Here is a 70278-nt window from a genome sequence, read left to right as displayed (position 1 = left end):
GCCCTGGGCCCTTTAAATCACCTCCCAAACCCCCCTGCCAGAGCCCCAGGCAGCAAATCACTGCTGTGGATGCTGCTCTCTCCCGCTCTGCGAATACAGAGCAGGGGCGGCAGAAGCTTCCTTACAGTGGGGGGGGGCACCATTGTCTGAACTGTGGCACTCCCATGACACCCCTTCCCTAAGGACCCCCACTCACACCACCTCTCCCCCCGAGGCCACACCCACAGATGCCTCTTCCCCAAGACTGCACCCTCCCCCCCTCCATCATTTGTCCTAACAGCCAGTAAAGAGTGGTGGGGCCATGGCCCTCTAAACCCCCTGTTCCAGCCCCCCTGACACAGAGCTAAGCAGGCAGCAGTGTGTACATGTGTGTGTGAGACAGAGAGTGCTGTGCTGAGCCAGGGAGAGAAGGGGGCTGATGTCGGGGCTGTCCCCTGCCTCAGGACTGGTCGCTTCCAGCAGCAGTCTGAACTTAGAGACAGTGTGCGACACACTCACTCTTCCGCAACGCACACACTGTCTCTTCCCCCCCACACACGCGCTCTCTACCCCACCACACACATTGCAGTTGAAAAGCAGCTGGCAATCTAGTAGGATGCCCATGGAACAATGGGATAGAAACCTGCATCATGTGATGCTGTACCAGCCCGTGAGGCATTGCAAACCCTTCCCAAAGCACCTTGCAGCCAGCTGCACAATGGGATAGCTACCCACAATGCACTGCTCTCTGTGGCGATCCAAGAGATGCTAGCATGGATGTGCTCTGGTGACACAGGGGCATAGGGTGGACATGCAACAACTGTTCAATTAAAACACTTTAACTAAAGCCACGTTACTCTTTCATGTAGACATAACTGAAGAGTGAGACAAAACCCAGCTCTATTGAAACTGAAGAGCCACAACTTCTTGCGTAGTTGGCAGGATTTGAACCTGCGCAGGGAGACCCCAATGGATTTCTAGTCCATCGCCATAACCACTCGGCCACAACTACTTGCTTGGTATGTGGCTTTCACTGCACTCTAGTTCTGTTCTCACTGAGTGATCAACTCCAGTTGTTTCCTCAGACCAGCTTCCACAACACACACACTGCTGTGCCCTTGTGTAAGTGTGTCCATGGCTGAACTGCAAGAATTCCTGCTCCTTTCCCTTCTGGCTGGAGCATGAGGAGAGTGTGTTTGTGGTTAATGTTGTTGCTGTAGATTTTTGTCCATTTCCTGCCTCGATCATTCAGACAGTCCCTTTCCCGTCATATCCCCAGTACATCAGTGATTGTGATAGCAGGGGGCAGGTTTTCTCTGGGGCACTGAGCTTTGCCAGGGGGTTGATGGCTCCTTTCTTTCCTCACCCTGGAGTAAACTCGCTTTTTATTCCATCCTTGATGTTTCAAGGAATAACAAGAGATGATCAAAGAAAGAGGTGGACAGGGTAGGTCTCAGGGGAGGGGCAGAGAGGTGTGGGCAATGCACAGGGGAGGGGGCAGAGAGGGGGGGCAGTAGGCAGACCTTGGGGTAGGGGGTGGAGAGGCGCGAGGAGGCCTTGGGGGAGGAGAGGCGCGAGCGATCAGCAGGCCTCAGCCAAAGAGCAGGGGTGGGAAGTGGCCAAATGGGAGTGAGGGCGGAGCACAGGTGGGGCCTCGGAGGGAGCAGAATGAGGGGGGGGACAGCACCACGGTCTGGGAAGGGGCCACCCACAGGATTCAGGGGGCCTGGGGCAAAACAATTTCAGGGGCCCCTTCCATAAAAAAAAGTTGCAATACTATAGAATCCTGTATTCTCCTGGGGGCCCTGCAGGGCCTGGGGCAAATTGCCCCACCTGCCCCCCTCTGGGCGGCCCTGCCCTCAGCCTCTCCTCGTAAGTCCCCTGCCCCCTAGACTCTCTCCAATTTGTTTCTGTAGTGTGTGTGTGTGTATGTGGGGAACTGGACGCAATGCTCCAGATGTGGCCTCAGCAGTGCTGACTAGAGGGGAATAATCACTTCCCTCGATCTGCTGGCAACGCTCCTACTAATCCAGCCCAATATGACCAGTTACCCATATTGAATGCAGACACAGCAATATCTGATACATTTGTTCCTGTCCATTCAGGAGGTTATTTCCCACCTATTCATAAATAATGAAGCTGCTCCAAGCGGAGGGGAGAGAGCTGTCCCGTCCGTGCAGTTAACCCATCTCCCCGAGAGGTGGTAGCTATGTCAGTGGGGGGAAGCTATGCTGGTGGGTGTGCAAGCTGTGGTGTCTACATGTGTATATAAAGTTTAATCAAACCCCATTTTTTAAACCCCTGTGGTCTGGGAATAGAAAAGGAGCTCTCTGAGGCAGAGCCCATCCTTCAAAATCCTTAAGATCACAGACTTGCCTCTGTAAACGCCTTGGGGGTATAGCTCAGTGGTAGAGTGTTTGACTGCAGATCAAGTGGTCCTTGATTCAAATCCAAGTGCCCCCTTATCAAGCTTGTTTCTTCAATAAAAATAATTCCATTTCTAGGGGTACATCTACACTATGGGACTATTCCAAATTTGCATAAACTGGTTTTGTAAAACAGATTGTATAAAATCGAGTGCGTGCGGCCACACTAAACACATTAAATTGGTGGTGTGCGTCCATGGTCTGAGGCTAGCATCGACTTCTGGAGCGTTGTACTGTGGGTAGCTATCCCATAGTTCCTGCAGCCTTCCCTGCCCCTTGGAATTTCCAGGTTGAGATCCCAGTGCCTGATGGGGCAAAAATCATTGTCGCGGGTGGTTCTGGGTAAATGTCATCAGTCACTCCTTCCTATGGGAAAGCAACGGCAGACAAGCATTTTGCGCCTTTTTTCCCTGGATTGCCCTGGCAGATGCCATAGCATGGCAATCATGGAGCCTGTTTTGCCTTTTGTGACTGTCACCGTATGTCTACTAGATGCCGCTGACAGAGGCGATTCAGCAGCACTACACAGCAGCATGCTTTTGCTTTTGCATAACAGCAGAGATGGTTACCAGCCATACTGCACCATCTACCAATCCATAAATTGGTAAAAAGATGAGCATGGCTACCAGTCGTTTTGCACCATTTGCTGCTGTCATAAGTGCCCCTGTCTGCTCTTAGCCAGGGGTGCAAAAGCCAAAATTGGGAATGACTCCCAGAGTCAATCCCTCCTTTTTGGTATCTAAAAATAGAATCAGTCCTGCCTAGAATATGGGTAAGTGTACTAGAGACCCGCTGTATCAGAGAACCAGAGAGCACAGCTGCTCTGTGTCAGATCCTGCAGAAATTATGAGCTGTATGCTATTCACAGGGGGTGCTCCTGCAACAACCCCACCTGTTGATTCCGTTCTTCCCCCAGCCTTCCTGGGCTACTGTAGCATTGTCCCCCAACTTGTGTGATGAAGTAATAAAGAATGCAGGAATTAGACACACTGACTCGTTAGTGAGAAATGAGTGGAAGGCAGCCTCCAGCTGCTATGATAGTCCAGACAGGACAGTAAGGAGTGTGGAGGAGAGGAGCCCAGCATCCCTCTGCTAGTCCAGAGACAATTGAATCTTTTTTTTACACATGAAGGGTGGGGGCTGACAGAGCTCAGCCCCCTGTTGCTATGACGATGATGGTTATCAGCCATACTGTACCATCTACCAGGAAAAATTAGGGCCAGGCACCCTTGATAGACCTCACCGATGCTAGTCTGCATGGTTACCAGTCCTTTTGCACTGCCCCATGTGCCAATAGGCTGATGACGAGGACGGATACCAGTCGTATTGCACCATCAGCCACCCATGGCCGGGGGGGAGCAAGGATGTTGGTGTTGAGTGCTGCAGCATCGGGTCTATCTGCAGCATTCAGTAAAGATAGGGTGACATGTTAAAGAGTCAAGAGAGGATTGTTTTCCCTTTCACTTCTGGGGGTGGGTGGGGGGGTGCGTAAATTGTCGAGCTATGCCCTGACCCACCGCGGACACTGTGTTTGACCCTAGAAGCATTTGGAGCTCAGCCAAGAATGCAAATACTTTTCGGAGACTGCAGGAACTGTGGGATAGCTTGAGTCCTCCAGTCCATGAGCGTCCATTTGATTCTTTGGCTTTCCGTTACGTTTGTCACGCAGCAGTGCGCTGAGCCCCTGCTATGGCGTCTGTCTGGAGATTTTTTAAAAATGATTTTGAATTTCATCTTCTGTAACGGAGCGCTGATAGAACGGATTTGCCTGCCCTTACAGCGATCACATCCGCATGGTCCATGCGGGAGCTCTTTCTTTATTTTGATTTTTAAATGCATCGCCACACGTTCTGATCTGAGCTCCACGCTAGGCAAACAGGAAATATTCAAAAGTTCGCGGGGCTTTTCCTGTTTACCTGACCACTGCATCCGAGTTCAGATTGCTGTCCAGAGTGGTCAGTGGTGCACTGTGGGATACCGCCCGGAGGCCAATACCTTCAATCTGCGGCCACACTAACCCTAATCCGATATGGTAATTCCAATACTAGCGCTACTCCTCTCGTTAGGGAGGAGTACAGAAACCGGTTTAAAGAGCCCTTTATACCAATATAAAGGGCCTCTCAGTGTGGATGGGTGTGGCGTTAAATCGGTTTTACGCTCCTAAAACCGGTTTAAACGCCTAGTGTAGCCCAGGCCTAGTATGCTCAGGAGCTCTACTATATAGGGATTCCTGAAATGAATGGACACACTTACTGTTTTCCTGTGCAAATGCATAAACACCTAGCAAACGTCCCCCAGCAGAAATCACTTTCAATCCTCTGAGTGTCTTGGTTTGTTTTCATCAATGAAACAAAGGCACATGAAGACACATTTGCAGGTCCTTGGCCTCCATGGGCTACAATGTGCAGAAGAACAAGAACCACATCCACTTGGGAGGCATGGACTAGTCTGTATTACATTTGGTAAGTAAGTTGCCATTGGGACTGAAAAGTCTACTGGGGGTGGACAGGAGCCTGTTACAAAACTAAAATAACCAAGATTTACCAAACTCCCTGTTACACATTCAATCCTCTCTTTGTGCACACGGCATCAACTGGGGCTCTAATAAATGGCAGCCTTCCTTTAACACAGATGGTTGTTCCTTGTGAATTCAGATACATTCGAATGGCAGCTGTTCAGGGGTCATGTGCTGCTAGTTCATGAGCAGCAGCAGAGTCTCTGTACGTTACCAACCGTAGAGCTGGGTGTGTCTGCACCCAAGTAACTGCAGAGTCAGTGTAGTACCAGACAGTTAATTGCACAGTCTCACTTTCTGGTCTCATTGATCATTTGGGTAGAAACAGCAACGGTTTGGTGGGTTGTTTTTTTTCTCCTTCCTTTTCTCCTAAGGAATGTGTGATCTTGAGCATGTTAGTTTAAGTTCCCTGTGGGTCAGGAAAATTCCATCTCCTTGAAATAGCTGGGAAGTGACCTGTTTGTATAACCTAAAATAAAGGAGCTTTTAATAAGAAACTGCTTTACAAATATTCTGGGATAAAAACAGTAAATTCCATGGCCAGACACCAGGCCAGGATCAATGGATGGGGCCAGGGTCAATTAATTACAAAAGAAACAATCTCTTGGGAAGTAGCTGTAATTTGTCCCCAAACCTTTCCTTGTTCTCATATGCTATCAGGGATTCTCTTCTAGAGGGCAGAGTTAAGGTTATCTGGGCATGCACCCTCACTCTGTATTCCCTGTTTTTCCAGAGTTTGAGTTTTACTGAACTCGAAGTTCTGGAAGGTAAGAGATAGTCACAGTCAAAGTTAACTCTCTGTTAACAAAGGTTTTGTTAGTGACAAATAATGAGACAAATCCCTCACTGCGCTAATTCCACTGACTTCAGTGTGCTCTTTCTCTATTTCTAGTTCCAAAAAAATAAGCAAATTAAAACAACCTTGAGAACTAAAATACTGTGAGAAAGTGGAAATTTTAGTAGCTCAAATAATTCAGTTTCTTCTGTGTCTTGTGCGTCTGTAAATGGCACATGTTAATTTATAAGCACATCTTTCTTAACTTCTTTAAATATTCTGTAGTACATTGACTAGATCAGGTGGGTTGTTCAATGCAGTGAGGTTTTCATGCATTGCCCAATACATATTTTTCAGATTATGTAAATGAACACAACTCATTGAACACAAAATTTTGTATTTCATGCTGTGAACTGTGTCAGTAGCTCAAATTAATAGGTTTATTTTCTCTCTCTCTCTCTTTCTCTCTCTGTGAGGCACAACAAAATAATTTAGTGATGCTGAAAACATTCCCTTCTCCTCCAGAACTGCCTTGGAATCACCTTCCCTTTGTAGATTAATCTGCCCCTGAGTCTCTACAAGGAAAATATAGTTTCTATGAAAAAAAACACATTTTTTTTAATTAAAGGGACTGAGACAGAATAGGTTACTCGACATAGGTCAGGGGTTTGTTATAGAAGTGGGTGGGTGAGATTCTGTGGCCTGCGTTGTGCAGGAGGTCAGACTAGATGATCATAATGGTCCCTTCTGACCTTAAAGTCTCTGAGAATAGCCACATGATGGCGACACATCAGGAATGCAAAGCAACAGGTTCCTGGTTTGCACATTGATGGTGACAAGGGATTGAACTCGACTCCCCTCTTTTCACAGACACATTTGTTTTATTCTCTGAGGTCAAACATCAGTTTAAATGTTGTACTTAGTCCTCTGCCTTGTAGCTTCAACAGCTGCAGATGCAAGATGAGTTACTGCAGCCTAGACCTTGTGTCCGTGTTTAGGTGGTTTTCACCTAAACGTTCAAGCAGCTCCCAGTAATGTCCCGAGCTCCCCAAGTCCCACTGACAGCTGAGCTCTTCCTGCCCACTGAGCCCAGCCCAGACCGTGGGTGGGGGGTGAGTTTGTACCCGAATAACTGACAGAGCCAAGCAAGGAGCAAAGAAATGTTTGCTCCGGTCACTAGGTCTCTGTTTCTATTGCTCGTTTGCTCTCTCCCCTTCCCTGATAAGGAGCAACGGTAAGAGAGGAAGAGGTTAAAACATGTGCGAGGTGGTGGCTGGGTTTGGATGACAAATTTAAAACCATCTCAGCGCCCTCTAGTGTGACACTGACACCATCAGATTCTCACCTTTCACTCACACTTCATTAATAACAGTTTCCCTGAACTACTTTGCTGTGATTATTTCAATGGCTCCTACACCGATACCTGCTGCCCCTTCTGGCTGGTTAATTGCACTATTTGGAAACTGCTCCTAAAATTACACCCTTCCTGGGAGCAAGATTCAAAACTCCCCAAGGAAACCTCATTGGGTTTCAAGTGCAGCCCAGACAGGGTGGCAAGGGGACAGCACAGGGGTCTCAGAGCTTCTTCTTCCTCACAGAGAGAAGGTTAAGGGGGGCTACAAGTTATGACTCCTGGGTTTTAGTCCTGGCTGTGGGAGGAAAGGGGTGTTTACTGGATTAGAGTTGGGGGCTTAGGAATCAAAGAGGAAACATCTCCCTTTTCAGCTTCAATGCACATTGAACAAGAACATGGCTTCTCATCTCTTCGGTTTCAGAGGAGCAGCCGTGTTAGTCTGTATCCTCAAAAAGAACAGGAGTACGAGTGGCACCGTAGAGACTAACAAATTTCTTAGGTTCTGTTGCCATCATGTGGCCATTTCATTTCACTTCTTATTGTTAAAAGGTTTGGGTACTTTGCACAGAAACATCATTTCCTTGGGAGAGATGGAGAAGTGGAAGCTGCATTGACTGAATCCTCTGAAAATTAGATAAGGATTAAAATATTCCCCAGACAGCTCAGTCCCAACCGTCCTCCCTCACTGCTGCCAGTGAAGCTCAGTTCTGTCCCACGGCCCCAAGAACTGCTGGGTGCAAGTCCTGGGCCTGATGGGAAGTCAATGTAGGGGTGACTCTGCCTGCCTAGACTGTTCTGTAGACAAATTCAGACACAGACCATGTCTGGTGAAGGAGAGACAGATGTGTTGTTTGATTGTTTTTCTCATTTTAAATTTACTTGATCATTTTGATGGCAAAAATATTTGTACGAGACCATGAAAAAAGGAAGAAACCATGAAAATACCCATGGGAGAAAGGGGGGTTCTGAGGCCAAGGTAGATATGGAGATTTTTATGAAAGGGGAGAGGCCAAAGTAGGGCCTTTAGCTGGAGCAAAGGGGGAGGGTTTTTTGTGCAGTTTCATTTTCACCAGCCTCACATCCTGTAGTCCCTGCTTCACCACCCCACCAACATGTGAACTAGCGCCTCCCCACTGGCAAAGCCACCTCTGACCCCTGAGACAGCCCCACTGGTCTGGCCCTCCAGAGCCCCCAGCACTCCCTCTCCTAGCTGGATCCCCTGGCAGCCAGAGCTCTCCGCAGAACTGCCGTGGTTGCTCCCCTGGGTCTCTGGTCAAGGACGGCTACCGGCTTCTCCTGAGAATTCAGCTGAGAAATGACTTGTCCTTCTCTAGATTCTCGCCTGTGGGCTCTGAGAAGCAGGATGGGGCCTGTATGATAAAGTCCATGTAACATTCCCCTCACATCCCAGCCCTGGTATGTCACCAGTAGCTGCTGTCCCTGGGTAGCAGCCAAGGATGTTTCCCACCATTCAGGAGACCCCAGCCTGGAACTAAAGTCAGCCTCAGGCTTCTCGTCTCTCTCTTTGTGGAATCAAGTTCATGTTTTTGCCAAGAGTTAAAGCAGCCCGAACCCCCAGAGTCTGGATCAATGTCACAAGTTCCCAGTGTCTCCATGGAAGAGAATTTGTTAAATCCCAGATGAGTGGGGTTAAATCAGTTCTCAGCCTGAGTCCTCCGCTCTTAATCCTGAGGATATCGTCCCACCATGGGGCCATTTCCCGCCTCTCTTTCCTAGGGAAGCACAATTTTCCTTGCACAGACACAGGAACAGCAAGATCTTTCTCTGTCCCTTGTGCAAAGCAGGGGGCCAAATTCCATGGAAACAATGGACAAGCAGGGGGCCCTGGACACATCCAGCCCTGGCCGTGAGATGTTCCCTACCCTTGTCTTTATGCCCCTGTTGTTATTTCATGGATTGTCTGGGATGGGGGAAAAGCTGAGTTCACTCCAGGTGGAGGGGGAAAGAACCGTGAAAGTCTCAGGACTCAACCCCTGCTACCAGGATCACTGAGGTGCTGGGAATCTGCATAGGAAAGGGACGGTGTGTATTGTCAAGGTGGGGAATTAATCACAATGATCAACAAGAGCCACCTCATTAACCACTGACACAGGCTAATCCTGCCGCAGATAGAAGGGAAACTGGGAGCGATTCTTTGCTGTGCAGCCATGGAAACAGTGACCCAATTGCACCACAGTGAATGTGCAGGAGAAAGTTGGACTTCACAGGCAGGTGGAAAGAGCAGATCCTAGAAACACCTGGAGCTCCCCACAGCACTTCTGCCACCAGTGTCAGGTGTTGAGCGACTCACAGCGCCCCCCCCCCCAACACATTACCTTCCAGCAGGGGGTGGCAGCACCCCCCACCCAATGCTGGGGAGAGGGCTGAGTGTATCTCTGCACCCTGAGTCCAGGGCACCCACTCTCTCTGCCCCACATATAGAATCTGGCCCTGCTGCAAAGTGACCCCTAAGAACCAGCAGCCTCCAGGACAGCAGATTTGGACTCAGAGCAGGGAATGTGTCCCCTATGCGGCTCTTAGGCCACTAGGCGCTCTGGAAACAAGAGGGCTCTGAGTGTAACCTCTAGCACATATGCCCCCATCTGGGGATGTAGCTCAGTGGAAGAGCACATGCTTTGCATGTATGAGGTCCTGGGTTCAATCCCCAGCATCTCCAAGTTCTTTTCACCCTGCTGCTTTGCTCATGCCCAGAGGGGATGTGGCCCAGCAGTCTCCCTGCAGGAATTTCAATCCTGCTCAGTGAGGGTCAAGTGCCAATTGCATGGAAGGTCTGGAGTGGTTTCTGCTCGTAAGTCTCCTCTGTACATTTAAGATTCCCACCTGCTGTGCTGCTTGGGACAAGGGTAGATGAGAAGGGTGAATCCTCCAGCACTGGAGGGAAAGGTCCCATCTGCAAAGACTAGACTTATTTCTTGTCTGGGCCCAATCTTTTCTCCTGGTATAGTCCTTGTTCCAGTTCAGGTGGTAGCTAGGGGATGTCTCATGACTGCAGCCATGTTTGTTCAGTTCAACCCCCTTATACAGCTTTGGTACAAGGCAGGAATTTTTTCTCTCTCTCCTGAGGAAGAGCCCCAGGTTTAAGATGGATTCCTGTACCAGGGGACATGGGCACATGTCCTGTGAGACCCCCCAAGCCTTCATTCTTCCTGGCCTGACTCACAGATGGTGCAGGACAGAGCCATCTCCAGTCAATTGTCCTGGTTAATGGGAGCCATCAAGAGTCCAAACCACTATTAATGGCCCACACTTTGCATCATTACCACAGGACCTCAGAGTTATAGTTCATATTTCTAGTTTCAGATCCAAGAATGATCGGTTCATACAAATAGGATGAACACACTCAGTAGATTATAAGCTTTGTAATGATACCTTACAAGAGACCTTTGGCATGAAGCATAGTCCAGTCACTTTATATTCACACTCATTAGCATATTTTTATAAAATCCTATGGAGTGCAAGGTCACAGCAGGGAAAGGGTTTTACTGCGGCACCCGGGAGCAGTTGAGTTTCATGTTCAGGCTGTGGTATGAGTTCCTCCAGGTTTCTCGTAAGCACACAGGGACCTTCGCGGGTGCTCTCGATACAGGAATGGCCCAGATATGATAAAGTGATGGGAATTGAATTTTCCTTTTTTATTTCTGTATTTCCAATGACATTTCTGTTTGTGATTTTGTTTTGCTTTGTAGAACTGTGTTTTCTCCTGGATTTGATATTTAATGAAAAAAAGAATATGGCCTCAGGGCTCCAGATGGAGGAGCAGGCTGGGGCTAGGACTGCTAAGAGAACGAGAGTAGCAGGTTTTCTGTATTGTTTCCTGCCCTCATTTTTCTTGACTAGTTTCTCTTCTGCACGAAATTTGCTTTTTTTTTTTTAAATGTGAGCCTGGCTAGCTCAGTTGGGAGAGCATCAGACTTTTAATCTGAGGGTCCAGGGTTTGAGTCCCTGGTCAGGCAAAGAAACAGTTTCCCTCTGTGACTTCCCTAGAGAGTTTCAGGAGGACTCTCCTTGACTTTTGTCTTTCCTTTTCAGGACATGGCCTTTCCTAGGAAGGGCCCTTTACTGCCTGGGACTGAAGGTGCTACTGCCTCACCTGTCCACTGGCCTCACAGTCTGGAGGAAGAAAGGCCTCTGGGCCTGCAGCAAAGTGCTGGGTGCTGACTTTCTGAGCAAATGCAGGGCTGGCCAGAGAGGCATCTTCCCACTGAGTCCTCCCTGCCAGAAAAAATTGGCCCCACAGACAGGGGTGGCTCCAGGGCCCAGCACACCAAGTGCGTGCTTGGGACATCAAGCCGCGGGGGGTGCTCTGCCGGTCGCCGCAAGGGCGGCAGGCAGGCTGCCTTCGGCGGCATGCCTGCGAAGGGTCCGCTGGTCCTGCGACTTCGGCGGAACCTCTGTGTGTGGACATCCCCAGCAAATCACAAGGACGTGTGGCACAGGCTCTCATGTTGCAGCAATTGCAGTCGAAGCAACCGCCATGCCAATGCCAGTCACAGCAGCCTTTTCATCAACTCCAGGCTTGTGATTTGATTCTTTCCAATGCTTCTCTCCAAAGAAGCCTTTTCCTTAGCAATCAATTACTTGGATACCAAGGGAGGTCTCTTCTGTTTCCTAGAAAGACACAGGAAAATGTGAGCAGAGGAAACAAAAGCCATGCAACAAGGCACCACTGGGAGTTGAACCCAGGATCTCCTGTTTACTAGACAGGTGCTTTAGCCAGCTAAGCCATGGTGCCTGCCTTGCAAAAGTGTTTACATCTGTTCCATTTGATGGTTCAGGATAACACCTGCAAATTCCAAAGTACAGACGTTCCCCATTTCCCTCAAGACTTGCAGACCTTGAGGTGTCTGGCTCTCCGTGCACAGCAAGCCACAGCTGAGTTGACAGAGGGCTTCTAACATGTGCTTCTCCCACCAGCCACTGTGATCATATAGTGGTTAGTGCTCTGTGTTTCAGTCGCAGCAACCTCGGCTCAGTTCTGAGTCATGGTCACCTTTCCTTCAGCTCTAGATTTCTCATTTGCCGCTTTCCAAGTGTGGTGGGGTGGCTGGCCCAAACAAGCAGAAGAAAGATTAAGGCAGCCTTGCAGAGGCTGTGCAGAACCCAGCCTATCAGGAAAGGGCTTATTGGGAGAGCCAATCAGGAGAAGGCTTGCTGGAGCAGCCCGTATATAAAGGGCTGCTCAGCACAGCAAGAGTTAGTCACTCCTTGGAGTTTGAGGAGGGAGGATTGGCTGCCCTGAAGGACGGAGAAGGGAGGGCACCATGATCAGAGTAGTGCTGGGTGGGTAAGGGGAGCATGAGTGACCTCCTGGCCGACTACTGCCAGACTGAGGCCCTGATACAAAGGCGGAGGAAGGTGCTAGGTCTGTGGGGAAGTGGTCCAGAGAAACAGATGGCGGGGGTTGGAGGTGCACCCCTTTTGCCTCAGTCGCTGCTGACACAGGTGGCTACACCCTGGACTGCAGCTGGCCACTGAGGCAAGTGTCTGGGTAGAGGACGGCTGCCCCCTGGAAGGGGGGAGAGACCTGAGTGGGGCACAGCCAGAGGGCTGTGTCCATAAGAGGACTTTGAAGTCCTGAGAGCGACATGGGTCCGAATGATAGAACAGATGGCAGCCAGACGCCACTAGATGAAGGCGCACCAGGGGACCAGAGCTAACTGCCAGGATGGCCAACAGGAGGCACTGCAGTGGTGAGACATGCCCCATGGCACCAAGACTTAGCCGCAAGGAAGGCTCTCTCTGTCTTGAACCACTACTTAGAAGGATTCTGCTGACAGGTCTTTTCTTTTTATGAAAAGAGATACAAAAAAGGAGCCAACAGAGACATTAGGTTCAGCAAGGAAGAACTGTCAGGCCAAGCCAGGATTTCCTGGTTACTAGGAAGGCTCTTCAGCCAGCTCTTCCCAAAGACCACTATCCAGAGGCCTTTTAACAGCCACTGCAGATGTTCATCGACAAAGAGATGCCAAAATAGAGTTCTCCACTGCCTGCAGCCATCACACTACCAGGAGTTCTGTGCACAGAGAGGCCCCTGCTGGTGGAAAAAGGCTTTGGTAGAGACTCTTCTGACACCAGCTGTGGTCATATAGCGTTTAGCACTCTGTGTTGTGGCTTCAGCATCCACAGATGCAAGTTCAGTTAGGGGATGTTTTCTTGTCTCCACATTCGTCTAATGGCTCCTTTCAACACTTGTCACCAAAAAGACCTGTTTCTTTTGCAAGCAATGTACAGCTAGGTAGAGGCAATCTTCTCCATTTCCTCAAAAGATCACCAAGCTGCAGGGAGAGGAGACGCATTCAGCCAGGCACCACTGGGTGCTGCATGCTGAATCTCCTCTTTATTCAGCAGGTGTCTGTGAGGGACATAATCTACACAGTGTAGAGGTCAAGAATAGGAGTTTATTACACACAGCGCTGGCGGAGTGTCACCTTGCGTATTAGGCTCATAGACACTGTCAGTCAATTGATTACAATAGAATATATAGATTTTCCATGGGCAGGGTAAAGTGACGGGGTAGGCAGTTCAACACCCCAGGATAGGTTCAGCACCAAGACAAGATAGCACAGTAGCCAATGGTTAACAGGTTACATAATGTCTCCACCCATGGTCTCAAGTTAGCAAGTTAACATTTAATGAATAATTTGATAAAATGTGAGTAGTATAAAATATCTATGTTGAAATTCTGATTTGAGGTCCATAGGAAAGGAGCAACTCTTTTGATTGTCCAACAGGTACATTCCTAGGGGTTAAAGCAAAGAACCAGTGAAAGCATATGGCAATAAAGATTGTTTTCTGTGTGTCTAAAGGCAAGGCATTGGTCTCTTGGGAGGGAAGTGGAAAGATGCCATATCTTATACTGACATGTGCCTACTTCTCATAAACTCAAGATTGGATCTGTGGGAAGAACACCTCTCTACAGAAGAGACTAACAGAAAAGGAAAAGGGATTCTTTGCTCAATTTGCAACTCTGAATAAGACACAATTATTTACTTCTTAGCTCCAACACCTGGCAATTTGCTGACCAGGCCTATCTTAGCAAGCAAGGCTTTCTGTTTACCCAGCTTTCTCTTCGCTGATCACTATTTGCTAGGCCTCTGGTCCCTTGACCATACTCTGGACTTTGGCTCTGGAAAAGAGCTGGCACAATCCATAGACCAGGTTGTTATATAAACTGCACATGGATTTGAACCCTTCACATCCAGTAATGGCAAAGTCCTTGGTTCCGGCTTGTAGCAGTGATGGAATAAACTGCAGGTTGAAATGAAGTCTCTGGAGTACATCCACACCTGGGATGGGTCATTCAGTCCTTTGTACAGAGCTTCAGTTTGTAGCAAAGTCCCTCCAGAGGTATGAAGCAGGATTGAAGACAAGATGGAGATGAGGCATCAGCCTTTTATAGTCTCTTGCCATGTGGTTTTTGCTTTCTTTGTCCCAAGGACACTCTATCCAGCACGTGGCATAGAAAAACTTTAAAGTTCTGTCCATAGGGCAGATCCCTGCACACCTTGCTGAGTCACAAGGCATATCTGACTTCTCTCAGTGGGCCAGTTGTATAGCTGATGGTCCTTAATGAGCCATCAAGCAGGCTAGGCAGAATTGACACCAATTTGTCTGGCTGGAGTATTCCCCGGAAGCAGAGCACAAGTTTGAAATACGGGCAGCATAGAGCCAATATTCATAATGTCAACTACAAAAATGATACACATCCAGAGATAGCATAATTCTAATCAGCCAATCAGAACCTCTCCATAGACCCCTTACACGACAACCTTTCTATAATATTGGCTGCAAATATAGAACAGTGGTCGCAACGGTGAGCTATACAGTTACAGATTATGTCAATAACGTTACAGGAGATGACACGGCATCAGTGAGACTGATACTGGAATACTGCCTCCAGTTTTGGTGTCCTCATTTGAAAAAGATGTTGTGAAATTGGAGCTGGGTCAGCAAAGAGCCACCAAATGTTGTGAGGGCTGGAGAAAAATGCCTTCTAGGGAGCTATTGAACAAGCTCAACCTGTTTAGCTTATCAAAAGAAGATTGAAAGGTGACTTCATTGAAGTGTTGAAGGGCCTTACTGGAGAGAAAAGATTGGCTATTAAAGGGCTCTTTAATGTAGCAGAGAAAAGCATAACAAGCCCCAATGGCTGGACGGTGAAAAGAGACAAATTCATATTACAACTAAGGCACAAATATTCAACAGCAAAGATGATTCACCACAGGAACAAGCTACCAAGGAAAGTGGTGGATTCACAATCTTCTGATGTCATTTAATGAAGACTAGATGCCTTTCTGGAATGTGTTTACCCAAAAAGTAGCTCTTGTGTCATACAGGAGGCCTGTGATATGCAGGGGGTCAGATTAGATGCTCTAATGGTCTCTTCTGGCCATAAAGTCGACAAATTTCTGAAAAACTGAGTGTAGTATTGGGAGCAGCGGCTGATGTTTTACTGTCTAGCCGGCTTGCTTCCTAGAACGAATGCTCCTTGAGTGGGGTGATCCACAGGGAGTAGCTCAAACCTCCAAAGTCCCTGGGCAGGGGCAGGACATTAGCCCAGCAAGGGAGGGGTGTGGCAGTGACATCACAAAGGCTTTTTGCAGGACCTCAGACTATTGGTCAAAGGTGGTGGGGAGGTGGTGACCTCACATAGAGATGCTGACATCAGCACGGCAGGACAGGGGCGAGGGACCAGGGAAACCTCAGAGACCCCTGTGGCTTTGCTTCAGCAAGTCTCCTTCTCCAGGTCTCTCTTTGAGGACTGAGAGTATTCGGGTTCACATATGTGAGCGCCAGGAGGAACCTCTTTTGAGTTTTCTCCTTCCCTTTTCCTGATTTTACTAGAAAACAACCATCCCTGTTTAGAAGGTAAGAGCCTCCTTGAGGTTTGAAACCTGTTCAGTCTGATCCATCTGGTGACAGTTGAATTCTAGGCATGGAAAACACGAGCTTAAGGAGGCAGAATTTTATTCTGCACCTGGGATTTTGTCCCTTAGCATCACTGGGGACATTTGAGTTTGTCCTTTTTGTTTCACTTTTTCCTCCATCCCTCCCTCCTTTCTCTTCTTCTCTTGCTTCTTTTGTCCTTTCTCCTGTTCCCCTCCCAACACCAGGAGAGAGGTGTGTGTGTGTGTGTCTATGTGTGTGTGTGTTGCAGGGGAGTGCTCGGCAGCTCCCACTGTGGGAGGTCTACCCAAAAATGTGGGGCTGAAATAGTGCTCGGGCAGTGATCCTCACCAGTGACCTGGGCCATCCTTTGGGCTCTCTGGTGAGAACCCTCAGCTTCTCATCCTCAGTCATAGAATCATAGACTCATAGAATTCAAGATCAGAAGGGACCATTATGATCATCTAGTCTGACCTCCTGCAAGATGCAGGCCACATAAGCCGATCCACCCACTCCTTAGCAAGCGACCCCTGCCCCATGCTTCGGAGGAAGGCGAAAAACCTCCAGGGCCATTGCCAATCTTCCCTGGAGGAAAATTCCTTCCCGACCCCAAATATGGCGGTCAGCTGAACCCCGAGCATGCGGGCAAGACTCTCCAGCCAAACCCTCTGGAAAAGGTTATATCATACCATTGACCCATTGTACTATTTACCAGTGTGGCACTTAATTGACCTATTGACTAAGCCCGTTATCCTATCATACCATCCCCTCCATAAACTTATCTAGCTTAATCTTAAAGTCATGGAGGTCCTTCGCCCCCACTGTTTCCCTCGGTAGGCTGTTCCAGTATTGCACTCCCCTGATGGTTAGAAACCTTCGTCTAATTTCAAGCCTGAATTTCCTGACTGACAGTTTATATCCGTTCGTCCTCGTGTCCACATTAGCACTGAGCTGAAATAATTCTTCTCCTTCCCTGGTATTTATCCCTCTGATATATTTAAAGAGTGTAATCATATCTCCTCTTATCCTTCTTTTGGTTAAGGAAAACAAACCGAGCTCCTCAAGTCTCCTTTCATACGAAAGGCCTTCCATTCCTCGGATCATTCTAGTGGCCCTTCTTTGTACCTGTTCTAGTTTGAATTCATCCTTCTTAAACATGGGAGACCAAAACTGCACACAATACTCCAAATGAGGTCTCACCAACGCCTTATATAACGGGACTAGCACCTCCTTATCCCTACTAGAAATACCTCGCCTAATGCAACCCAAGACCGCATTAGCTTTTTAACGGCCACATCACATTGCCTACTCATAGTCATCCTGCGATCAACCAGGACTCCTAGGTCCTTCTCCTCCTCCGTTACTTCCAACTGGTGCGTCCCCAGCTTATAACTAATGTTCTTTTTAGACATCCCTAAATGCATAACCTTACACTTCTCACTATTGAATTTCATCCTGTTACTAATACTCCAGTTTACAAGGTCATCTAAATCTCCCTGGAGAATATAACGATACTCTTCCGAATTGACAATACCCCCCAACTTGGTGTCATCCGCAAACTTTATCAGCCCACTCCTACTCTTGGTTCCCAGGTCAGCAATAAATAGATTGAATAAAATCGGACCCAAAACCGAGCCTTGAGGAACTCCACTGGTAACTCCCCTCCAACCGGACAGTTCCCCCTTCAATACTACCCTCTGCAGTCTCCCCTTTAACCAGCTCCTTATCCACCTCTGGATTTTCATTTCGATCCCCATCTTTTCCAATTTAACCAGTAATTCTTCATGCGGTACCGTATCAAACGCCTTACTGAAATCCAGATATATGAGATCCACCGCATTTCCCTTGTCTAAAAAATCTGTTACTCTCTCAAAGAAGGAGATCAAGTTGGTTTGGCATGATCTACCTTTCGTAAATCCATGCTGTAATCTATCCCAGTTGCCATCGGCCTCATGCTCCGGAACCACTCTCTCTTTTAAGATTTTTTCCATGACTTTGCATACTACAGATGTTAGACTAACAGGCCTATAATTTCCCGGGTCACTGTTTTTCCCCTTCTTGAATATAGGAACTACATTAGCTAATCTCCAGTCAGTCGGTACAATCCCCGAATTTAGGGATTTATTAAAGATTATCGCTAACGGGCTAGCAATATCCCTCGCCAATTCCCTTAATATTCTAGGATGAAGATTATCCGGGCCCCCCGATTTTCCTCCTGTTAAGCTGTTCAAGTTTGGCTTCTACCTCAGATACCGTAATGTCTACCCCCATATCTTCATTCCCATCGGTCCCTCTATCACTATTCCTTAGCCCTTCATTAGCCTCATTAAAGACCGAGGCAAAGTATTCGTTCAGATATTGTGCCATTCCAAGATTATCCCTAATCTCCACTCCGTTTAAAGTTTTAAGCGGTCCCACTTCTTCTTTCTTGGTTTTCTTCCTATTTATATGGCTAAAAAACCGTTTGCTATTGGTTTTAATCCCCTTCGCTAGGTCCATCTCCACTCGTCGCTTTGCCTTTCTCACAGCTTCCCTGCACCCTCTGACCTCAATAAGGTAGGTTTCCTTGCTGATCCCTCCCATTTTCCACTCCTGGTACGCTTTCTGTTTTTTCTTAATGACCCCTCTAAGACGCTTGCTCATCCAGCTCGGTCTAAAACTGCTACCTATGAGCCGTTTCCCCCTTCTCGGGATACATGCCTCTGACAACTCCTGCAACTTCAACCTGAAGTAACCCCAGGCGTCATCTGCTCTTAGATCCCTAAATATGTTAGCCCAGTCCACTTCCCTAACTAGTCGCCTTAATTTAGTAAAATTAGCCCTTTTGAAATCATACACCCTAGTCTCAGATGCACTATTGATTATCCTCCCATTTATTTGGAAACGAATTAGCTCATGATCACTCGAGCCAAGGTTGTCCCCTACAACAATGTCCTCAACAAGGTCCTCGTTACTCACCAAAATCAAATCTAAAATGGCATCCCCCCTCGTCGGTTCAGCAACCACTTGATGAAGGAATTCATTAGCTATCACGTCTAGGAAAAGCTGAGCCCTATTATTATTACTAGCATTTGTTTCCCAATCTATATCTGGGAAGTTAAAGTCCCCCATGATCAAGCAGTTCCTATTAGTGTTTACCTCCTTGAAAACCTTAAAGAGCTCTCTATCCATCTCTAAGCTAGATCCTGGCGGTTTATAGCACACCCCAATCACTATCCCGGGTGAGGCTCTGGTAGTTTTCTTCCCCAATGTGACCATTGCCCAAACAGACTCTGTATTGTCCATTGCAGTGCTAGTTATCTAATTACATTTTACCTCATTATTGATATACAGTGCTACTCCCCCACCTTTACCTTTGCATCGGTCTTTCCTAAACAGCACATACCCTTCCATACCTGTACTCCAGTCATGGCTACCGTTCCACCATGTTTCTGCTATTCCTACGATATCCGGTTTCAATTCCCGGACCAGGAGCTCCAGTTCCTCCATTTTGTTACCTAAGCTTCTCACATTGGTGAACAAACATCCTAATTTTTCCTGTTGGGCTCCTCTCACTCTTTTCACCCAACTCGGTAGGGACACAGTACTTCCAGTATGACTTGTAGATCTAGAATCTGTCCCCCCCCTCTTCCTTACACGTAACCGCCCCCCTCTGGCTATATCTGTTGTTATCTTGTTGTCCTCACTCCCAATGTATAAATTTGGCGTGGAGAGCACTAGGACCTCTCCCGACCGTCTCCCCCCAGTGTCTAGTTTAAAGCTCTTTTAATCAGATGAGCCAGCCTCCCTCCTAGAAGTCTACTTCCTTCCCTACTTAGGTGGAGCCCATCCCTTGAGAACAGTTGTCTGTCCCCAAAAGCCTCCCAGTGCCCATACATCCCAAAGCCCTCCTTGTAACACCACTCCCTCAGCCAACTATTAATCGTCACGATCCTCTCACCCCTTTGGCGCCCTTCCCTAGGGACAGGTAGAATCCCACTGAAGATCACCTGAGCCTCAATTTCCTTGAGCGTCTTACCCAACCTGGCATAGTCTCCCTTGATCCTCTCTAGCGAGAATCTAGCCGTGTCATACGTTCCTACATGAAGGATGATCAAAGGGTTCTTACCCGCTCCTCTTAGGATCCTTTTCAACCTCAGGTCCACATCCCGTATTTTAGCACCCGGTAGACAGCACACCCTTCTGTTCTCCGGATCGGCCCTGGTCACAGGCCTGTCCAACCTTCGCAGTATGGAATCCCCAATCACGTAGACCTGCCTTCGCCTGGGGACAGCATGGTCCTCTACCCTATCCCCCGTTCCCCCTGGTTGCAAGCTCCTTCCATTCCTATCATCCCTTGTGGTTCCCCTTAAGCCATCCTGTATCCTCCCTGGGCCCAAACTTGGTGCTACTTCCATCGACTCCTCCCCTTTTTCTATGGGACTGGCCGCTCGCCTCTTTTTCTTTGGCCTCCCACTGTCAGCTACCACTTGCTGTACCCCTTCCTCATTCTCCAAACCTTCAAACCTGTTCCTTAGCTCAATTTCCCCCTCACTGGCTCTCCTTTTCCTTGGCCTGCTTCTCACGGTCACATGCTTCCACCGCCCATCTTCCTCCTCTGGTGGTCCCCCTTCCTTGGCCTCAGCCCCTGCTCCCCCCTGTGCCCCTGGGCGTTCCCCCTCAGTTACTGCTTGCCATTGCTCCATCAGCCTCTCAAACCCCCTTCTATTCTCTATCAGGGTTTCTACCTGCAGCTCTAGGCCCTGGATCTTTTCCTCCAGCAGCTCTATTAGGCGACACTTCATGCATATATAGTACTGTTCTGGGTCCCCTGCTAGGACCAGGTACATACCACAGCTGCTGCATGCTCTCATCCTCGGTGTGTCCTCTGCTGCTTGGCTCATGGCTGCTGGCTGCTGCTGTCTTGGCTCCGCTTGGTGTTCTTACCTGGGGAGCACGGTGCTGCCCCTTCCACCTCCCCCTGCCAACTCCCACGCTAACTCCCCTGTTGGCAGCCCTGTTTGCTGCCTCCTGTGCCGCTGCTCGCAGTCTCTATCCTGATTGGCTGAGCAGGGGGTTATTGACAGGGAGGAGACTCAGGTCCTTGTTGTTCTCTTTGAAGACCAAGGAAATAAGTCAGAACCAGTTCTATGTTTGATGAATTTTGCTGCTTCACTGCATTAATGGTCTCTGAGCAGTTCATGATTCTCTCTAACATTGCAGTTCTCCTCAAATACTTGCTGAATAATTACTGTGCACTGTTGTTGGTCTGGAGCTCATCTGAGAGCACTTTACTCAGGTCATTCAATGTAGGAAATTCAAGATCCGATGGTTAGTTTGAAAATCAGGGCTCTTGGGTCCTATTCCCAACTCTGCCACTGCCTGCCTGTGTGACCTAAAACAAGTAAATTCTCCTTTCTCAGCCTTAGCTGCTCCCTCTTTCAAATTGGGATAATAATGATCCACTCCTACCTACCTCAACACACTCACTCTTCCCCAACATACACGTTATCTCTCCCCCACACACACACAGTCTCCACACTGCAGTTGAAAGGCAGCTGGCAATCTAGTAAGATGCCCATTGAGCAATGGCTTAGGGAAACCTGCTGGCATTAGACCACCCAGGGCTGAATCCCTCAAGCTCTGGTTTTGCCCTTCCCCCACTTGGGCGGAGCTCAGGCTTTGGCTCCCCCCTGCCCTGTGTGGGAGGGGCTTGGTCCCTCTTTCCAGGACCAAGCAGTAAGTTTTTTTGGCAGAAGGGGGTTGCAGTGAAAAGAAGTTTGAGAAAACCTGGCCTAGAGCATCTCCATTACTGAGCTGCAGCAGCAATGTTGCGGGGGAGTTTGAAATGTTGACGTGTCTTTAGCCTCTGAACACATCTAGACTTGGCTCCCTGTGGCACCCTGGGTGATCAGACACTGAAAGTACAGCCATGGAGACACCACACAGCCTAGCTGGCAAGAATCAAACTGCCACAGAAAGACACCTCTGGTTTCCTAGCCCAGCTCCCTAAGCCCTCAGCCACAACCACTTAACACAGGGGCTTTTCTACACACTGGTTCTGTTCTCACTGAAGGGTCATTTCCAATGGTTTGCTCAGACCAGCTTCCCCAGCACCCTCACTGCTGTGCATCTCTGTACGTGTGGCCATGGCTGAGCAGGAAGAATTCCTGCCCATTTCCCCAGTGGCTGGAGCATGGCTAGAGTGTGTCTGTGGTTAATGATGTTGCTGTAGATTGTTCGTTTCCTGCCTTGGCAATTCAGACAGTCCCTTTTCCCAACATATCTCCAGCACATCAGTAATTCCAATAATGGGCAGGTTTTCTCTGGGGCACTGAGATTTTTCAGGGAGTTGGTGGCTCCTTTCTTTCCTCACCCTGGAGTAAACTCAGCTTTTTATTCTATGGTTCATGTTTTATGGAATAACAGCAGCAGCTTGAAGAAAGAGAAGAGTGAATATCTCACTGTCAGGGCTGAAGGTGGTCACGTCCTCTCTGTCTGACCATCACCATTGGAGGAGAGAAGGTTTCAATGGAATCGAATGCCCTGGCTCAGACAAGAGATACAGGGAGGTTTTGCTGTTCATGGATCTGTGCAAAGGAAATTGTGTCTCTGTGTGAAACTGAGGAGGGAAATGAAATGCCCACAGGGTGGCGCAATGCCCTAAGCTAAGGCAGGAGGGGGAAGGACTAGAGCTGAGGAATGACTGAAGTGGACTCACGTGGGATTGAAATGACATTTGTTTCTGTCAGGTAGTGAGAAATGTGACATTAATTCAGATGCGGGGTTGAGGCTTCCTTAGCTCCTTGTAAAAACTTGAACTTGATTTCCCAGAAGGGAGAAAGGGAAAGTCTGGGGCTGCCTTTAGTCCCTGGCTGGGGTCTCCTCGCCAGTGGAAAACATCCCTTGTTTGGTGCTGCCAAGGGGATCGTGCAGAGCTGAGACGTCCCTCGGCTTGGATCAAAGGGGGAGTTGGATGGAATTTATCACACAACCCTCCCTGCTCCCCAGAGCCCCACGGGGAGAATCTAGAGAAAGGGGAGTCATTCCTCCCCTGCGCTCCCAGAAGAGCTGCTAGGGCTCCTTCCTGCCAGCTACTCACCCCTGGATTCACCCTCAGCTCCTGGGATCTTTCTGCTCCAAAGGCACCAGAGGCCTGGGGCGGGGAGGGTGTCACTGCACAGTCTGAAACACAAGGGAGGTTTCTGGAATTGAAGGAAGGAGCAGAAAATGGAGAGGAAAGAAACAGAGAGAAAACGCCTCTTCTCTCTCCCCTCCCTCTCCCAGCAAGAAATGTGACCAAGGACCAGCCTAGGGGAACTGGTGCCCTGGGCAAAACTTGTACTTTGGCACTTCCCCATCACCCCTGGGCAATCCCCCTCCCCCTTTAGTGCTAGCTCCTGCACTCCCAACCCTTGCGCCTCCTTCACCCCTAACTCCTGCCCCCTCCTGTGCCCTAACCCCGACACTGTGTCCCCTTTGCCCTTAACTTCCGCACTCCCCTCCTGTGCCACCAGCCACTGCCCTGCTCCTGCACCCCCTTCACCCTAACCCCTGCACCCACATGGGGACACTGACCTGTGTACATGGAGCAGCTGGCATTGCTGCCTGCTCCTCCCTGGGATGCTGTTCCTCCGGGCACCCCGAGGGGCTGCAGGGGCAGGGCGAGAAGCGACATCATCCGAGCTCCCTGCATCCAGGTCACTTTCCTCAGCCGGGCTGTATCAGGGGAGGGCAGAAAGCAGCAGCTTCTGATGCTCCCCTCACAGCACAGCCCAGGTGGGGAAAGTGACCAGGATGCATGGAGCACATAGTGTTGCTCCTCGCTCCCCCCAGCCCTCTATGGGGCCACGGAGGAGCATTGGGGCAGGGGAGAGCAGTGAGCATCTTTGCACTGGCACACGGTGCCCTTTGACCCCAGGAGCCCTGGGCGGCTGCCGGGGGCCCCACCCCTAAGGCCGGCCAGGCTCCCCAGCACGAACAGCAGAGACACAGGGAGACTGGCCCCACACTGAGCAGTGGTAGCCTGGGCGGCTCGTAATGGAGGCTCGGGGGGCTCAGCCTCCCCAAACCTTGCATCGCCAAGGAGACAGTGGGGCCAATAACTAGGGGCCCTGGCCAAATTGGGCCCCCCTGGAAAAGTCTCCCCCATGTCAGCCCCAGGGCTGGAGGAGCTCCCACTCCCTGCTACGGCCTGGGGGCTGCAGCAGGGGCAGAGAGCGTCTCTGGTCTCGGGGCCGCAGTGGGGCAGGGGTAAAGGAGTGACAGGGTGGGGCCAGTGGTGGAACAGAGGTGACAGTGGATGGGGCCGTGGGTGGAAGGGGTGGAAGGGGGCGGAGCCACAGACAGAAGTGGGGGGTTATGGTTCCAGTTCTGGGGCTCCCGCACTTGTTCTCCCTTTCCCTGGCTTTAGCATCACTAGCCCCTGCTTAGCGAGTAGGGTTCAGTGGTCCCCAAAATGTTGGGCATGATTCCTAGGGGGACACAGAGGCAAATTCATGGGGGCAGCAGCACTCAGCCCCCATGGAGGGAGCACCATTCAGCCCCACTCTGCCCCAGCTCTTCCCCAACCCCACCCTCAGCCTGGGCCCCTGACTCCCAGCCCAGCCTCGACCCCCTCAACCCTGTCCGCACCCCTCTCTCCCCAGCAAGCAACAGCCCCACTCCCAGCCCCGGTTCTCAACCGTGGTTTTCAAGGGTGCCACAGCCATGGATACGAGGGCACAGTGTGAAATGTTTGGGGAATCACTGGTTGAGGGTGATGTTCTCAATCACTTCTATGCAGTCAAATAAAAGCTATTCCTCACTCACCCCTCCATCAGGATGGACTAGGTATGTTCTGCTGCCCTTCACTCATGCAGGAAGGATAATAACATTTAATGCCACTCAATCCTAAAGTGATTTGTAACCCACCACCAGCCAAAACTGGTCATTTTGGGAAAGCGGCCCCATCATGCTGCATACCTAGGCAGAGTAGATGTGTCTATGCAAACACAGTCTGTTCCTGAAGTCTTTCCCCCAGCTCCTCACTAGATGTGAGGGGGGAGCTCATTCAGCCCCTCCTTCGCTTAGTATTTAAAAACTCCTTATTGTCCCTAGCTCTGCTGACCTTAGATTTCTCCTTCTATCTCTTTCTTGACAGCTCAGATGAGGTGGCCAAGTGGTTAAGGTGATGGGCTGCTAATTCATTGTGCTCTGCACACGTGGGTTTGAATCCCATCTTCCGGTAATGCTTTTAGTTTTCACCCCTCCTTTGTAGACAACCATCTCCCCCTTTGGTACAATGACAGATCAAACAATGTTACTTCTTGCAAACAAAAACCTTCTCAGAAACTCAGAACTCCCCATGTCTAAAATGTCTAAATCCCAGATTTCTTTAAAAAAAAATTCTCTAGTCCTGTATTTCTTAGTTTTTATCTCAAAAGGGAACATCCTCATCATCTCCCCCAAACACCCTGGGACGGCCCCAAATTATTAAAATACCCTCAACCCAAGGAAGGCCAGAGCAGTGAACCAGAGCTAGTGTCTAGGCTGAGCTGTTCTGAAGGAGGCAACTCAAACATTTTCTCCCTGCTTCCCTTGGCAAGGTCTGACTGAGAAAACAAAATTCCCCAAACTGACAATTTTCTGCTGAAAAACCAATACTAGTCTGGTTGGGGACTTTGGTTTGCAAGTATTATTGTTATTAATCTCTTCTGATTTCTGAATCAGTTCAGTTCAGTCTTTTTCCTCCAGGTGTGTTTCCAGCTGCTGAGTTGTGGGGGAGAGAGGCCAAGTCATGATGTCTCTTCCCTTCTTTCATAGTTTCTTCCAACTTGCTAGGAAGCTCCTTTGCTACGATGTGAGTCAAGCAGTGTCCATTGTCGCTGTGCTATCTCGGAGAAGTCTGCATTGTACATGGTTCCTGGGCTAGTCCTTGGGAGTGTGGATCCCTTCAATAGGCCAGCAGCGAGTCTGGCTCCTCCCTTGTCACACCTGAAAGGCTGGTGGGGGGCATTTCCCAACCTCATAACATATCTCAGTAACACACACAGAGCAAAACTTCATAACTTCTCAACCAATGCGAGCACACACAATCCAACAAGATATTAATGTTCAACAGATCAAGACTTTTGAAATGATACCTCGCCAGGCAGACTTTGTACGAACCATATTATCATTATATGAGAGTGGTGAATATGGGGCTTCCAGGTGCTGCTTTGAGCAGAGTGTGCCACACCTGGGCTTACACTGCAATGGAGACGTACCCTTAGAGTCCATCTCTCCTGGGATGACGATGGCAGCAGGGCTGGCCTGGGTCATCTGACTTGGGCTCATGGATGTAAAGCTGAGGGGCTAAAAACTGTGGTGCAGATATTTGTGTTCACGCTGAAGCCTGGGTTCAGAAACCCTCGCCCCTCATGGGGCCTCAGAGGTTGGGCTCAAGCCCATATGTCTGCACTGTAATTTTATAGAGGTTGGGAGAGAGTTTAGCAAGTGAAAATGGTAAAACCGCATTGAGGGGAGTGGACCACTGACCTATCAGCTCTTAACACCCAAACTTTCAGTAACTCTATTATCAGTGCCTGTGAGTGTAATTTAAACCATAGGTCCATCTAGCTCTGAATCTTGTCTTCTGACAGTAGCCAATACCAGGTGCTCCAAAAGCCATTCCCAAGGGACTACAAGGAGTTGAACCCACGATCTTCTGTTTACAAAACAGGGGTTTTAACCAGCTAACCCAGGATACCTACTGTTATTTAAAATGCTGTGTTTGCCTACACCTGACTCTCTACCAATCCCCACTGGGCCCTGAGAAGTGTTGTTCGTGTTTGTATTCTGTAAAGCAGAGGAGCAGATGAAGTTTTGCTCCCAAGGTGTGTGTGTGATTCTTTGGACAGGTCTACACTACAAAGTTAGGTTAGTGTAATTACATTACTTAGGCTGGCAATGCAGTTCTATCAAGCTAATCCCGGTTAGATAGTGGCTCAGCTGTCAGAACTTTCTGGAGCTATGAAAGGGGAGGGACCCAACCTCTGTAACAGGAATGCAGGGCAGGTGATTTCACGGCAGGCATGGTGGGATACTGGTGGAGGCCAGTTATGGTGATATAATGACCAGCAGCATTTACACTGACATTTGTCACTTTAAGTTTGCTGCAAAAAGCACTAGGCCTCTCGTCGAGGTGGTTTTATTTTGTCACCAAAACAGGGCAGTTTTGTCACCAGACGTGGTATTGCAGTGTGTGCACAAGCCAAAAACTGCTGACCGAGGGAGCATTGTCTGTTTTTCACACACCTGAGCAATATAATGATGCTGAAGTAACCTTGTAGTGCAGACCTGGCCAAAGATTCTCTCTCTCTCTCTCTCTCTCTCTCTCTCTCTCACACACACACACACACACACACACACACAGAGAGAGAGAGCTTGCAACAAAAACGTCACCTGCTCCTCTGCTTTGCAGAATCCAAACACAAGGAAACCTTTTCAGGCCCCACTGGGGATGGCAGGGAGTCAGGTGTGGGCAGACACTGTGTTTTTGACACAGGCAGGTACCATGGCTTAAGCACCTGTCTAGTAAACAGGAGATCCTGGGTTCAATTCCCAGTGGTGCCTTGTTGACTAACTCTTGGGTAACCTGGTATTGGCTACTGTCAGAGGACAAAACACAGAGCTAGATGGTCCTTTGGTCCAGCCCAGTGTAGTTGTTTAAATTATACTCACAGGCACTGATAACAGACTTACTGAAAGTTTGGGAGTTAAGAGCTGATAGGTCAGTGGTTCAGCCTGTCACAGATGACCCCCTCCCTCTGGGACAGGGGCAGGTCTGGGCTCTCACACCAAATGGCTCATTGTGGCTGCCAGAACCTGTGGGCAGCTCATTTAGTTTGCATGGAGGGTTGAGTCCTGCTTTGTGCACCATGTGTGAGAATGAAAATCCTAAACCTCCCTTTGAAATAACGAAAGCAGCAGGACGTGTTATTGTCCCTGCCCCAAAGCAGACAGACCAAGGGAGAACTGCCATTGAGTCCAGGGTAATACTCCACTGCCATTTTACCTTTTTCACTTGCTAAACTCCCTCCCAACCTTGAGGGTTCCCAGAGCCCAATATTGAGCTCGAGCTGAGATGTCTACGCTGCAAATTTACCATCCCAGGGCCCTAGCCTGGGAGCCTGCACTGGCACGGGACAGCCGGGGGGTGTTTCATCGCAGTGTGGACATAGCCCAGCATTATGTCTACACTGCCATTAACACACCCAAGTCACTAGTCTCAAACCCTGGGTCAGTTGATTCAGGCTTGTGGGGCTTGTGCTGCAGGGTTATAAAATTACAGTGTAGAAACTTGGGCTTGAGCCCAGCCTCCGAGACCCCATGAGGGGTGAGGGTCTCTGAGACTGGGCTCCAGTCTGAACCCCAGGAGCCCAAATCAGCTCATCCAGGCCAGCCGGGCCAGCGGGATTTTGTCACAGTATAGATGCCCTCTCAGGGTATGTCTACACTGCAATGTAAGCCCAGGGTTAGCAGAAGTCATGTCAGCAGCCCCAACACATAAACGTAAACCACGAGGGAAAGACCCACCCCCCAGATAAGCTGGACAGTGTCCTTCTCCCTACGGTTTGTAAGTCCAGCAACCAAAAGTCCTTTAACATGAGCCATCCCCTCTCTGCACCCCACTCACAGCTGTTGTCCTTAGTCAGTGCAAGCCCAGAGGTGCCTCTGTACAGTTTACCTGCCAGCCTGGGTGGAAAAGGCAAGAAATAAGAAGGCCCCATACTCACTCTGTTGTCTAGGGACTCACTCATCCCTCCACAGCCACCCTGCCCTAACATTGGTCTGACATCTACATTTTAGTATTGGGACCAAAGCCCTGGCCCACTTGGCTTTGGAACCCCTGTCCCCTGCCTAGCAAGTGCTATTGAACTGAGGGTGAGTCCCTCAGTCGGGGTCTGCCAAGCACAGTTGTGCTGCCCTCGATTCACACAACAAGGATAACAACCCTTTATTTCTCCTGCCCCTGTAACATGGAGACTGGGAATCCAGCACCAGCCACAAGTGATCATTTCGGCCAGCAACCCAACCTATTTCCAACATACTGTAAAATCCACATGCAGACTCATACACAAAACCTTGCAAGAAAATCTTCCTGAGGGGGCCTGAAGCACCTGCTGCTGGAGGGAAGGAGGGAGCCGTGGGTTGGGATTGAGGGGCACCGGGAATAGGAGGGGGCTGTGCATTGGGACAGAGGAGAAGGGTGAAGAGGAGCAGGCTCTGGTTGGGAGTGAGGAGCAGTGAGCATAGGAGGGACTGAGGGTTGGGGCTGAGGGGCACTGGGAAAAGAGGGGACATGGGTTTGGGCTGAAGAGCATCCTCGTTTGGGGATCCAGCAGGACAGGGGAAGGCAGCAGGTGATTCTAATTCCTTAGGGATATTCTGTGTGTTTGTCTGTGTGTGTGTGTGTGTGTGTGTGCAGGGAAGGAACATGCTCTATGCCCAGAGGCCTTTATTCCTCCAGGCTGCAAGGACGGAGGGGCTGTCAGGAAGTTGCCCCTTCAAACCCACACAGAAAAAGGCCCTTCTGAGGAAAGGGAAAATCCTGCAGAGAAAAAGTAACATCAAAGAGGATGTGAGAAAGACAGTTTAAGATCTTCATGAGTAGTTTATCACCTGACCACGGATTTGAACTGTGGATCCTCAGATTAAAAGTCTGATGCTTTACCAACTAAGCTAGTCAGGTTCATGAAGCATGGGAGCAACTTGGTGCAGAGGAGAAACTAGTCAAGAAAACAAGAGCAGGAAACAACAGGGGAAACCTGCTGCTCTCTCTGGCCTAGTCAACACTACGAGTTTATATCAAAACGTCTGTTAGTCTATAAGGTGCCACAAGACTCTTTGCTGCTTCTACCAACTGAGCTAGCCAGGCTCACATAGGAAAAGTGCAAGTTGGTGCAGAGGTGAAGCTAGTCAAGAAAATTCTTGGGTGAGTTCCCAAAGCCTGAAGGGTCAAAAATATCGTCACGGGTGGTTCAGGGTATATGTCCCCCCCCCCAAAGCAAACGGAAAAAAATTGTTTCTCGCCTTTCTTCAATGTCACTGTATGTCTACTGGATGCTGCTGGCAGACGCGGTGCAGAAGCGCTACACAGCAGCATCCCCTTTCTTTCCCTTCCTGAGGGCAGATGGTATGGGAGGACTGATATCTGTCATTGTCGTCCTGTGAGTGCTCCTGGTTGGCCTTAGTGAGGTCGGCCAGTGGTGCCTGGGCAAAAATGGGAATAACTCCCAGGTCATTCTCTTCTTTAAGCTTTGTCTAATGGAGATTCAGTCCTGCCTGGAATATCATAGCAGGTGGAGGCTGCCCTCCCCTTCCTGCCTTTGAATTCTACTTGCAGAGGCAATAAAGTCAGTGTTGTTTCAAATTCATGTACTCTTTATTACTTCATCACACAAATGGGGGGATAACTGCCACAGTAGCCCAGGAGAGATGGGGGAGGAGGGAAGCAATGGGTGGGGTTGTTGCAGGGGCACCCCCTAGAATGGCATGCAGCTCATCATTTCTGCCCGATGTCTGGGGCTCTGACCTAGAGCAGCCATTTGCTTCTCTAGTTCTTTAGTAGGCTTGCCTGATAGTTTAGCCAGGACTGCCTTTCCATTAGAACAAAACTTAAAGAAGAGAATGATCTAGGAAGGCATTCCTATTTTTGTCCATACACCCCCAGTCAACCTCACTGAAGCTAGCCGAGAGCACGCATGACAGCAGCAAACAGTACAGTATAACTTGCAACTATCATTGTCAATTAGCAAAGCAGCAGACAGTACAGTATAGCTAATAACCATCTTTACTAACTTGCAAAAGGCAAGGGGATGCTGCTGTGTAGCATTGCAGTACCGCGTCTGTCAGCACCATCCAGTAGACATACAGTGACGGTGAAAAAAAGGCTGAACGGGCTCCATGGTTGCCATGCTATGGCGTCTGCCCAGGCAATCCAGGGAAAAGGGCGCGAAATGATTATCTGCCATTGATTTCATGGAGGGAGGATTGACTGACGACATTTACTCAGAATCACCCACAACACTGTTTTTGCCCCATCATGCACTGGTATCTCAACCCAGAATTCCAATGGGCGGGTGAGACTGCAGGAACTATGGGATAGCTACCCACAGTGCAATGCTCTGGAAATCGATACTAGCCTCAGTACATGGGCGCACACCGCCAAATTAATGTGCTTAGTGTGGCCGCGTTCACTTGACTGTTTCCAAAAACCGGTTTCTGTAAAATCGGAATAATCCCGTAGTGTAGACATACCCTGACACAGCTTTAGAACCCTCTACCCACTATACGGCCAAGAGACAGCTACTCTCAGATCCTGTGTGGATTGTCTGATGGGCTTGGGGCCAAGAGCAAACTGCGTACCCCCTGCCAGAGCAGGAGAAGTAAAAATAGGGGCTTCCTGAAAAATGGGAAGGGAAGAAGAGAAAAGCAGAGAGGCAAGTGGAAAAGGAAGAGAAGGTGCAGACACAGGACCCTACCTAAATTCTGAAATAGATTACAAGAAAAAAAGAGAGAGAGAGCAGCATAAAGAAAATTTAAAAAACTTTCAGTAAGAACTGAATTAGAAACCTTTAAAACACCAGTTTTCACACTACCTTTACTTTTCTTCCAAATTCTACTAAAAGAAATTAAGACTTGCTACTAAACAACAGCTTTAAACAAGCTCAGATAACAGAAAAGAAAACCAAAACATTTATTTTTAAATTTGTTTTATAAGAACTAACCACTCAGTCTGTGTTCTCTTCTTTTCAGCTTCCCACAAGGAAAGCAAGAACACTCATCAATAGCAGACAGCAGATGCATTAAAGCACCACTGTCCATGCACTTCATGGTCAGAAAAGAACACTTTAACTCCTCATCGTGATTAGCAAGGTCAGACACTTTCAACCACCATTCTCTAGTTACAAACTATAGAAACAATCCTTGAAAGTATAGTCTTAACAAAGCTGTGCTCGGCTACACACCCAGGCTAATGTGCGCAAGCTTTATTCCCATGGTGAATGTTTTCATACAAGGGGTTTCACCCCCAGCGAATTAAAGAACAAAAATCTAAAACCAGGTTCCCATTTCATTAAAGCACAATTGAGACAGCTTTAGAAGACTGGCCATTAGAAGATGTTTATGTCGCTATTTACAGAAACACACCTCCTGATTAGCATGTGGAGCTCCTAGCAACTAATCAAACCCTCTTGCTTTGCCATACCTTTCACAGGCTCCTCTGTGCCACATGACAGCCAGTCAGGCACAGACAATGCAGACAGGTCAACCCTTTCAAGCATGCTCCACAGCTGTTTCTCTCCGGCTTGCTCTCAAATTCATCTGCACTAGAAGTTTTTGCAGGGTTCTATGTTACCGGTGGTACCTGCACTAAATCAGTGGCTCTCAACCTTTAGAGACACCTGTACCCCTTTCAGGAGTCTGATTTCTCTTGCATACCCCCAAGTTTTACCTCACTTAAAAACTACTGCCTTACATAATCAGATGCAATATTTATAAAAATAAATCACTTGAATATAAGTATTGTACTTACATTTCAGTGTATAGTATAGAGAACAGTATAAACAAATCAACGTATGAATTTTAATTTGTTACGAATTTGCTAGTGCTTTCTATGTAGCCTGTTGTAAAACTAGGCAAATATCTAGATGAGTTGATGTACCCACTGGAAGACCATTGGATACCCCTGTTTGAGAACCACAGCACTAGATCACCCTTACTTTTAGAACTGGTGCCACTTGACCCAAGGCATTGTGAACCATTTCAGTGCTAGTAGACAGTGGCAACACAGCTGCACTAGGTCTGTTGTTTCTCCCTGCACAATTCCCACGTGGAAAGAAGATATCTTCTGGTCTGACCCTATTTACTATTGTGAGCTGTATAGGCAACTTTCTCTGTGTTATGTGAGCAGAATCCACACACTATATACTACCTGTATGGCCCTGAGGATGCCACATCGGCCGCAGCTGCCGATTGGGCCACAAGTTGAGAATCACTAGTCTATAATTTTGCAAAGTCCATTGCCACAGGCTTTCCCCCTTGTCTGCTGTGAGACAAGAGCACATGAAATTCATAGCACTATAAATATGAGTGAAACCCCCCAAATATATTTACATAAAAACTAGACAGTCTCATTTTAAAACAAAGAAAAACACAGGCCACACAGGGAGTGGGGCAAGAGTCTCCAATGATTTATACCCTCTCCTACCCGCCATTCAGCATAAGAATTAACCTAAATGGATCATGACTATTTAAATAGAGCATCTTTCTCCTACAAAGCAGAATAAGACAAAAGGTTGAGGTTGTTCCCCTTCACATTTGGGGGGGAGGGGGGAGGAGTAGAAGGATTTAGAGGCTCAATCCACTTCAGATTATGAAAGAAACCAAGCAGACTAATGATTTACTCAAAACCCATCCCAGCCAAAAGAAAACCAGACTATCTGCACCTAAGCGTTATGCAAGTTTCTAAATAAAGCTATTAGATCTAACCTTCCTCATAACTAGATTTCTGGTACACTGAAAAAACGCCTTCTTTTATTCAGTATACAAAGTCTAACCACTCAGTCTGTGCTCTCCCCTCTCGCTTTTCCAACTAGCAGTCTATACAGTAACTCCTCACTTAACCTTGTAGTTATGTTCCTGAAAAATGCGACTTTAAGCGAAACGATGTTAAGCGAATCCATTTTCCCCATAAGAATTAATGTAAATGAGGGGGTTAGGTTCCAGGGAAATATTTTTCACCAGACAAAAGATTGTTTGTGTGTATACACACACATACACACGCACACAGAGTATAAGTTTTAAACAAACAATTTAATACTGATACACATCCGAAGAAGTGGGTATTCACCCACGAATGCTCATGCTGCAAAACATCTGTTAGTCTATAAGGTGCCACAGGATTCTTTGCTGCTTCTGCAGAACCAGACTAACACGGCTACCCCTCTGATACTTGACAGTGATGATGATTGTGAAACTTGGTTGAGGTAGAGGAGTCAGAGGGTGGGATATTTCCCTTACTGCTAAATGATGAACTAGCAATTGGCTGAGCCCTCAAGGGTTAACTCTCTCACTCTGCAAGGCAGCAGGAATGGAGGGAGATATGCGCATTTCCCTTAAGTACACTGCCTTGTTAATTAGATCAGCTTGCTGAGACCCCAGCTGCTGCAAGCTCTCTCCCTCCTGAGTCCTGCTCTATGGAAGATGGGGTAAGCGGGGTGCAGGAGCAGGAGGTAGGGGGACACCCTGACATTAGCCCCCCCTCTTCCTTCCCTCCCCCCGGCACAGCCTGCGCATCTGCCTGCCAGCACGAGAGCGCGTAAGGCACTAATCCGGATAGTGGCGGCTAGGTGGCAGGGGGAGGGTGTGAAGAAGCAGCAGAGTGGCGCAGCGGGAGCGTGCTGGGCCCATAACCCAGAGGTCGATGGATCAAAACCATCCTCTGCTACACGTGCACTTGTTTCTTTTCCCTCTGGGCCTTCAAGCGAGCCGGTGACCAGCAGAGCACCAAGAGCCTAGGCCATGAGGCAAGAGGTGGCTGAGGCGAAGCGGCCTGCCAGGGAGCTCCCCGGCACCTCTGGCTGCCTGGGCTGAAGGCAAGAGGCAGGCCTGGGCGTGGCGAGGGCCTCCTGTCCCGGAATGAGGCTGCAGTGCTTCCTGGTCCCCTTTTCCCACCACCCCGGCAGGCGGCTGCTGCGGGAGAACACGAGGGAGGCTCTGGGGGCGCTAGGCAGCGCTGTGTGTGTGGCTGTCAGGGGAAAGAGCCGAGGCTCCCGACTCGACCTGCCATTGACTCGCGTGGCTCTGCGCGGCCGTCAGCCGGGGCGGGGTGGGCCAGGCTGCGGACGTGACTCAGGCTTGGGCCACATGGCCGTGCTTTCCTGACGAGGCATGAGGCAGGCCAAGAGCTTTGCACAGCGTACAGGGAAGTGGGAGGGAGGCGTCTTTGAGCCGGTGTGTCTCCTCCGCTTCTCCCTTGCCGCTTGGGGGGAGGCGGGAAGGGAGCGAAATGTTCCCGGCTGAAAGTTTTTGTGCTCGGCCTTGAGGATTAAGCCTGAGCCTCCGGCACGGCTGCTGGCAGATGGGTTTCTGAATGGCATCCAGCCCACTCTTTAGACCACCAGCTGAAAGCACTGAGGCCAAGAGGCAGCAAAATGGAACCTCTGAGGCTCCCCCACAGGCCTCGGGGAAGCAAGTAAGCAGCACAGGCTTAGCGTCATCCCTGGGTGGGCTCGAACCACCATCCTTTCGGTTAACAGCCGAACACACTGACCCATTGCGCCACAGAGACACGGAAGGGCAAGGCTGTATTGAGCACAAAAGCCGGGCATCAGCTCAGGGTACGGTATAGCACATGCATGCAGTGGATAGACAAGCAACAGCAAGGAACTGGACTGGTATGGAGCGAAAGTTCTGTGGGAAGGAACCGAAAAGAGCACCGGGGCTGTGGTACAGCGCTCGCATACACTTTCTTTGGCCTGTTTTGCTGGAAGAGTTAGCAGAGCGAGATTGTTAGTCACAGGTCAGTGGGTGGGTTTATGCAAATACTGGACTCTTGAACAGGAGCAGGGGCAGGGGCAGGCACAAGATATCTGTGGCACATGCACCACCTCTGCAACTAACGTTTACTACCTCACTCCCTAACAACACACCTTTTACCTCTCAGGACCAAAATACAGCGTGAAAGAGATCTAACGGCATAAGCTTAGGGTGAGCAACTGCAGCACTCACAACAATTTGAAGAGATTCAAAGCCGTCTCTGCCTCTCTCTTTCCACACCAGGGACAGCAGAAAGGACATCAGCACCACCTACAAAAGACCTACAAACATCCATTTCTACCTCCCTCCACATGCTGCCATTAGGAACCCATACCCCTAAATGGTGAGTACTTTTCAGGCGAGGGTGACGCTCTCAGGCCTCAAATGCCAGGTACAGTTACTCTGTCCTTGATCCAAAATCAACAGGAAAATACACTGGATTACTCCTGCCCCAATAACAAAGAGACTGGGGAACCCGCAGCAGCTGAAATGACCGTTTGGACAAGCACTCCCATCATGCAATCTGGGGTGGGTGTAACCATGCAAATGACATCAGCCCCAAAAGGCCTTGACGACAGATCACCAACAGATGGCAGGGTAGACTTCATACTGACCCTGCTTCAACTAGATTGTGGCAAAGATTCCAAAACACCGAACGTTAAAACTCACCTAACGCGGGTCAATCCATCCTCATCGTCATAACCGCTCATTATACTCCACACCCGAACGTAGCCCTCATATGGACAACATACCCTCCTAACTCAGTGTCTGTACGTTAACCTTTTACCCCCAGTCAGGGCTATTGCAGATTATATATTCCTTATGCCACCCCATTTTAAACCGAACTTTGCACCCCTTGGGTAAGCTGTACGTTGTTCCCTGAGCACCAGAAACTTCTACGCCGAAACTCTGTACCGTACACTTTTTTTTCTTTGAACCTCATCTTAATAAAATGCTGACTTTTGTTCGAGATCCCGGCTCCTGTTCCTTTGCAAGGCGTGTGCGTTCGCTCCGCGTTTAATCTGCTAATACGGCGGGGGGCGACTGAGCCAGAGGTGCTTGCTTGCTGCAGACACGGATCCAAGGCTGACCCCCGTCCCCCACAAGCGTAACTGAAAACAGTTTAAGAAGTGCTCCCGTCTCCGGCACTCAGCTACCCAGCTCCCAATTGGGTCCAAACCCCAACTAGATCCTTTTTACCCTGTAGAAGCTGTAAAATCCTGTGACCAGGGCAGCTGCCTAGCAGCCTGTGCATCTGCCTGCCAGAGTGAGGGCATGTAAGGCACTAATCCGGATAGTGGCAGCTAGGTGGCAGGGGGAGATTGTGAAGAAGTAACAGAGTGGAGCAGCGGGAGTGTGCTGGGCCCATAACCAAGAGGTCGATGGATCGAAACCACCCTCTGCTACGCGTGTGCTTGTTTTTTTTCCCTCTGGGCCTTCAAGCGAGCCGGTGACCAGCAGAGCACCAAGAGCCTAGGCCATGGGGCAAGAGGTGGCTGAGGCGAAGCGGCGGCCTGCCAGGGAGCTCCCTGGCACCTCTGGCTGCCTGGGCTGAAGGCAAGAGGCAGGCCTGGGCGTGGCGAGGGCCTCCTGTCCAGGAATGAGGCTGCAGTGCTCCTGGTCCCCTTTTCCCACCCACACCGGCAGGCGGCTGCTGCGGGAGAACACGAAGGAGGCTCTGGGGGCACTAGGCAGCGCTGTGTGTGTGGCTGTCAGGGGAAAGAGCCGAGGCTCCCGACTCGACCTGCCATTGACTCGCGTGGCTCTGCGTGCCATCAGCCGGGGCGGGGCGGGCGGACGTGACTCAGGCTTGGGCTGCATGGCCGTGCTTTCCTGACGAGGCATGAGGCAGGCCAAGAGCTTTGCACAGCGTACAGGGAAGTGGGAGTGAGGCGTCTTTGAGCCGGCGTGTCTCCTCCGCTTCTCCCTTGCCGCTTGGGCGGAGGCGGGAAGGGAGCGAAATGTTCCCGGCTGAAAGTTTTTGTGCTCGGCCTTGAGGATTAAGCCTGAGCCTCCGGCACGGCTGCTGGCAGATGGGTTTCTGAATGGCATCCAGCCCGCTCTTTCGACCACCAGCTGAAAGCACTGAGGCCAAGAGGCAGCAAGATGGGACCTTTGAGGCTCCCCCACAGGCCTCGGGGAAGCAAGGAAGCAGCACAGGCTTAGCGTCATCCCTGGGTGGGCTCGAACCACCATCCTTTCGGTTAACAGCCAAACACGCTGACCCATTGCGCCACAGAGAGGCAAGGCTGTATTGAACAAAGAGCCAGGCATCAGCTCAGGGTACGGTATAGCACACGCATGCAGAGGATAGACAAGCAACAGCAAGGAACTGGACTGGTATGGAGCGAAAGTTCTGTGGGAAGGAACCAAAAAGAGCACCGGGGCTGTGGTACAGCGCTCGCATACACTTTCTTTGGTCCGTTTTGCTGGAAGAGTTAACAGTGAGAGACTGCTAGTCACAGGTCAGTGGGTGGGTTTGTGCAAAGTAGGAGTGTACAGGGAACTGGTGTCTTTGAACAGAAGGAAGGAGAGGAACCAGTGAGAGGAGGGAGGCTGAAAGACTTCTCTCTGAACAGCATTCTGTGTTAATGGTTCTTGCTTTGAAATCCTCAATTGGAGTCATTTCAGGGAAGTGATCCTCACTTAGTTACCTAATTTTCAAAGTCATGTGAATGGTGTTTGGTGCATGTCTGGGAGCTCGTCATGGCGAGGTAGAAAGCAGTGGGGGCAGAGAGGCTGTGTAACAACCAAGGGTGTCAGCCTTGTTTTTCGGCTTTTTAGAGCTCAGATCCAAGGGTATATTTTTGTTCACTGAATTGTTGGGTAGATAGTCATCTGTTGGACTTTGATTTATTGTCTTTTGTCTGCAGGTAATAAATCAATCACCAAATGTGCTCCTGTTGATTCTGCAACTTTACCAGGGTGGGAGTGGAGTGGAGTGGAGTGGAGTGGATGGGGGGCGGCCCGGCCCACCTGTCAATCCTGTGCTGTGAGGACAGGAGGTAAGTCACAATAAGATAGATCAACTTCAGCTACACTATTCTTGTAGCTGAAGTTTTGTGTTTTACATTGACCCTGTTCCCCCACCCTTCCCCCAGTGTAAACCAGGCCAAAGTGTAAGTAGTCTCTTAGCCTATCCATGCTGTGATCAAGTGTCTTGGGGTCTATCTACACTATGAAATTAGGTCAAATTTATAGAAGTGAGTTTTTTAGGAATTGTTTTTATACAGTTGATTGTGTGTGTCCCAACACAAAGGGCTCTAAGTGCATTAAGTCACTGGACTGCATCCACAGTACCAAGGGAGCGTCGACTTCTGGAGCGTTGCAATTTGGGTAGCTGTGGGTAGCTATCCCACAATCTCCGCTGTCCATTGGGATTCTGGGTTGAGATCCCAATGCCTGATGGGGCAAAAACAGTGTCGCGGGTGATTCTGGGTACATGTCATCAGACCCTCCTCGCCCTCCCTCCCTCCGTGAAAGCAACAGCAGACAATCATTTCGCACCTTTTTTCCTGGGTTACCTGAGCAGACGCCATACCACGGCAAGCATGGAGCCCGCTCAGCTCACCGTCACACCGTACGTCTCCTGGGTTCTGGCAGACATGGGACTGCATTGCTACACAGCAGCAGCTCATTGTCTTTTGGCAGCAGAAGGTGCATTATGATTGGTAGCCGTTGTCATTGTACTCCTAGGTGCTCTTTTAGCTGATCTCAGTGAGATCAGTTGGGGTGCCTGGGCAGACAAGGGAGTGACTCAGCCAGCTCATTCCCATCTTCTGCCAAGCAACCAGGAGAGGACGATGGCTAGCAGTTGTACTGCCCCGTTTGCTACCAGCCTAAGATGTAAAAGCTAGATGGATCAAAACAAGAAATTGACCTGATTTGTTTTGTGAAATCAACGGCCTGCTAAACCCACGGTTTTGAGTTCAATCCTTGAGGGGGCCATTCTGTGTGACAGTTGTTTGTGTTTCTTCTTGATGCAAAGCCACCCCTTTTGTTGATTTTAATTCCCTGTAAGCCATGCCGTCAGTCGCCCCTCCCTCCATCAGAGCAATGGCAGACAATTGTTTCACACCTTTTCTCAGCGCAGAACCAGAAGCTGCAAAAGCAAAACCAGGCAAGGAGGCGACAGCAGTGCGGTGACAAGAGTGATGAGGACATAGACATGGTCATAGACTTCTCACAAAGTATGGGCTGGGCAATGTGCCCCGGCAATGTGCACATCATGCTGATGAGCTCTGCATGGTCACCTGTGCTGATCAGCACACCACGCTGGCCAAACAGGAAACGAAATTAAGAAGTTTGCAGGCCTTTTCCTGTCTATCTGGCCAGTGCATCTGAGTTGAGAGTGCTGTCCAGAGTGGTCACAATGGAGCACTCTGGGATAGCTCTGGAGGCTAATACCTTCAAATTGTGTACACCACTACCCTAAATTCGACCAGGCGAGGCTGAGTTCAGTGCTAATTCCCTCATCGGAGGTGGAGTAAAGAAATCGATTTAAAGAGCCCTTTAATTTGAAAAAAAGGGCTTTGTCATGTGGATGGGTCCAGGGTTAAATCGAGGTAACGCTGCTGAATTCAACCTAAAGTCATAGTGTAGACCAGGCCTCCGAGGGATTTTATAGCTACTGCCTGGCTGGGTGTCCAAAAAAGGGAGCAACCCTCCCCCCCAGCTTCCATTGATCACACTTGGTAACTACTAAGCAGAAGCACAGAATCATAGATTGATTTGCTGAGTCTCCTGCAGGCTTCCTCACGGCACAGCAGGGCTGCTCTTGGCTCTGCACAATGTTATTTTGTTTAGCAGTGACTGTGAAGGCACATCCAGCTATTTGGCCGTGGGAACTCTGGTATTAAGTGGACACCCTGTGTATGGCTGTATTGCTTGTAGATTTATATATTCTGTATTGATGTTACCAAATGGAGTATTTTGTAGCTGTCTGCTATAATTTGTTTAACTTGTATGAAATATGAATATGCTCCCTCAGACTTAACTACCTGCCTTTCACACACTCCCTGCCCCTCGCTCTCTGGGGTGGGAACAAGCCACCAGCATGTGTGTCCATTGGATTTTTTTATTTAATTACTTCTCATTGTTAAATTATTTATGAGTGGTTTTTAAATTTCATTGCAGTGCGTTTTCTTCCTGCCACTGTCACCTGGCAGCTCAGGGATGTGAGATTCTCCTCCATTGCATTTCTGCCCACGGAAAAAGAAGAGAGATCACACCTCAGTACCTTTGGAAATAAAAGCAACCTGGAAACAAACCAGCTGTCTCCTCAGTGTGCAGTTTGTGTCTCTTTTGGTGCAGTTGATGTGTGTGCAGCATGTGTGGTGCACAGGGGCACTGTGTGCTTACATGGGAATTCACCACCCTTGGTGCAGGATTTGACTTGTTCCTGGAGTGAATGTAGCACTGTGGAGTGTCAGGCACAGGCTGCATGACCCCTTCCATTTATCCTTGGTGCAGATACAGCCCAGGCAGTGCTAGTGCAACCTCCCCTCCACCATCATCTGCACAGCCCACCTGTCAGGGCAGGAGGGAATGTTGCTCCATGGATCCTGGTTCTCAGATGGGGCTGCCCTGGGCTGGGGGTGTGTGGTTGCATCCATTAGGTCACCAGACTGAGCCTTCTAATATCCTTGGAGATTGTTCCCAAGATCCAGGACGTTGTGCTCAAACAAAGAAACATCTCCCAGCTTCCTGGTTGAAAATAAGGCCCTTTCCTTGCAATATAGAGGAAAGAAGTAGGTCTTCACCCCAGATGGGACTTGAACCCACAATCTCTGGCTTCGGAAGCCAATGCCTTATCCATTAGGCCACTGGAGCCCTAATGTACAGCTGTTGACGAGATGGAAATTTCCTCTCATAAATGCACATTCCTCGCATTTGCTTCAACACTAAATAGCCCCTTTATGTGCCTTAGACAAATGTCTGCACCCCCTGGCAGCGAGGCAACTGGGCAGGTCGCTGACAGAGCTGAGCACCACCTTTCTGCCAGCCATCGTTAGAGAAGAACCCCACCCTAGCGTCACCCCTCCCTCCTTCAGCACCTCCACGGCTGTGGCTCTGAGTGGCAGTAGGATGATTAGGGGGCGAATCCGGGGCTGGAAGGGGGTAAGGTCGGCCTGTAAGGAGTAACCAGGTGGGGCAGACCCAGCGGGAGGCTGTGGGCTGCTGGTTGGTTGTTGGGATCCGAGCTCTAGATCAAAGCTGCACAGGGACCTGACACCCAGGGTTACAGGGCCGACATAGTGACCCCCTTACTGGCCTCTGTGACCCCCAAACCCTTGTTACTAAGGGCATTGAGGAGTCTCTGTCCTTTAATAACTTCTGGGAGCTCCCCAGCAGGCTGCGGGCGTCAGCCACCTCCTGCCTCACAGGTTAGACTCTTGGTGCTGTGCCAGCTGCCCCCTCGCTTGCAGGCCCAGTGTAAGAAGCAGGAGGCCTGGTGCTGGCAAAAGAGGGTTTTGATTGATCGACCTCTGTGTTATGGGCACAGGACACTTCCACCAGAGCCTCAGGTTTAATCCTCAAGGCCGAGCGCAAAACCTTCAGCCGGGAACATTTCGCTCCCTTCCCGCCTCCGCCCAAGTGGCAAGGGAGAAGCGGAGGAGACAGGCCGGCTCAAAGACGCCTCCCTCCCACTTCCCTGTACGCTGTGCAAAGCTCTTGGCCTGCCTCATGCCTCGTCAGGAAAGCGCGGCCATGCGGCCCAAGCCTGAGTCACGTCCGCGGCCTGGCCCACCCCGCCCCGGCTGACGGCCGCGCAGAGCCACGCGAGTCAATGGCAGGTCGAGTCGGGAGCCTCGGCTCTTTCCCCTGACAGCCACACACACAGCGCTGCCCAGCGCCCCCAGAGCCTCCCTCGTGTTCTCCCGCAGCAGCCGCCTGCCGGGGTGGTGGGAAAAGGGGACCAGGAAGCACTGCAGCCTCATTCCGGGACAGGAGGCCCTCCCCACGCCTAGGCCTGCCTCTTGCCTTCAGCCCAGGCAGCCAGAGGTGCCAGGGAGCTCCCTGGCAGGCCGCCGCCTCACCCAGGAAATAAGGAAAAGGCCATGAATGACTGAGTCAGGAAATAACAACGAAATGAAGAGCTTTGTCGAATGGGTTTCTGCCCGATTTAACATCTTCTCAGCTACCGCTCAAAGTTAAAGACCTAAAGTCGACCTATCGGCATAAGTACAGATGGTTAGATGGGAATTAAAAGGAGCTGCTGTCACAAGTGTTAGGTGCCTGCAAGCAGCATGCAGAGCGTTTAAAACCACCGCAGTTAGAGGCTCAGATGAAATGTTTGCCCTAAATCAGAAACGACAATAGGACGACCAGCAGAACGCCACTCTAGGTAAACGTCAGAGTAATGGAGGCCATTAGAGGCAAAAAGTCATTCCTTAAAATTTGGAAATCAGATCCTAGTGAGGATAATAGGAAGGTGCACAAACTCTGGCATGTTAATTGTCAAAGTCTAACAAGTCAGGCCAAGAAAGAATCTGAGAAGCAACATGCTAAAGACACAAAAGCTAAGCATAAATCCGGTCAGTGTGAGTCCTGGTCTGTCCCCGCAGAAAGGTGAACCCCCTCTGTGGCTGGAGTGAGCTCCTCTAAGCCGACCTCACTACAGACCTGTGCCAGGTAGTGCTCATTGTAAAAATGTTTCCTCTGAAGGTTGGGAAAACAGGACCAGCGGTGCTCAGGCCGGCTGACACAATTAAAATCCCCCCCAACAACAAACATCATGCAGCCCAGAGGAAGGGAGCCTTTGATCTTCCCTCTCATGCCTTAACTGGGGACCATACACACTAATATCGCAGTAACCAGTGCCACAGAGCACAAAGCCACCAGCAATGCCAACCCTGGTCTAAGCTCCACCACCTTCTGTACTCGCACTGCGAATGTGAAGAACAAGACTCCAGCCCTATCATTCTTCCCTGTCCAGGAGGCCCTTCCTCCAATCACCCTCTGCCTATTGAGCTACCCTAGAGTTGTTAATGTGCATTTCCTGAACACCCACCATGGCCAAGTCCAGCTGCTCCAAGGCACTGAACAGCAAGCACCTCCTCCTGGGCCCCCAAATCCCTGCCACCTTCCGCATGGCCACTTTCACAGATGCCCCTTCCCTGGTAGTGCCCTTGCTCAACTGCGCAGAGGAGTTTTCATCCCCAATGCCTGCCTGCCACTGCCCAGCAGCCCTCTGGCACCATTCCTGAGGGCCACCACGTTCGGAAAGACAGCTCTCATCGGCCCCATGAGAATACAGTATTGCAACTTTTTTACTGGAAAGGGCCCCCAGAATTGCTTTGCCCTAGGCCAGCCCTGCTCACCTTGGGTGCAGGCACCGCTGTGCTTCCAGAGAACAAGCTGCCAAAGGCTGGGGTTAAGCCAGGAACCTTTAGATCTTCAGTCTAACACTCTCCCAACTGAGCTACTTTGCCAGCTGCTTAAAAGTATTTTGGCCTGTTGCTTCTCTGCTCGGGATGTTTTTGCAGCAGTTGAAAAGCAGGTAGGAAAGCAGGGCCAGCCCCCGAGTGGGGCCTCTGACCGTTCCCACTCAAGGGGCTCCTTTTGGCAGTGGGGCAGGAGATATTTCCCACAAGAGGCTCCTACGCTGCCTCATCCCCCAAGACCCCTCCTCCCGCTCACTGCTCTCCGTCCCCTCCCCCCCCCTCGCCCTTATGGTCATTACGAAGTGGCAAGACAGAGCCCTCCCGTTTTTTAAAGTCCTGGGGTGTTGTTCCCCCCTGTTCCGGCACCCCTGGGGCCCTGCACTTCACACAGCTCTCCCTGATTTCAGCTGTTAGTGAGGGAGCCTCACTGCTAGTGCAGACTGGGCAGTTTGTTGCAGGAGAGACACTGTCCCAAAGCAGGACCGAGTTGGGTGAAAAGAGTGAGAGGAGCCCAACAGGAAAAATTAGGATGTTTGTTCACCAATGCGAGAAGCTTAGGTAACAAAATGGAGGAACTGGAGCTCCTGGTCCGGGAATTGAAACCGGATATCGTAGGAATAACAGAAACATGGTGGAACGGTAGCCATGACTGGAGTACAGGTATGGAAGGGTATGTGCTGTTTAGGAAAGACCGATGCAAAGGTAAAGGTGGGGGAGTAGCACTGTATATCAATAATGAGGTAAAATGTAATGAGATAACTAGCGCTGCAATGGACAATACAGAGTCTGTTTGGGCAATGGTCACATTGGGGAAGAAAACTACCAGAGCCTCATCCAGGATAGTGATTGGGGTGTGCTATAGACCGCCGGGATCTAGCTTAGAGATGGATAGAGAGCTCTTTAATGTTTTTAAGGAGGTAAACACTAATAGGAACTGCTTGATCATGGGGGACTTTAACTTCCCGGATATAGATTGGGAAACAAATGCCAGTAATAATAATAGGGCTCAGCTTTTCCTAGACGTGATAGCTAATGAATTCCTTCATCAAGTGGTTGCTGAACCGACGAGGGGGGATGCCATTTTAGATTTGATTTTGGTGAGTAACGAGGACCTTGTTGAGGACATTGTTGTAGGGACAACCTTGGCTCAGTGATCATGAGCTAATTCGTTTCCAAATAAATGGGAGGATAATCAATAGTGCATCTGAGACTAGGGTGTATGATTTCAAAAGGGCTAATTTTACTAAATTAAGGCGACTAGTTAGGGAAGTGGACTGGGCTAACATATTTAGGGATCTAAGGGCAGATGACGCCTGGGGTTACTTCAAGTTGAAGTTGCAGGAGTTGTCAGAGGCATGTATCCCGAGAAGGGGGAACGGCTCGTAGGTAGCAGTTTTAGACCGAGCTGGATGAGCAAGCGTCTTAGAGGGGTCATTAAGAAAAAGCAGAAAGCGTACCAGGAGTGGAAAATGGGAGGGATCAGCAAGGAAACCTACCTTATTGAGGTCAGAGGGTGCAGGGAAGCTGTGAGAAAGGCAAAGCGACGAGTGGAGATGGATCTAGCGAAGGGGATTAAAACCAATAGCAAACGGTTTTTTAGCCATATAAATAGGAAGAAAACCAAGAAAGAAGAAGTGGGACCGCTTAAAACTTTAAACGGTGGAGATTAGGGATAATCTTGGAATGGCACAATATCTGAACGAATACTTTGCCTCGGTCTTTAATGAGGCTAATGAAGGGCTAAGGAATAGTGATAGAGGGACCGATGGGAATGAAGATATGGGGGTAGACATTACGGTAGCTGAGGTAGAAGCCAAACTGGAACAGCTTAACGGAAGTAAATCGGGGGGCCCGGATAATCTTCATCCTAGAATATTAAGGGAAATGGCGAGGGATATTGCTAGCCCGTTAGCGATAATCTTTAATAAATCCCTAAATTCGGGGATTGTACCGACTGACTGGAGATTAGCTAATGTAGTTCCTATATTCAAGAAGGGGAAAAAAAGTGACCCGGGGAATTATAGGCCTGTTAGTCTAACATCTGTAGTATGCAAAGTCATGGAAAAAATCTTAAAAGAGAGAGTGGTTCCGGAGCATGAGGCCGATGGCAACTGGGATAGATTACAGCATGGATTTACGAAAGGTAGATCGTGCCAAACCAACTTGATCTCCTTCTTTGAGAGAGTAACAGATTTTTTAGACAAGGGAAATGCGGTGGATCTCATATATCTGGATTTCAGTAAGGCGTTTGATACGGTACCGCATGAAGAATTACTGGTTAAATTGGAAAAGATGGGGATCGAAGTGAAAATCCAGAGGTGGATAAGGAGCTGGTTAAAGGGGAGACTGCAGAGGGTAGTATTGAAGGGGGAACTGTCCGGTTGGAGGGGGGTTACCAGTGGAGTTCCTCAAGGCTCGGTTTTGGGTCCGATTTTATTCAATCTATTTATTGCTGACCTGGGAACCAAGAGTAGGAGTGGGCTGATAAAGTTTGCGGATGACACCAAGTTGGGGGGTATTGTCAATTCGGAAGAGGATCGGGATATTCTCCAGGGAGATTTAGATGACCTTGTAAACTGGAGTATTAGTAACAGGATGAAATTCAATAGTGAGAAGTGTAAGGTTATGCATTTAGTGATGTCTAACAAGAACTTTAGTTATAAGCTGGGGACGCACCAGTTGGAAGTAACAGAGGAGGAGAAGGACCTAGGAGTCCTGGTTGATCGCAAGATGACTATGAGTAGGCAATGTGATGTGGCCGTTAAAAAAGCTAATGCGGTCTTGGGTTGCATTAGGCGAGGTATTTCTAGTAGGGATAAGGAGGTGCTAGTCCCGTTATATAAGGCGCTGGTGAGACCTCATTTGGAGTATTGTGTGCAGTTTTGGTCTCCCATGTTTAAGAAGGATGAATTCAAACTAGAACAGGTACAAAGAAGGGCCACTAGAATGATCCGAGGAATGGAAGGCCTTTCGTATGAAAGGAGACTTGAGGAGCTCGGTTTGTTTTCCTTAACCAAAAGAAGGATGAGAGGAGATATGATTACACTCTTTAAATATATCAGAGGGATAAATACCAGGGAAGGAGAAGAATTATTTCAGCTCAGTGCTAATGTGGACACGAGGACGAACGGTGATAAAATGTCAGTCAGGAAATACAGGCTTGAAATTAGACGAAGGTTTCTAACCATCAGGGAGTGCAATACTGGAACAGTCTACCGAGGAAACAGTGGGGGCGAAGGACCTCCATGTCTTTAAGATTAAGCTAGATAAGTTTATGGAGGGGATGGTATGATAGGATAACGGGCTTAGTCAATAGGTCAATTATGTGCCTGGTATGATATAACCTTTTCCAGAGGGTTTGGCTGGAGAGTCTTGCCCGCATGCTCGGGGTTCAGCTGACCGCCATATTTGGGGTCGGGAAGGAATTTTCCTCCAGGGAAGATTGGCTATGGCCCTGGAGGTTTTTCGCCTTCCTCCGAAGCATGGGGCAGGGTTCACTTGCTAAGGAGTGGGTGGATCGGCTTATGTGGCCTGCATCTTGCAGGAGGTCAGACTAGATGATCATAATGGTCCCTTCTGATCTTGAATTCTATGATTCTATGATTCTATGACTAATGCTTAGAGCTGGTTATCAGTGATTTCAGATCTGTTGGTCTGCAGCAAGACTCTCCATTGAGTCTTAACCAGCTCGGTTATTACACAGGGAAGAACAAAAGGGTGAAATGGGGCCTGGAACCCTTAAGAAGAATCCACCCCACCAAGTACAACACTTGTCGCTACCTGCTCTCAGCCCCACTGAGAATGTTTTGGGGGTCACGCCTTGGCTTTATCAGCCTAGGGGGGTTTCAGAAAACACTGTTCAACAGGTGCTCCAGTGGTACAATTGGTTAGTGCACAGTACTTATAGGGCAGTGCTGAGAGAAGCTATGCTGAGGTTGTGAGTTCAAATCTCACCTAGAGCACTGGTTTTCATTAACCACATGGCATCACCCCCTCATTTGTCCCTGTGGAATGTAGAATTCCAGCCCTGGGACACTGAGGAGGGGAGGAGTGGGAAACGCCCCCTTCAATTATTACCTCCTCTCCAGAGCACAGGTGAGAATCTACAATCCTTTCTCCTCCCTCAGCCCTGTGCCGGGATCCCTCAAGCAGAGCCTGGAGTCCTGCCCCTGGTGTCTGTACTATTGACAAAGACTAAGTGACAAAGACAAAACACTCAAATCCCGCCTGGTGCGGGGAGCCAGGTTTGCTCTTCAAATTCTGTCGTTGGTACATTTGCAGGCCTGGGAATGTCCCACAACAGCATTGAATGGGAAGCTGCCTGCAGAACAGTTACACTGCACAGAGCTCCTGTGGAGGGGGGGTGGGAATTAGTAACATTTTGAGGATCGTTTGGGAAATGAGCCTTTGCTGACAAGGTTTGTCTCTGTTCATATTTCACCTTCAGGTGTTATGTTGAGGGATCTTTAGTATATTGTTGTGAGGTTAATAACTATCTCCTCAACTTTATTTACTCAACTTAAAAATTGGTGTCACTTGATTTTTGCATCTCCCTGTGAAAATGCAACTGACACGTGTGGCTTTCTACACAGGGTCATGATGTTAAAGTTGGGGAATTCAGTCTCTGTACTTCTGGGGGGAGTGTTGCTTTTTTACAGCTGCCTCACGGCCAGGCACACTGGGCTGTTAGCTGCACCCACTGTCCTTGCCAGGGGCTCCTGCTGAACCCTGGGCAGCTGCACTGCAGTGCTGGGGTGACTGCAGGTGGAGAAGCTGCTGTGGAGCAATGTAGAGCAGGTGCAGGAAGGAGACGGGGTCACTATTCACATTCTGAGCTGCACAATTTTCCAAATTTGGGAATAGATTCATCGATTCATAGACTTAAGGTCAGAAGGGACCGTTATGATCATCTAGTCTGACCTCCTGCACAAGGCAGGCCACAGAATCTCAGCCACCCACTCCTGTAACAAACCCCTGACCTATGTCTGAGTTATTGAAATCCTCAAATAGTGGCTTAAAGACCTCAAGGTGCAGGGAATCCTCCAGCAAGTGACCCGAGCCCCATGCTGCAGAGAAAGGCGAATGTCCGAGAACAATTCTAGGGGAAGGTGAATGCAGAGCAATGACACTGGAGATGCCCAGACCTCCAGTGGGGGCAGCGTGGAAATTAATAATGGGAAGATCATTTGTGAAATTAGTCATCACTGACAAGCTTTGTCTCTGTTCCTATTTCACGCGATGGGGTTAGTTAGAGGAATCAGGACAGATTTTTACTATATTAATTAAACACTTAATTTTATTTAACCAAGACAAAAACTTAGTGTCACTTATTTTTTCTCTGTCCTAGTAAGAATGAATTGAATTTTGTGACTTTCTGGAAAGTGCAGCGAGATTAAATGTGGGGAATTCAGTCTGTGTGTTTGTGAGCTGATGTTTTCCTCTCACAGGTCAGTGCCTGCATTGAAATACCAAAAGGGATCTAAGGGCTGGTGTACGCTAGGCACTTCACTGGCAGAGCGGCGTCTCTCAGGGTATGAAACCCCCCGTCCACCCATATAGTTACAGTGACCTAAGCCCTGGTTAGATAGTGCTAAAGAAAAGGAAGAATTGTTCTGTCAATGCAGCTATTACAGGGATGGGAAAACCTCTCCACTGACTGTCTACTCCAGAGTGCTATAGCAAGTGCCACAGCAGCATTTTAAGTGTAGACAGAGTGAAACTAGATTTAGCTCCAGTTTGCACTGTGAATGCTCAGGCACTAAAACTAGAGTAATCATAACAACAATGCAGTGCTTGCGTAGCTGGCAGGATTTGAGCCTGCGCAGGGCAATCCCAATGGATTTCTAATCCATCGCCTTAACCACTCGGCCACAACTACTTGATGTATAATTGTTTTACTACACGATAATTCAGTTCTCACTGACTTGTCTCTTCAAATTGTTTGCTCAGACCAGCTTCCCCAGCACACTCACGGCTGTGCATCAGTGTAAGTGTGTCCTTGGGTGAACAGCAAGAATTCCTGCCCATTTCCCTTCCGGCTGGAGCAGGATGAGAGTGTGTTTGTGTTAATGACATTGCTGTAGATTGTTGTTCATTCCCCACTCTGACAATTCAGACAGTCCCTTTCCTAGTCAAATCTCCAGCACATCGTTCCAATATCAGGTGGCAGGATTTCTCTGGGGCACTGAAATTTTTCAGGGGGCTGGTGCATGAACTGAGCCTTGCATTCCACCCTTGATGTTTCATGGACTAACAACAGCAGCAGAAAGAAAGAGCCGAGCCAATATCTCCCTGGCAGGGATGCAGGTGCCACGTCCCCTCTGTCTGACCATCGCATTGTAGGAGAGAAGATTTCACTGGAATCGAATGCCCTGGCTCAGACCAGAGACACAGGGAGGTTTTGCTGTTCATGGATCTGTGCAAAGGAAATTGTGTCTCTGTGTGAAATGGAGGCAGGAAATGAAACACCCAATGCCCTAAGGAATGCGGGTGAAGGACTCGGGCTGAGCAATGATTTAACAGGGGTTTGTTTCAATTTATTGGCCTGATTAAAACTATGGCGAAAAGCCCCCTGTAGCAGGGGCTGCGGGACAGGACAGGCAGATCTGCGCGGAGTGTTCAGAGCTGCCCCGTATCTGCCCTTTGTCTGCACCGCCCCTGCTCCCAGAATGCACCAGGCCCTGGACTGAACTCTTCCCCTGCCGGCCGAGCTGGTTTTGTTTGCTGTGATCCTGTTGGCTTGGCAGGGGGGGAAGTGACAGTCCCACCCCAGAGCCAACGCCCCCCTGTCACCCAGCCCCCTGACCCCCAGCAGGGCAGGTCAGCCAGGAGCTGGTCCCTGCCAGGCACTCAGGGGCGTCTCCCCTGCAGCTGGGGGCTCTCCCCAGCGTGGTCTGTGGGAGCTCGCGCACTAACGGGGCAGCGGCAGCAGCCGCGTGGTGGGTTGGGCTGGTGACCAGGGTCCATCTCCTGGGGTCGGCTGGGTTCATGCTCAGGCGACTGGCCCCAGCCACCGGCCGAGCCCCACGGCCACGCTGCTGCTGTTACCGCACTAGCCCCTCACGCCCCCATTCCCGCACTGAAGCCAGGAGAAGGTTTGCAGGGAGGAGGTGGGGGGGTTTGACCCCAATATCCCAGAGCTGATTCTCCCCACAAAGGGGTGTGTGCATGTGGTGGGTGCCGTGTGCAACGCCCTGTGCCCATGAGGAGGGGACCGGAGCTCTGCCAGCAGGAAGATTTATCCTGCAGGTGCCCTGCCTCCCTCCCGCAGGGGTTCCCCTGGAGCAGAGAAGCTTTGAATCGTCGCTGGAGACTAGAGACGCCCGAGCAGCACGAGCTGCCTGGCAGAGGTTCTGGATCAGGGCCTCACGGGCACATTGGCCTCATTCCCTCAGGGCTGCCCTGCCCAGTGCCAGGGCTGCTCTCACTCCCCAGCACAGAGGGGGCTGCAGGCTCTTTGCCAAGCTGGGTCCCAGCTCAAGGCAGATTTAACACTAGCAGGGGGCCCAGGCATGTGCTGGTGCCGCTCAGGGAGGGAATCTGGGCCAAAGACTGATTAGAAATTGGGTAACACTGATGTGGGACTAGAAAGACCCTTGCTGGGACGTGGGGGGTAGGTAGCCCTCATTGTGTACCGTGCCCTTGCCGAGAAGTCTCTGGGAGAGCGGGTTCTTCCTGATGGGCCACCAGCACGTCTTGTTGGTCCTGATGTCGGCTGCTCCTTTGCTGATACTGACAAGCTAGTTGTGGGCCTTTCCCACTCACCCCATAGCTCCGGGATGCACAGACAGCAACACTGGTGTGGAAGAAATGAACTCCACTCTCAGGTTTCAAGATCCTTAAGATCACTGCCATTACCAACATAATTGTCAGGGGGTATAGCTCAGTGGTAGAGTGTTTGACTGCAGATCAAGTGGTCCTTGGTTCAAATCCAAGTGCCCCCTTAAAAACCTGGTCCTTCAACAGCAATAATAATTGCATATCCATTTCCATTATGTTCAGGAGCTCCACTGACTAGGGATACCTGAAATAAATGGAAACACTCAACATCTTCCTGTGCAAATGCATAAAAACCTAGCAAACATGTCCCCCAGCTGAAATCAGTTCCAATCCTCTAAGTGTCTAATTTGTGTTTTCATCAACTAAACAAAGGCACATGAAGACACATTTGCAGGTCCTTGGCCTCCATGGGCTACAATGTGCAGAAGAACAAGAACCACATCCACGTGAGAGGCATGGACTAGTCTGTATTACATTTGGCAAGTAAGTTGCCATTGGGACTGAAAACTCTACTGGAGGTGGACAGGAGCCTGTTACAAAACTAAAATAACCAAGATTTACCCAACTCCCTGTTACACATTCAATCCTCTGTTTGTGCACACGGCATCAACTGGGGCTCTAATAAATGGCAGCCTTCCTTTAACACAGATCGTTGTTCCTTGTGACTTTCAGATACATTCGAATGGCAGCTGTTCAGAGGTCATGTGCTGCTAGTTCATGAGCAGCAGCAGAGTCTCTGTACGTTTCCCAACCGTAGAGCTGGGTGTGTCTGCATCCAAGTAACTGCAGAGTCAGTGTAGTCCCAGACAGTTAATTGCACAGTCTCACTTTCTGGTCTCATTGATCATTTGGGTAGAAACAGCAACGGTTTGGTGGATTTTGGTTTTTTCCCCCTTCGTTTTCTCCTAAGGAATGTGTGATCTTGAGCATGTTAGTTTAAGTTCCCTGTGGGTCAGGAAAATTCCATCTCCTTGAACTAGCTGGGAAGTGACCTGTTTGTATAACCTAGAATAAAGGAGCTTTTGTAAAGCAGTTTCATCTTTAAATATGCTGGGATAAAAATAGTAAACAGTAAATTCCACGGCCAGACACCAGGCCAGGATCAGTCGATGGGGCCAGGATCAATTAATTACAGAAGAAACAAACTCTTGGGAAGTAGCTGTAATTTGTCCCCAAACCTTTCCTTGTTCTCATATGCTATCAGGGATGCTCTTCTAGAGGGCAGAGTTAAGGTTATCTGGGCATGTACCCTCACTCTGTATTCCCTATTTTTCCAGAGTCTGAGTTTTACTGAACTTGATGTTCTGGAAGGTAAGAGATATTCACAGTCAAAGTTAACTCTCTGTTAACAAAGGTTTTGTTATTGACAAATAATGAGACTAATCCTTCACTGCAGTAATTCCACTGACTTCCTCTTTCCTCATTTCTAGTTCCAAACAAATAAGCAAATTAAAACAATATTGAGAACTAAAATGCTGTGAGAAAATGGAAATTTTAGTAGCTCAAATTTCAGTTTCTTCTGTGTCTTGTGCGTGTGTAAATGGCACAACATGTTAATTCATAAGCACATCTTTCTTAACTTCTTTAAATATTCTGTAGTACATTAACTATATCCAGTGGGTTGTTCAATGCAGTGAGGTTTTCATGCATTGACCAAAACATATTTTTCATGTTATGTAAATGAACACAACTCATTGAACACAAAATTGTGTATTTCATGCTGTGAACTGTGTCGGTAGCTCAGATTAATAGGTTTGTTTTTTCTCTCTCTCTCTCCATGAAAAAAGGAAGAAACCGTGAAAATACTCATGGGAGAGAGGGGGTTTCTGAGAGCTGGGAAAGATATGGAGATATTTATGAAAGCGGGAGAGGCCAAAGTAGGGCCTTAGCTGGAGCAAAGGGGGAGGTTTTTTGTGCAGGTTCATTTCAGCCAGCCTCACATCCTGTAGTCCCTACTTCCCCACCCCCCCAACAAAGCCACCTGTGACTCCTGAGACAGCCCCACTGCAAAAACTGCAGAGCCCCCAGCACTCCCTCTCCTAACTGGATCCCCTGGCAGCCAGAGCTCTCCGCAGAACTGCTGCGGTTGCTCTCCTGGGTCTCTGGTCAAGGACGGCTACCGGCTTCTCCTGAGAATGCAGCTGAGAAATGATTCACCCTTCTCTAGATTCTCGCCTGTGGGCTCTGAGAAGCAAGATGGGGCCTGTATGATAAAGTCCATGCAACATTCCCCTCACATCCCAGCCCTGGTATGTCACCAGTAGCTGCTGTCCCTGCGTAGCAGCCAAGGATGTTTCTCGTCATTCAGGAGATCCAAGCCTGGGACTAAAGTCAGCCCAGCCCAGCCCCCACACCTTAAAGTGAATAAGGAAAAGTTATTTACTTGTTCCCATAATATAAGAACTAGGGAACTCCAAATGAAAGTAATAGGCAGCAGGTTTAAAACAAATAAAAGGAGGTTCTTCACGCAGCGCACAGTCAACCTGTGGAACTCCTTACCTGAGGAGGCTGTGAAGGCTAGGACTATAACAGGGTTTAAAAGAGAACTAGATAAATTCATGGAGGTTAAGTCCATTAATGGCTATTAGGCAGGCCGTGTAAGGAATGGTGTCCCTAGCCTCTGTTTGTCAGAGGGTGGAGATAGATGGCAGGGGAGAGATCACTTGATCATTGCCTGTTAGGTTCACTCCCTCTGGGGCACCTGGCATTGGCCACTGTTGGCAGACAGGATACTGGGCTGGATGGACCTTTGGTCTGAGCCAGTATGGCCATTCTTATGAAGGGAGGGAGAAAGCACTGCAACAGAGTTTCTGTCAAAAGGTCCCTGGCTCAAAACCAGACAGAAATAGGAGGGCTTATTTCTGCCTGTCCAGCAAGGCGCTCCTACTGCTGCCACTGGTCCATCCCTGTGATAACCCCAACTCCTGCATGGCAGAGGGTGGTGAAATGAGCTGAGAAGAAACCTTGGCATCAGCTGGGGAAAGCTAGAGGATCTGGGCCACTCACCTTTTGAAGCCTTGTGGCTTGGTCTCCTCTGCCCTTGGAGATTGGCCTATGGCGGCCGGCTCGTCTGCGTGACTTGCCAAAGGAGGGAGTGAGGCGGGTATGGGGCAAAAGAGGAAAGTCGAGCTGAGGAAGGCAGGGCAGAAGCTAAGCGCCTCAGTGCAGCTAAGTGGGGTTAGTAGAGCACCACCAGTTGTTCTGCAAAGCCTGGGGAGGTGCGGTTGGCTACTGGGAGGTAGAATCCTGTGTCTGCCTCTTGGCTTCCCAGGGATGGCTACTTGCAGCCCAGGAGAAGAAGGACGGTTCTGGGTGAAAGGAAGACAAGCAAAGCTCTGGGAGGAAATTTGGGTGCAGGGTGCGGGCTCTGTGCTGGGGGAGGGGGTTGGGGTACAGGCAGGGTGGCACTTACCCTGGGCACTGCAGCTCCCAAAGTGACAGGTACACACAACCCTCCGGCAGCAGGTCCTAGGTGGGTGGGGCCAGGGAGTCTCCGTGTGCCGCTGCCTGCAGGCGCCGCCCCCAGAGCTCCCATTGGCTGCAGTTCCTGGCCAATGGGCACTGCAGAGTTGGTACTCGGGGCAGAGGCAGTGAATGGAGACACTCCCCCCACCCCAGGGGATGCTGGGACATGCCGGCCATTTCTGGGAGCGGCACAGAGGGACAGAGGCAGAGTGGGCAGGGAGCCACCTCAGTGCTGCTCGCACATCTCTGCACACTGATGCGGGCAGGGGAGCAGAGGGCCTCCATGTGCTGCCTGGGGTAGGGGCAGTGCACAGAGCTGCCTCCCCTCCCGGGTCTATTACAGGAGTGGGTGGGTGGGGTCTTTTGGCCTGCAAGGTGCAGCAGGTCAGACTAGATGATCACACTGGTCCCTTCTGACCTTAAAGGCTCTGAGTCTAAAAGGGAGAGGGAAGTAAAGATTTAAAAAAAAAATTGTAATACCAGGATAACTCCAACAGCTCATTGTATAGTCCCCCCCCCTTTCTTCCTTCATTGTGTATTGATTGACCTGCAGCACATGGATTTTGTCATTTCATTGCTAAACTGATACAATGTGACTGAAATTAAACCAATTCCCAGCAGAGAAAACATCACCTCACTGCATTGGGTGGGAATCAAACCCACATCAACGGCTTAGAAGGCAGGTATGCTCACCACTATACCACCAATGCATCTAAGAAAAGCAATACTTATGCTTGCCCAATGAGGCTACAGCAGCATTGAGAAGCTTTTCTGCCTGTTAAAATGTACTGGATTCTCATCACTAAAAAAAAAACACCTCCATCTTCACTTGGGTTTGAACCATCAGCCTTTCAATTAGCCACCAAAGTTGTTAACCACAGGGTATGTCTACACTATGGGATTATTCCAATTTTACAGAAACCGGTTTTTGGAAACAGATTGTATAAAGTCGAGTGCACGGAGCCCCAGTAAGCACATTAATTCGGCCGTGTGTGTCCATGTACCGAGGCTGGCGTTGATTTCCGGAGCGTTGCACTGTGGGTAGCTATGCTATAGCTATCCCATAGATCCCGCAGTCTCTCCTGCCCATTGGAATTCTGGGTTGAGATCCCAACGCCTGATGGGGCAAAAACAGTGTCGTGGGTGATTCTGGGTAAATGTTGTCACTCCATCCTCCCTCCGTGAAAGCAACGGCAGACAATCATTTCACACCCTTTTCCCTGGATTGCCCGGGCAGACTCCATAGCACAGCAACCATGGAGCCCATTCAGCCTCTTTTCACTGTCACCGTATCTCTACTGGATGGTGCTGACAGACGCGGTACTGCAGCGCTACACAGCAGCATCCCCTTGCCTTTTGCAAGTTAGCAGAGACGGTTACTAGCCATACTGTCCTGTCTGCTGCCTTGCAAGTTGACAATAACAGTTGCCAGTTATACTGTACCGTCTGCTGCTGTCATGGGTGCTCCTGGCCGGCCTTGGTGAGGTCGGCTGGGGTCACAGGGACAAAAATGGGAATGACTCCCCAGGTCATTCCCTTCCTTAAGTATTGTCTAATGGGAGAGTCAGTCCTGTCTGGACTATCGGGCAAACCTACTAAAGAACCAGAGAGTAAATGGTCATTCCCATTTTGCCCAGGTGCCCCCAGGGGGCAACCTCACGGAGGCCAGGCAGGAGCACTCACGGGACAACGATGACGGATAACAGTCCTACTGTACCGTCTGCCGGCCGGAATGGAAGGGAAGGGGATGCTGCTGTGTAGCGCTGCAGCACCACATCTGCCAGCAGCATCCAGTCGACATAAATCAAAAAATGATTTTTCCCCTTTGCTTTCACGGGGGTGGTGATGACATATACCCTGAACCACCCGTGACAATGTTTTTGACCCTTCAGGCTTTGGGAACTCAGCCAAGAATTCAAATGGTTTTCGGAGAGTGCGGGAACTGTGGGATAGCTACACTTGTCAATCGCCCCTCCCTCCGTGAGCGTCCATTTCATTCTTTGGCTTTCTGGTACGCTTCTCTCAGCTCCTTAAGTTTCAGCACTGTGTTGAGTCTCTGTTGCGGCCTCTGTCTATCATGGCCTTGGAGATTTTTTTTTAAATGTTTTTGGCATTTTGTCTATTGGAACGGAGTTCTGATAGAACAGAGTCATCTCCCCATACAGAGATCAGCTTCAGTATCTCCCGTACGGTCCATGCTGGAGCTCTTTTTTGATTCTGGGACTGCATGGTCACCTGTGCTGATCAGCGCTCCATGCTGGGCAAACAGGAAATGAAATTCAAAAGTTCACGGGGCTTTTCCTGTCTACCTGGCCAGTGCATCCGAGTTCAGATTGCTGTCCAGAGTGGTCACAATGGTGCACTGTGGGATGGCGCCTGGAGGCCAATACCGTCGAATTGCAGCCACACTAACCCTAATCTGACATGGCAATACCGATTTCAGCGCTACTCCCCTCGTCGGGGAGGAGTACAGATACCGGTATTAAGAGCCCTTTATATCGATATAAAGGGCTTCGTTGTGTGGATTGGTGCAGGGTTAATGCGATTTAATGCTGCTAAATTCGATATAAACTCGTAGTGTTGACCAGGCCAGAGAGAGCAGCAGGTTTCCCCTATTGTTTCCTGCTCTTGTTTTCTTGACTAGTTTCTCCTCTGCACCAACCTGGTCTTTTTCTTCGGGAGCCTGGCTAGCTCAGTGGGCAGAGCATCAGACTTTTAATCTGAGGGTCCAGGGTTCAAGTCCCTGGTCAGGTGATAAACTGCTCACCAAGATCTTACACTCTCTTGCTGGAGTCCTCTTTGATGTTACTTTTTCTCTCCAGGATTTTGCCTTTCCTCAGAAAGGCCTTTTTGTGTCTGGGTTTGAAGGGTCAACTTCCTGACAGCCCCTCTGTCCTTGCAGCCTGGAGGAATAAAGGCCTCTGGGCATAGAGCATGTTCCTTCCCTGCACGCGTGCGCGCGCGCGCGCACACACACACACACACACACACACACACACACACAGAATATCCCTAAGGAATTAGAATCACCTGCTGCCTTCCCCTGTCCTGCTGGATCCCCAAATGAAGATGCTCTTTAGCTTAAACCCATGTCCCCTCTTTTCCCAGTGCCCCTCAGTCCCAACCCTCAGTCCCTCCTATGCTCACTGCTCCTCACTCCCAGCCAGAATCTGCTCCTCTTCACCCTTCTCAATCCCAATTTAAACAGCCACACTGGGCTGACCAAAGGCCCATCTAGCTCTGTTTTGTCCTGTCAGTAGCCAATACCAGGTGCCTAAAAGTTAATCAACAAGGCATCACTGGGAGTTAAACCCAGGATCTTATGCTTACAAAGCAGGTGCTTTAGCCAACTAAGCCATGGTGCCTGCCTGTGGGTAAAACACAGTGTCTGCCCACACCTGACTCCCTGCCATCCCCACCGGGGCCTGACAAGCTTTGCTCGTGTTTGGATTCTGCAAAGCAGAGGAGCAGGTGAGGTTTTCCTTGCAATGTGTGTGTGTGTGTGTGTGTGTGTGTGTGTGTGTGTGTGTGTGTGTGTGTGTGTGTGTGTGTGTGTGTGTGTGTGTGTGTGTGTGTGTGTGTGTGTGAGAGAGAGAGAGAGAATCTTTGGCCAGGTCTGCACTACAAAGTTATTTCAGCATCATTATATTGCTCAGGTGTGTGAAAAACACACAACGCTCCCTCGGTCAGCAGCTTGTGGCTGGTGCACACACTGCAATGCCACGTCTGGCGACAAAATTGCCCTGTTTTGGTGACAAAATAAAACCACCTTGACGAGAGGCCTAGAGCTTTGTGCAGCAAACTTAAAGGGACAAATTGTCAGTGTAAATGCTGCTGGTCATTATATCACTATAATGGCCTCCACCAGTATCCCATAATGCCCGCCGTGAACTCGCCTGCCCTGCATTCCTGCTACAGAGGCTGGGCCCCTCCCCTTTCAGAGCCCTCCCATTTTTAAAAGCCCTGGGGTGTTGTTTCCGCCTGTTCAGGCCCCCCTGGGGCCCTGCACTTCACACAGCTCTCCCTGATTTCAGTTGTTAGTGAGGGAGCCTCACTGCTAGTGCAGACTGGGCAGTTTCTTGCATGAGAGACACTGTCCCAAAGCAGGACTAAAATTTGGGAATAGATTCATAGACTTAAGGTCAGAAGGGACCAATATGATCATCTAGTCTGACCTCCTGCACAATGCAGGCCCCAGAATCTCACCCATCCACTCCTGTAACAAACCCCTAACCTATGTCTGAGTTACTGAAATCCTCAAATCGTGGCTTAAAGACCTCAAGGTGCAGGGAATCCTCCAGCAAGTGACCCGAGCCCCACGCTGCAGAGAAAGGCGAATGTCCGATAACAATTCTAAGGGGAAGGTGAATGCAGAGCAATGACACTGGAGATGCCCAGACCTCCAATGGGGGCGGTGTGGAAATTAATAATGGGAAGATCATTTGCGAAATTAGTCATCACTGACAAGATTTGTCTCTGTTCCTATTTCACGCTGTGGTGTTAGTTAGAGGAATCAGGACAGATTTTTACTATATTAATTAAACACGTAATTTTATTTAACCAAGACAAAAACTTAGTGTCACTTATTTTTTCTCTGTCCTAGCAAGAATGAATTGAATTTTGTGACTTTCTGGAAAGTGCAGCGAGTTTAAATGTGGGGAATTCAGTCTGTGTGTTTGTGAGCTGATGTTTTCCTCTCACAGGTCAGTGCCTGCATTGAAATACCAAGAGGGATCTAAGGGCTGGTGTACGCTGGGCACTGAACTGACAGAGCGACGTCTCTCAGGGTGTGACCCCCTCCCCCCCCACAACCCATAGAGTTCAGGTGACCTAAGCCCGGGTTAGATAGTGCTAAGGAAAAGGAAGAATTGTTCTGTCCATGTAGCTATTACAGGGATGGGAAAATCCCTCCAGTCACTGTCTACTCCAAAGTGCTATAGCAGTGCCACAGCAGCATTGTAAGTGTAGACAGAGTGAAACTAGATTTATCTCCAGTTTGCACTGTGGATGCTCAGGCACTAAGACTAGAGTAATAATAACAACAGTGCAGCACTGGCATAGTTGGCAGGATTCGAACCTGCGCAGGGAGACCCCAATGGATTTCTAGTCCATCACCTTAACCACTCGGCCACAACTAGTTGACATACAAATGCCCCACTACATGATGATTCTGTTCTCACTGAATTGTCACTTCGAATTGCTCAGACCAGCTCCCCCAGCAGACTCATGACTGCGCATCAGTGTAAGTGTGTCCTTGGGTGAACAGCGAGAATTCCTGCCCATTTCCCTTCCGGCTGGAGCAGGATGAGAGTCTGTTTGTGTGAACGACATTGCTGTAGATTGTTGTTCATTCCCCATTCTGACAATTCAGACAGTCCCTTTCCTAGTCAAATCTCCAGCACATCGTTCCAATAGCAGGTGGCAGGATTTCTCTGGGGCACTGAAATTTTTTCCGGGGGCTGGTGCGTGAACTCAGCCTTGCATTCCACCCTTGATGTTTCATGGACTAACAACAGCAGAAAGAAAGAGCCGAGCCAATATCTCCCTGGCAGGGATGCAGGTGCCAAGTCCCCTCTGTCTGACTGTCGCCATTGCTGGAGAGAAGGGTTCACTGGAATCGAATGTCCTGGCTCAGACCAGAGACACAGGGAGGTTTCACTGTTCATGGATCTGTGCAAAGGAAATTGTGTCTCTGTGTGAAACTGAGGTCAGAAATGAAACGTCCACATGGTGGCCCAATGCTCTATGGAATGTGGGTGAAGGACTCGGGCTGAGAAATGATTTAACAGGGGTTTGTTTCAATTTATTGCCCTGATTAAAATCTATGGCTAAAAGGCAGCCACTGTTGTTAGTACTTGTACCTGTGTAGGGACACCCCAGTGGGTGCAAGTCCATTGCCTTCACCGGGGCAGTCGATTATTTTATCAAGGTACAAATTGCTTGGTCAAGGCCTAGACTCCAGAGAAAACAATACACTGCTGATAAGAAGAAGGACATCAAAAGATTTAGCAGCCACCATGGGCATAACTATGATGTGTCGTGTTTCACTCTTTATACCTGGCACCACCTCCTTTCCCTTTAGCCTTGTAGTTGACCAAGGGCAAAGCTGAACATCTCCTCAGCTACCAGGGAGTGTTTGTGTCCATTCCTGCGAGCTACACCGGGGTTTGATGTTGCTGCTTTCAGTCCTCTGGCTCTGCCGGGATAAGGAACAATTCAGGCTGTCACTGAACTGAAGGAGGAAGATCAGTTTTTGACAGGGAGAGGGACGCCTCCTCTTAAAGGGGTTTGTCTGGCTGGCAGTCCTGGTTCCCAGGTCTCGCCCGTGGGGCTCCAGCAGTTTTGGGACCAGGTCACTCCCTTGGCCACACTGGCTGCCCCCAGGCGCTCCCCCGCAGGGGCCCCGTCAGTGCAGTGGAGCTGAGCAGCGTCTGCCTGCTCGCTCCAGTGGCTGCCGGCCCCTCCCCATGGCAGGGCAGGGTGGGTCTGTGCCTCCACGTGCTGCCCCCGCCCCGAGCCCCTGCAGCCAATGAGATGATGCAGGGGCAGTGTCTGGGGGCAGCAGCACACGGAGGCCCCCCAGCCCACCCCACCTTGGAGCCCCAGGTAAGCGCCACACTCCTGACTCCCTCCCAGAGCCTGCACCCTCCCCCCCTCCCCACATACCGCTTCCCACTCCCAAACTCCTTTCCAGAGCCTGATCCCCTACACACACCCCTGCCCCAACTCTCTCCCACAGCCTGCACCCTCTCCCTCCATACCCCAGCCCCCAAACTCCCTCCCAGAGCCTGCACCCCCTCTCCCTTCCCACATGCCCCGTCCTGCCTGCCCCCAGTCTCCCACCGAGAGCCTGCAACCCCACCCCTCCTCCTGTTCCCGCTACCCCCTGCCCCAGCCCAAAGCCTGCACCCAGCACCCAAAATCCATCCCAGAGCCTGCACCCCAGCACCCCTCCCCCACTGAAACTCCCTCCCAGAGCCCAACCTCTCACCCCTTCTGCACCCAAACTCCCCCCAGAGCCTGCACCCCAATCCCCAGCCCAGGGCCTGCACCCTAGACCTCCTCCCCCCTCCCAAACTCGCCCCAGAGCCTGCACCCCTCCTGCACCCCAATCCCCAGCCCAGGGCCTGCACCCTAGACCTCCTCCCCCCACCCAAACTCCCTCCCAGAGCCTTAGGCAGGTGAGGGGCAGAGTTTTGGGGGGCGGGTTCTGGGCAGTATGAGTGACATTATTGGCCCACTGGGAGGACTGGAGGACTGGCACCGGCCCTAAGGTAAATTGAGGTTGAGACTCTGCTTTAAGGGATTGGAGCAATGCTGGAGAGACTGACGGGCAGGGAGCTGGGGAGCTGTGTGTGCCCCAAGGAGAGTTGTTGTTGTGCTCCGGTGACACAGAGTGGGGGTGGGGAGTTTGTAAGCTGTGGTGTTTGTACAGAGATTAAAGTTTACTAACCCCCAGATTAAAAACTGTTCCTGCTCTAGGCTACACATGACACTCCTTGTTGAGAGTATAGATCAGCGGTTGAATGTTTCCCTGCAGGGTAATGGGTTCCTAATGCCCTCCCTGGTCAGAGCTCCAGCACCTTCTGTACTCGCACCAAGAATGTGAAGAACAAGACTCCAACCCCATCATTCTTCCCTGGCCCGGAGGACCAGAGCGATGGGCCCATCCACCAATCACCCTCTGCCCATCGTCCTATCCCAGTTCTGACCTCCAGACTCACAGCTCTGCTGGTGCCCCTCACTCCCGACCTGCAGCCCCCTGGGTTCCCCCCAGCTCTAGTGGTGCCCCTCACTACCGACCCACAGCCCCCTGGGCTCCCTGCTGAGCAACCCAGTCACTGCGCTGCCGGTGCCCCTCACTCCCAACTCGCAGCCCCTGCTATCCCACTCCTTACCTCCAGCCTCACAGCTCTGCTGGTGCCCCTCACTCCTGACCTGCAGCCCCCCTGGGCTTCCCCCAACTCTCATGGTGCCCCTCACTCCCGAACCGCAGCCCCTGCTATCCCAGTCCTGACCTCCAGATTCACAGCTCTGCTGGTGCCCCTCACTCCCGACCCGCAGCCCCCTGGGCTTCCCATAGCTCTGCTGGAGCCCCTCACTCCCGACCCGCAGCCCCCTGGGTTTCCCACAGCTCTGATGGTGCCCCTCACTCCCGACCCACAGCCCCTGCTATCCCAGTCCTGACCTCCAGACTCACAGCTCTGCTGGTGCCCCTCACTCCCGACCCGCAGCGCCCTGGGCTTCCCCCAGCTGTACCAGTGCCCCTCACTCCCGAACTGCAGCCCCCTGGGCTCCCACTGAGCTCTGCAGTCACTGCGCTACTGGTGCCCCTCACTCCCGACCCGCAGCCCCTGCTATCCCGGTCCTGACCTCCAGATTGACAGCTCTGCTGATGCCTCTCACTCCCGACCTGCAGCCCCTGTAAAACTGATGAATGAAATTGTTTTTAATTGTTCAGTTTATCCATGTAACTTCTGTTCACCATTCACTACACTTGTCTATATTGTAACTTCTGTTCACCGTTTGCCATATTGTAATTCAAACCCCGTTTTAAAACGCTCACTTCATTTTGTAATAGCTTCCTCCAACCTTCATTTTTGCAAACCCTGCTGTAATCTTATTAGTTTAGGTTAGATGTGTGACTGAGGTATGTATGGATGATGGAATCAACCTCCAGCCCCAGCCTGTCCTGATGAAATAAAGTTCAAACCCCACCGGCTGGAGATGCAGACAGGAGCCCTAACAAAGTAAGAAGAGGCCACCCTAAACAGAAAAGGTGCAATAGAAGGAAGATCAAAGCCAGGTCCCAGGCTGAAAGTCGCCTGCAATTGACGGGTGATCAATCACCAAACCCAGAGGCAGCGGGACACAGCAAGACCTACAGACTCTGGATTCAAACTAAAGCCTACAAAAAGGATGGGTGAGATGGGAGACTTTGGAGGGTAACATTCTGCTGCCAACATGGAAGGACATCGGTGCAGGCCCAACAGAGACCCAGCTCGTCCTTGTGCCCGGCTTTCCTGGCCAGTTACCGCCACAAGCTACGAACCCAAGCTGCAAACTCAAGTCACAAACTCAAGCTATCTTCAGGACTGGTAACTATGCAGCAGCTGCAGAACATCTGATGGATGTGTGTGTATAGGTATTAGGTATAATGTGTGAGTATAAGGATTAAAATATTAGTTACTGGCCATAAATCACACTGTTCTCATAATAAATGTGGCGTCTTTGTCTTGCCCTCTGAAAAGATCCTGTGTAGCTTTGTCTGTCCAACACTTGTGGCTTGTCCGGGCAGGCTCCAAGCAGGGGACACCAGGTGCTGCAGGGCGGCTGCCCCCCAATGCCACAGCCGGGTGGCCAGAAGCAGCAGCAGCAGCAGCAGCAGCGGGGTCATAGGGGGCGGGGCGCTGCCATGCGGGGCCCGTGTCCCGCTCTCCGGGGCTCCACTCCCTCTGGGGCTACCCTGCCCCGGCTCCTCAGCCTCCTGCCGGGACAGTCCCCCAGCTCTGCCCTCCCAGGTCCCAGCTGGTCCTGGAGGCGGGAGCCCTGGCTGGAGGGACCCTGGGCTGAGGCCTGGCCCGGGAGCCCCACTGCTTACCCCGACCCTGCCAGCGCCCGACCAGCTGGAGGCGAGGGGGGAGCGGGCAGAGTCAGCACTGGTAGGTGGGAGCCCAGGGCCGGGGCAGTAGGGGTGTGGGTGGGGTCGGGGTGAGAGCCCAGCAGGGGGTGTAGGGGGGGCCAGTGGTGGGGGGGTGACAGCCCAGGGCTGGGGTGGGGGGCACCCCAAATTTTTTTTTGCTTGGGGCAGCAGAAAGCCTGGAGCCGGCCCTGCAGGTGGGCTGGAAGCCCCCATGCTGTTGTCCTGCCGGGGATCTCAAAGCCAGGTACTTGCCTCAGGTAAAGGAGCTTCCAGAGGACAAGCTGCCCCCTACACAGAGAGGGATGAAAGTACCTGACAAAGCCCACGATTGAACCAAGGACCTTTAGTTTTTCAAGCTAATGCTCACCCCACTGAGCTACTTTGGCAGCTGCATAGGGCTGCTGTGGTTTGATGCTTCTCTGGCCGGGAGGTTTTTGCAGCAGTTGCACACAAAAAGGACGTCATTGGGAGCGGCCCATGAAGACAAGATTCGCTTTTGCCTGCCTTGCTCAGCTTGACTTGCTGCCTCACTCCGTTCCTGCCCTAGTGCCCGGGTTGACCTGGTGGTGGAAGGGGACTGGGGGCCAGTGGCGTGGGGAGGAGGTTGAGCTGGACCCTGAGCTAGACTAGACCCTGGCAGTGAGAGTCTGGCCACCACCTGCCGCCCCACCCTGTTGTCCTGGCTTCCCCCACTGGGCGTCATTTCGGGAGGGAAGTGGGGCTTCTGCCTCCCCTCCCCGATTTTCACACCGCAGAGGAGTGCGAACAGGAAAACGAACGGCTGCTCCACACCCCCACCGGAGGAACCCGGCGCCCTTAGCTGTGGGGAGTAAGAAGTGGCTGTTGGCTGACAGGGCCTGTCCCCGAGGAGCTGGAACAGCAGCTGCCGCCTCCCCCTCAGCTCCAGGCTGTGGGAAATGCTCATTGCCTGGCTGCATGGGCGGCTGCTGCTCCGTGCTCTGGAGAGCGTCTGTATTGCTCTGTCAACCCCACGTCTTCACTGCGCCAGTCTGGTAAGGTCCCAAGTGTCCCCTCCGGCCTGGCAGCTGAGAGTCTGTGCAGACATCAGCCCCCCTGCCAGCCCCACAGGCAGCAGCAGTGCCAGCCCCCCAGCACCACAGGGGCACTCAATGCACTTCCTGTGGGGAAATGGCTCCTTGGCGTCCAGCTGCTAGAGTGAGAGCCAGGGGAGAGCAGTGTCTGGCTCACCGTGGGGGAGAGAAGAGACCTGGTGAGTGCAGATCTCCCTTAGCCTCCCCCGCAAAGCTGGTCAGTTTTATTGTCACTGTGATAGTCAGTGCTTCCCTTCAGGGCCGGCCCTAGAGGGATCCGGGGTGTGGGACAAATACCCCCTTTCCTGCCCAGGCCCTGCCCCCACTCCACCCCTTCCCCCAACCCCCCACCCCGTCCCATCTCTTCCCGTCCCTGCCCAGCGCCTCCTGCACCCCACTGAACAGCTGATCACTGGCAAGTGGGAGGTGCTGAAGGGGAAGAGGAGGAGCTTGTCGGCAAGGCCTGTAGTGGGGGGCGGGAGCTGGCTGCCAGTGGGCGCTGAGCACCTATTTTTTCTCTGTTGTTTCTGCAGCCCCGTAGCTCCCATGGAGTCGCTGACTCGGCTCCTTTCACACTCTAGAGAGAGGAGCAGAACCAGGGCTATGGCTGATCTATGGGGCACCAGGTGAGTGGCAGAGGCTTCAGGCGCTGAGAGTTTGCCTGACCCCTCAGGGACACAGTGTGAGGGGGTGTCCCAGGGATCTCTATGAAAGGAGCAGAACAGGATTTACTGGGGGTGGGGAGAGAATTGAGAGTGTCTCAGGGGTTGTACAGAGGTATTGCCCGGGTGAGGGACTGGCTAAAACACAGGCCTCGCTGCGAGCAGGATTTGAACCTGGATTTCAACGCCAACAGCTTAACCACTTGGCCATCACAGCTGTAAGCACAAAATTGCCTCAATGCCAGAGAAACTGGTAAATAATCCCAATGCCCAGGCTTGAAGTCATCTGAACTACAGGATTCCCACCGCAAACCTGGCTCCCAAAGACCAGGGGGGATTGGGGGTTTGTTCCCTTTGCTTAGCCATGTGCAGTTGCTCATGCTCCAATATATCTGTTAGTGTATAAGGTGCCACAGGACTCTTTGCTGCTTTTACAGATCCAGACTAACACGGCCCCTCTGATACTCCTAGTGACGCTCTCCAATGGATCCCCATCCTCCACCCACCGTGAGGTAGGTAGGAGTGGATCATTATTATCCCTACTTGAAAGAGGGAGAAGCAAAGGCTGAGAAAGGAGAATTGACTTGTCTTAGGTCACCCAGCCAGCCAGTGGCAGAGTTGGGAATAGGACCCAAGAGCCCTGATTTTCAAACTGACTGTCAGATCTTGAATTTCACACATTGAATGACCTGAATAAAGTGCTCTCGGATGAGCTCCAGACCAACAACAGTGCACAGTAATTATTCAGCAAGTATTTGAGGAGAACTGCAATGTTAGAGAGAATCATGAACTCCTCAGAGACCATTAATGCAGCAAAGCAGCAAAATCTGTCAAACATATAACAGGTTATGACTTATTTCCTTGGTCTTAAAAGAGAACAACAAGGACCTGAGTCTCCTCCCTGTCAATAACCCCCTGCTCAGCCAATCAGGGTAGAGACTGAGGACGAGAAGCTGAGGGTTCTCACCAGAGAGCCCAAAAGGATGGCCCAGGTCACCGGTGGGGATCACTGCCCCAGCACTATTTCAGCCCCACATTTTTGGGTGGGCCTTCCACAGTGGGAGCTGCAGAGCACTCCCCCGCAACACACACACACACACACATCCTGTTCCTGGTGTTGGGAGGGGAACAGGTGAAAGGACAAAAGAAGCAAGAGAAAAAGAGAAAGGAGGAAGGGATGGATGGAGGAAAAGGTGAAACAAAAAGGACAAACCCTAATGACTCCAGTGATTCTAAGGGAAAAATCCCAGGTGTGGATTAAATTCTGGCTCCTTAAGTTCGTGTTTTCCATGCCTGGAATTCAACGGTCACCAGATGGATCAGACTGAACAGGTTTCAAACCTCGAGGAGGCTCTTACCTTCTAAACAGGGACGGCTGTTTTCCAGTAAAATCAGGAAAAGGGAAGAAGAAAACTCGAAAGAGGTTCCTCCTGGTGCTCATGTACATGAACCCGAATTCTCTCTCAGTCCTCAAAGAGAGACCTGGAGAAGGAGACTTGCTGAAGCAAAGCCACAGGGGTCTCTGAGGTTTCCCTGGCCCCTTGCCCCTCTCCTGCCTGGCTGATGTCAGCATCTCTCTGTGAGGTCACCACCTCCCCAACACCTTGGACCAATAGTCTGAGGTCCTGCAAAAGGCCTTTGTGATGTCACTGCCACACCCCTCCCTTGCTGTGCTAATGTCCTGCCCCTGGCCAGGCACTTTGGAGGTTTGAGCTACTCCCTGTGGATCACCCCACTCAAGGAGCGTTCGTTCTAGGCAGCAAGCTGGTAGTTTTGGATCATCTGCAAAAATTTTCAGCTCACTGTTTAGCAGATCGTTTATGAATATGTTGACTAGTCCTGGTCCCAGTACAGACACCACTAGTTACCTGTTTCCATCCTGAAAACTGACCATTTATTCCTACCCTTTGTTTCTTGTCTTTTAACCAGTTCTTGATCCACGTGAGGACCTTCCGGAGGTGAAAGTAAGCCGGTGTGTTCCGGTATGGGGTACCGGCAAGAGCCGTTACGCTGTGCCAGCCCTGCCCGGCTTCCCCAGGCTGGTGATTTAAAGGGTCCAGGGCTCCCTGCAGCGGCCGGAGCCCTGGGCCCTTTAAATCACCTCCCGGGCCCCCCTGCCGGAGCCCCAGAGAGCAAATCACTGCCGTGGATGCTGCTCTCTCCAGCTCTGCCAACACAGAGCAGGGGCAGCAGAAGCTTCCTTACAGTGGTGGGGGGGCACCGTTGTCTGAACTGTGGCACCCCCATGACACCCCTTCCCTAAGGACCCCCACTCACAGCACCTCTCCCCCCGAGGCCACACCCACAGATGCCTCTTCCCCAAGACTGCACCCTCCCCCCTCCATCATTTGTCCTAACAGCCAGTAAAGAGTGGTGGGGCCATGGCCCTCTAAACCCCCTGTTCCAGCCCCCCTGACACCGAGCTAAGCAGGCAGCAGTGTGTACATGTGTGTGTGTGCGACAGAGTGCTGTGCTGTGCTGAGCCAGGGAGAGAAGGGGGCTGATGTCGGGGCTGTCCCCTGCCTCAGGACTGGTTGCTTCCAGCAGCTGTCTGAACTTAGAGACAGTGTGCGACACACTCACTCTTCCGCAACGCACACACTGTCTCCCCCCCACACACACACACATGCTCTCTACCCTATCACACACATTGCAGTTGAAAAGCAGCTGGCAATCTAGTAGGATGCCCATTGAACAATGGGATAGAAACCTGCATCATGTAATGCTGTACCAGCCCGTGAGGCATTGCAAACCCTTCCCAAAGCACCCTGCAGCCAGCTGCACAGTGGGATGGCTACCCACAGTGCACTGCTCTCTGTGGCAATCCAAGAGATGCTAGCATGGATGTGCTCTGGTGACACAGGGGCATAGGGTGGACATGCAACAGCTGTTCAATTAAAATTCTTTAACTAAAGCCATGTTACTCTTTCATTTAGTCATTTATCCCGCTCCCCCCTGGAATGCTGGTGGGATGAATGGGCTGGTTGAAGAGCAGAAGAGCTCCCAGGTAGACAAGGTGTCTGGGACTCTAATTAGGCAGCACTCACACACCCAGAGCATGGACACTGCCCAAGGTGGAGTGTGACCAACCAGATGCAGCCAAGTCATCTCTAGTCGCAGGCCATGAGGTGCAGGCCCTTAAAAGGGGAAGGGGCCCTGTGCTCAGGAGAGCACTCACAAGCTTGTACCTCCAGTGAAGGCCCTTTGCCCGGACCGCCTGGCCAGTGGTTCTCTGTGTTGCATTTCATTGTGCCTCAGGAAGACTTACCTTCATCGCACCATCCATAGCTGCGCTGTGGGACACTTACCTTTCAGAATCCAGGGAGTGTGACCCCACCCCCCCTCGCTTCTTTTGAGCTTAGCTATCAATATAATAAACGTGCTGCTTTCTGCCAAACTCTGGTGGGTCATTAGTGCTCCCTACGCTGACTAGCTGGCCCAATTTTGGGTAACACCTGCGATAACCCCAACCCCTGCATGGCAGAGGGTGGTGAAATGAGCTGAGAAAAAGCCTTGGCATCAGCAGGGGAAAGCTAGAGGACCTGGGCCAGGCACCTTTTGAAGCCTTGTGGCTTGGTCTCCTCTGCCCTTGGAGATTGGCCTATGGCGTCCGGCTCTTCCTGCTGCCTCCTCTGTGTGACTTGCCAAAGGAGGGAGTGAGGCGGGAATGGGGCAAAAGAGGAAAGTCGAGCTGAGGAAGGCAGGGCAGAAGCTCAGCGCCTCAGTGCGGCTAAGTGGGGTTAGTAGAGCACCACCAGTTGTTCTGCAAAGCCTGGGGAGGTGCGGTTGGCT

General features: G+C 50.4%; 12 non-coding genes across 12 annotated transcripts; 6 read left to right on the top strand and 6 right to left on the bottom strand.

Annotated features, from left to right (window-relative positions):
- Window positions 1–909: 909 nt before the first annotated feature.
- On the bottom strand, window positions 910–991 carry TRNAS-AGA. Its single transcript has one exon. It is a non-coding gene; the product is annotated as a tRNA-Ser (tRNA).
- A 1379-nt stretch (window positions 992–2370) lies between these two features.
- TRNAC-GCA lies at window positions 2371–2442 on the top strand. Its single transcript has one exon. It is a non-coding gene; the product is annotated as a tRNA-Cys (tRNA).
- A 7212-nt stretch (window positions 2443–9654) lies between these two features.
- On the top strand, window positions 9655–9726 carry TRNAA-UGC. Its single transcript has one exon. It is a non-coding gene; the product is annotated as a tRNA-Ala (tRNA).
- A 1224-nt stretch (window positions 9727–10950) lies between these two features.
- Window positions 10951–11023, top strand: TRNAK-UUU. Its single transcript has one exon. It is a non-coding gene; the product is annotated as a tRNA-Lys (tRNA).
- Window positions 11024–11728: 705 nt separating this feature from the next.
- TRNAT-AGU lies at window positions 11729–11802 on the bottom strand. Its single transcript has one exon. It is a non-coding gene; the product is annotated as a tRNA-Thr (tRNA).
- A 19883-nt stretch (window positions 11803–31685) lies between these two features.
- On the bottom strand, window positions 31686–31902 carry LOC120393957. Its single transcript, XR_005592182.1, has one exon. It is a non-coding gene; the product is annotated as a small nucleolar RNA U3 (small nucleolar RNA).
- Window positions 31903–35176: 3274 nt separating this feature from the next.
- Window positions 35177–35250, bottom strand: TRNAN-GUU. The gene has a single exon. It is a non-coding gene; the product is annotated as a tRNA-Asn (tRNA).
- Window positions 35251–41257: 6007 nt separating this feature from the next.
- TRNAR-CCG lies at window positions 41258–41330 on the bottom strand. The gene has a single exon. It is a non-coding gene; the product is annotated as a tRNA-Arg (tRNA).
- A 6423-nt stretch (window positions 41331–47753) lies between these two features.
- Window positions 47754–47847, top strand: TRNAI-UAU. The gene is made up of 2 exons: window positions 47754–47791; window positions 47812–47847. It is a non-coding gene; the product is annotated as a tRNA-Ile (tRNA).
- A 3909-nt stretch (window positions 47848–51756) lies between these two features.
- Window positions 51757–51828, top strand: TRNAC-GCA. The gene has a single exon. It is a non-coding gene; the product is annotated as a tRNA-Cys (tRNA).
- A 5982-nt stretch (window positions 51829–57810) lies between these two features.
- Window positions 57811–57883, top strand: TRNAK-UUU. The gene has a single exon. It is a non-coding gene; the product is annotated as a tRNA-Lys (tRNA).
- Window positions 57884–60185: 2302 nt separating this feature from the next.
- TRNAS-AGA lies at window positions 60186–60267 on the bottom strand. The gene has a single exon. It is a non-coding gene; the product is annotated as a tRNA-Ser (tRNA).
- Between the last annotated feature and the right edge of the window lie 10011 nt (window positions 60268–70278).

This window comes from Mauremys reevesii, unplaced genomic scaffold (genome assembly GCF_016161935.1).
Source record: "Mauremys reevesii isolate NIE-2019 unplaced genomic scaffold, ASM1616193v1 Contig4, whole genome shotgun sequence".
NCBI lineage: Eukaryota > Metazoa > Chordata > Testudines > Geoemydidae > Mauremys > Mauremys reevesii.
The sequence above is the reverse complement of the archived record's forward strand: the minus strand, read 5'-3'. Positions and strand labels throughout refer to the sequence as shown.